The sequence below is a fragment of the Cyprinodon tularosa genome, unplaced genomic scaffold, assembly GCF_016077235.1.
Source record: "Cyprinodon tularosa strain WSP-4 unplaced genomic scaffold, ASM1607723v1 ctg865, whole genome shotgun sequence".
Classification (NCBI taxonomy): domain Eukaryota; kingdom Metazoa; phylum Chordata; class Actinopteri; order Cyprinodontiformes; family Cyprinodontidae; genus Cyprinodon; species Cyprinodon tularosa.
The window spans coordinates 45,687-117,775 of record NW_024039635.1 but is presented as its reverse complement, the minus strand read 5'-3'; the positions used below and the strand labels follow the sequence as shown (position 1 = coordinate 117,775).

At 40.9% G+C, this 72,089-nt stretch overlaps 1 protein-coding gene and 1 pseudogene across 1 annotated transcript; both read left to right on the top strand.

Moving 5' to 3' along the window:
* The window catches only part of LOC119775307, a 16,176-nt pseudogene extending 5,710 nt beyond the window's left edge, over nt 1-10,466 (top strand).
* A 28,658-nt stretch (nt 10,467-39,124) lies between these two features.
* Nucleotides 39,125-53,544, top strand: LOC119775306 (homeobox protein Dlx4a-like). Its single transcript, XM_038273241.1, has 3 exons — nt 39,125-39,907; nt 43,456-43,652; nt 52,472-53,544. The coding sequence occupies exons 1-3, from the start codon at nt 39,580-39,582 to the stop codon at nt 52,712-52,714; spliced, it is 768 nt and encodes a 255-aa protein (XP_038129169.1). The 5' UTR covers nt 39,125-39,579; the 3' UTR covers nt 52,715-53,544.
* The last annotated feature ends 18,545 nt before the right edge of the window (nt 53,545-72,089 follow it).

Genomic DNA, 72,089 nt, shown 5'->3' with positions numbered 1-72,089 from the left:
GCCTGCACTCTCAGTCTCCTAGCAAGATCTTTAACCCCACACTGCTCCCCAGGCGCCGCACAATGGCAGCCCACTGCTCCCCAAGAAGATGGGTTAAGTATAGAGGTATATTTCTCCAGTGTGAGATCAGTTAAATTACTATTAATATTATGAGAGAGCAAAATCCCTTTACAAGGATAGCGATGAGTTGGCTCCCACCATACAACACTGGATTACAAGCAAGTTAGAGTAAAATAGCCTACAACTGGATGATTTCAGCATACACTGCAGATAATGCTAGTGTAAACTACAGGAAAAACAATTCTGTTACCATAAGCTAACAGCAGAAACCAGTGGCATCATCAAGGCAAACTGTTTGGCCCACATAGTACACCACTGTAAGAAACATGCTGGAGACATACTAAACATTGACATTGACTCTGTACTGAACAAAAGATTCAGTCGTTTTTCAGTGTCTGCACAGCACAAACAAGAATTGAAAGCAGTATTTGTTTTGTGGAGAAAGATCATCATGTCGTACGGAGACATATACCCGCAAGATGGTTGAGCCTGTGGCCTGCTGTCCAGAGGCTGTGTAACCCCTGATTCAGCATGTAATTTAGGATAAATTAGAAGTTATATACCAGTTGATAGGTCTGGCAGGATCACATAAGAGACCAAAGAGAGTGCAGAATGACACAGCTGGAGGCAGGAAATTAGCAAAAATTATTATCTAGCAGATATTTACATTCTTATTTATTTAACCTTTACCTTTACCAAGGCTACACTTTATAAAATGAAAAAGACTAGAGAGTTGTACGACATTTTTTTTTATATACACCTGTGTATACAAAATAAAATCTAACACTAAAAAAAATAAAAAATTAAACGCTGCTTAGCAAAAATAACAATTACAATAACAAGCTGGCATTTGAAAAAAAAATCGTAAACCCCACAATTTTTTTTAGCTATATACTGGTACTTCAGTCTGTCTTTCTGTTTTCTGTCATCAGTTTTTTTTCTGTTCTTCAATTGTTCATGTTGTTACCACCAGAAAGTCCACATCAATGAGAAGAATGAAGTTCATTAATGAAGGTTTTTCTGCTAAGGGCACATCTCCTTCCAGAGAAAATCCAGGAATCCAATCAAGTAGTCTGATCCAGCTTTTAAAAGTTAGCAACCAAAAAGCTAGCCTGTAAACAGTAATGATGTTATTGTATTCAGCAAAGTAACCAATTTTCCTATTAATTCTTACAGCTTCAGTAATGTTTTACATGCATTTGTTTTCAACTCAAAATATTCTTTGTAGTTCATGACATTTTTAAGCTATGTAAAATAAATGAATGAAATCCTTTTTAATACTGTAATTTGTTATTTTACAAATGACATAATTGATTTTTAAAACATCTTTCAAACTTTTGCAAATCATGAGATGAAATAATTATTATCTTACCAAAGTGTCACAAGCTCAGAACGATAAAACCAGAATTCAAGCAGAAAGAGCAGTTTGAGAAACAAGTGTTTAGAAAATAAAGCATGCAGCTGCTCGTCTTCTGCAGCGGGCTCACTGGAAACTCTGGCTTACTCTTGAGTATATGCCCAGAAGAAGGAGTGTAGTACAGAGTAGCTAAACTTTGTAACTGAGCCGGAACCCGTGATCCAGGAGGGAGGAGGAGTATTGTCTTGCAGCAGCCAGTGCATACAGAGGAACCAAAGGATCCAGGAGGGTAATCCACGCTGTGGTCAGAAGACAGATCCAAGGTTGACAACAGGCAGGTTTGCCTGTTTGCCTGAAACACAGGTCAGGCAAACAGAGCATAATAACTCAGCAGTCCAGGGGCATAAACAGGTCAGAAACATGCAGAACTAAACAAATATAAGACAATATAATGTTCTCACACCAAGCTTGAATAATCTGGCACCAATTGCGGGGAAGCGGTGGCATAAATAGTAGCAGGAACTGGTGGATCTGATGAGACATAATGAGTGTGGAGCGGAGCAAAGAAGAGAAGTGAAAAAGGAGAAAAACCTAGCCTTTGGTCCCAAGATCATGACACTAAGAGCATGTAATCTTTCCAACTTCCATACACTCCTTTATCCTTGGTATCGGTAAAAAGCCTATTTGAGTCACTATCCTCTTTTGATTATAAACTATTCTAATTTTCATCCAAATAAACCAGGAAAAGTAGTCCTTGACATCAACAAACATCAGATTGAGCTAATAAAAAAAAAAAAAAAAAGTGCTTCCTGATCTTAAACATTTAGCAGTATAACAAGGGATACATTTTACCATGATGCTAACATGGCTTCTTCTTAAAGCACACATTTCTAACTCATCAAGATGAGGCTTCAACAGGAACAGGCAATGGACAGCCCCACGGCTGCTCGTGCTGCCATCAACTAACCAATATTTCAAGGTAGCTTCTGGAAAATGAAATTACTTGCTTATAATTCTTTTATACCTTAAAACTGACTACATAGCCACTGGGTCATGCTCTCACCAAAAAAAAGGACCCACAAAGTTTAGTTCGACATTTCTAAGCAGCAGAAGCAGTCTGTTTCCTGCATTGGAATGGAGACCAGTGCTGTTGTCCAAAAGTTTCATAAAATACATACGAGCCCGTAATAATATCAATGACCCCTCACACCGCCACCATGGACTGTTTTCCCTGTTGCCCCTATGGGAAGAAGCTTTGAAGCATCCAATGCAGGTCCAGCAGATTCTGAAACAACCTCTTCCCCATCGCCATCAGACAGCTGATCTGTTGCAAAAACTCTAAATCTTGTCACAGACTCTGAGGTCTTAAAATGCAGGGTACGCTCCTAAAGACCTTCTATGACTCTGTTGTGGCATCAGCCATCTTCTATGGAGCTGCCTGTTGGAGCAGTAGCTTATCTGTAGTTGAGAGAAAGCAGTTGGATAAGCTCATCAGGTAGGCCAGCTCTCTGATAGGATGCCTTCTGGATTCAGTGCAGGAGGTGGGAAACAAAAGAATCCTAACTAAATTAACATCTCTGTTGGATAATGTCTCCCACCCCATGCATGAAGCTGTTGCAGAAATGGAGAGCTCATTCAGTGACAGACTGAGAGAGCGTAATCACAGATCCTTCCTCCCAGTAGCTCTGAGACTCTATAACCACCACTGTTCCCAGTAACCTCGATAAGTTGTTACATTCATGCTGATTTTGCACATTTTCTACCTTAGTTAAATAAAATGCTGCAGTCATTTTGCACATCTCTGATATTGCTGTTTTCAAATATCCATTTCTGTATATTGGTCATATATTCTCCAGGTGCACAGTTTTATATTTTTGAAACCCTTTACATTACAGTATTTTATTGTTTATCTTTTACCTTTTTACTATTATGTTATTCTTATACATTTTTCTAAGGTCCACATTTGTGTGACCATTATTTCTATAATCTTTTTGTTGCTGTAAAAAACAAAATTTCCCCATCGTGGGACAAAAAGGGATTTTCTATTCTATTGTATTGTATTCTTTTCTATACTATTCCATTATATTGTTAGACTGCACTCAACTACCTGGAAAAATGGTATGACTTCATAGACAACAACTACCACAAGATTGTTGCACATTCTCTCAACTTAGCAATACCAAGGAGGCCTTACAGATACAGCTCAGCAGCTCCTGTTAAGAAGTGTTTAATTTTGCTTGAAAGCACAAAGACACCAAATCCGACTATTGAATTCAATTTCAATTCAGTTTATTTATATAGCGCCAAATTCACAACACATGTCATCTCAAGGCACTTTACAGTTCAACCAGATAATACAGTCAAATTGATACAAAGTTTTCTATCTAAGGAAAACCTGTTGATTGCATTGACTAATTTCCTCAAATACAATCCCTCACACTAAGCATACTCGTAGCGACAGTGGAGAGGAAAAACTCCCTTTTAACAGGAAGAAACCTCCAGCAGAACCAGGCACAGTGTGAGCGGCCATCTGCTGAGGCCGACTGGGGTTCAAGGAGACAGAAGCAGAGACACAAAAAGCAGCTGTAAAAGGCGGCCCCGTCCAGGAAACACACAGCCAGGCAAACAAGCTCCGAGCCAGCTCCCATGGCAGAGGACGAAGAGGGCACATCCACTCAGTCCCGGTCAGAGAAACAGGACCACACTGGAAAACAGGCCGATCTCCAGCATCTGTAAACAAGGTTGTTGATGGGAGCACCACAGCTGATGTTTCTTTCTAGGATGGCGTCATAGCCAAACAGGAGCAGACGAGGCAAAGCTACTCTGAGGAAAAGCAGAGAGAGCAGAACGTTAGAGATCGAACTAACAGATTCTGCAGAATAGGAGAATAGAGAGAGAATGAAGCAGAATGATGAAATGGGGGTCCCTATGTCCTCCAGAAGTCTAAGCCTATAGCAGCATAACTATAGAGATAGCTCAGGATAACCTGAGCCACCCTAACTATAAGCTTTATCAAAAAGGAAAGTTTTAAGCCTAGCCTTAAAAGTAGACAGGGTGTCTGCCTCACGGACTAAAACTGGTATATGTTTTGTTTGATTGTATATAGTCAGGTGTAATAATTTGAGAGGCATTGTGGAATAACATGAAAGCTTGATGCTTACTATGTCTTCTCATGTGAGAGAACTTAGGTAAGGTATATTTAAATAAGATATATTTGTTACATTTTAATTGCAAATCGGTTTATTTATATAGTGCCAAAACATTTCATCTCAAGAAACTTTACAGAGACAATTCAACCAGGGGATCTACACTCATATTGGTTGAAAGTTTTCTACCTAAGGAACTGAATGCCTTTGACTCATTAACTCATTAACTAACTAAGGCAATCTCTCACACCAAGCATGTTTGTAACAACAATGGATAGGAAAACTTCCTTTTAACAGAAAGAAACCTCAGCAGAACCAGGCTCAGTGTGAAGGGAATCCATGCTCTACTGAGGCTGGCTGAGGTTCAAGAAAACAGAAGCAGACATACAGAAAAAAGGCAGATACAAAAGGCAACTGTCAACCAGCTCCACAGGCGGCCCATCCAGGAAACACACAGCCAGGCAGACGAACACTGACCCAGCTCCCATGTCAGAAGATAAAATAGAGCACATACATTTAGTCACAGTAATAATAATAATAATAATAATAATACATTTTATTTGAAAGCGCCTTATCACAACACCCAAGGACACTGTACAGGCAGATAAAAACATTAAAAACAGGAAGCTAAAAAGTACAAGCATAAAGATGCCACAGAAAACAAAACAGCAGGAAGTAAAATAAAACCAAAGGAAGAAAAGGAAGAGAACAATATTGGAGTGATGCGTATGAACTAGATGGGATAAGACTGTCTGAACAGGAAAGTTTTGAGTCTGGATTTGAAAAGAGGGAAGGAGTCCAGAGTACGGAGATCCGGAGGGAGGGAGTTCTAGAGGTGGGGAGCAGAGCGACTAAATGCCCGGTTCCCCATTGTGAGCAGAGGGGCCGAGGGAACGGAGAGCTGGAAGGTGTGGGAGGATCTTAGGGAGCGGATGGGGGTTTTAACGTGAAGGAGATCTGAGATGTAAGATGGAGCCAAGCTGTGAAGGGCCTTGAATGTAGTTAGGAGGAGTTTGAAGATGATTATTTGTTTGATGGGGAGCCAGTGGAGTTGTTGCAGACTGGGAGTGATATGATGAGAAATAGGGGTCCGAGTGATCAGGCGTGCTGCAGAGTTTTGGAGGAGCTGTTGTTTCTGGAGGGACTTGTTTGGAAGGCCAAAAAGAAGTGAGTTACACTAATCGATGCGTGAAGTGATGAGACTGTGAACAAGAATGGCGGTAGTTTGGGGAGTGAGGGAGGGATGGAGACGAGAGATGTTACGCAGATGGAAGTAGGCAGACCCGGGTGATTTTGTTAATGTGGGACTGGAAGGAGAGGGTACTGTCGAGGACGACACCCAGACTCTTAACCTGAGGGGAGGGGAGGACAGTTGAATCATTGATGGTAATCGAGAAGTTATTAGCTTTGGAGAGAGTGTGAGGTGTGCCTACTAGGAGGACTTCGGTTTTAGAGCTATTCAATTTGAGGAAATTGGATGAGAACCAAGAATGGATTTCTTGGAGACAGAGGGTGAGGGAGATTGGTGGGAGTGAGGCAGATGGTTGAGTAGAAAGGTAGAGCTGGGTGTCGTCCGCGTAGCATTGGAATTTGATATGATGCTTACGGAGGATGTAGCCAAGAGGGAGGATGTAGATAATAAAAAGGAGGGGCCCCAGGACAGAACCTTGGGGCACACCAGCAGAAACGGGGAAGTAGATCGATTTATGAGATTTGAATTGTATGAACTGTGTCCTATCTGAGAGGTATGAGGTGAACCAGGTTAGAGGGGTGCGGCTGATACCGATGGATGATAGTCGACTGAGGAGAGTGGCATGGGAGATGGTGTCGAAGGCTGCTGTAAGGTCCGGGAGAATGAGGATGGAAAGTAGTCCAGAGTCAGAAGCCATAAGGAGGTCGTCAGAGATCTTGATGAGTGCGGTTTCAGTACTGTGCAGAGGACGGAAGCCAGATTGAAACTGTTCGTAAATATTATTGGACATCAGGTAGTTGTGGAGTTGGGAGGCAACAGATTTTTCCAGAATTTTGGATATGAAGGGTAGATTGGATATGGGACGTAAGTTATTGAAGTTGGTGGGGTCCATGCAGGCCAGGTTTTTTAAGAATTGGGGTGACTGTAGCGGTTTTGAGTGCAGAGGGGACTGAACCAGAGCTTAAGGAAGAGTGGATGATTTTGGTGATGAGAGGAGCAAGTGAAGAGCAGCAGGATTTAACCAGAGTGGACGGGAGAGGATCAAGCTGGCATGTGGAAGGTTTGGATTTATGAATGAAGTCGGAAATGGCTTGAACAGATGGAAGGTCAAAACTGGAGAGGGTGGTTGCAAAAGATGGGTAGGGGGTAGCCAGGTCGCCTCCAGAAGCTGCAGCTCCAGATGAGGTCAGGTGTTTATGGATATTTGTGATTTTGGAGACGAAAAAGGACATAAGTTTATTGCAGAAGTCATCGGATTGCATATGATGGGGAAGGGAGTTGGGAGGTTTGGTGATAGAAGTGAGAAGGGAAAAGAGAGTTTTGGAGTTGTGGCGGTTGGAGTGGATTAAGTTAGAGTAATATGCAGATTTGGCAGAGGAGAGGGAAGTCTTGTACAGTGCAATGTGATCCTTGTACATATTTTTGTGAATGGTGAGTCCAGTTTCATTGGCAAAGCGTTCCAGCTGACGGCCGCGAGATTTGAGGTGACGGAGAGCAGGAGTGAACCAGTGAGAGTGAGTGAAGGAGACTGATCTAGATTTCAGAGGAGCATGGATGTCCAGGAGAGTATGGAGATTTTGATTGTAGTGGGAAACCAGTTCATCAGGTGAGCAGCAGGCAGATACACTGGGGATATTACTGATGTCAGAGGTGAAGGCGTCAGTGTTGATGTCCTTTACATTCCGGAAGGAGATGATGCGAGGGAGGGTGATTTTAGACAGGGGGAGCTTAACGTTAAAAGTAATGAGCATGTGATCGGAAAAAGCGACGGTATGGGATTTACAGTCAGAGGGGGTGATGCCAGAGCAACAGACTAAATCTAGAATATGATTTTTACAGTGAGTTGGGAAGTTGATGTATTGATGTAGACCGAAGCTTTCCAGGCAGGATGAGAAGTCTCTGGAGAGAGAAGCACTGATATTATCCATGTGAATGTTGAAATCTCCCAAAATAATCAGATTATGGGAGAGGGTTGAGAGATGTGTGAGGAGCTGAGAAAAGTCAGTCAAAAAATCCTTATTATATTTAGGAGGACGGTAGACGGTGGTGATAACTGTGGGAGAGGGTCCGGGCAGCAGTGAGGCGGAATATTCGAAAGAACAAAAAACAGGAGCAGCAGGAATTGGGACAACCTTCCAACTCTCGCGATGAAACACTGCGAGACCTCCGCCGCGTCCAGAAGCACGAGGCAGACAAACGTAAACAAAGCCAGGTGGTGCAGACTCGTTAAGAAAGATAAAATCATTGGGAAGCTGCCAGGTCTCTGTCAAACATAAAAAATCAAGATTATGATCCGCAATGGCGTCTCTGATTAAAAGCCCCTTATTACTGAGTGAGCGGATGTTCAAGAGACCGAAGCTGACGGTGGCAGAGTTAAGTTTGGGGGCGGGGTTAGCAACCCTGGGTAAGCTAGCCAGGGTAGCCGGATTAGCACCCCGGCGAGCGTGACGCGGGCGGCAGCGTGTGGTGAGCAGAGTCTGTATGGAGGGATTGGGGTTCCTATGAAAGCGCTTACCACGCGATCCACGGTGGATGTATCTCCGGTTGGGCTGAAAGGCGATGTCGGAGGGGATGGAGCAACCATGTGGAGGCTGGAGTACTGGAACAGAGCGTCAGCTTGCAGTTGGGCAAGTGACACCAGAAGGCAGCCGAGCGTAAACCACCACAGCGACCGGAGGATCCACATCATCCAATACGGAAGAAGGGCTGAAGGGCCAGGGATCCTCAGGTATGTCGTTGACCAGTTGGCTGGAAACAGATGGGACGGTGGCCGGTCGGCTGACGGATCGGTTGTTGGCAGGAAGGCCGGTGGCCGGTCGGCTGATGACTGGTCAGCTGTAGACAGGTGGGCCGGTGGGCTTACGGGTCGGCTGTATACAGGTGGGCCGGTGGCGGGTCGGCTGTAGACAGGTGGGCCGGTGGCCGGTCAGCTGATGACGGGTCGGTTGTGGACAGGTGGGCCGGTGGCGGGTCGGCTGTAGACAGGTGGGCCGGTGGCGGGTCGGCTGTATACAGGTGGGCCGGTGGCGGGTCGGCTGTAGACAGGTGGGCCGGTGGCCGGTCAGCTGATGACGGGTCGGTTGTGGACAGGTGGGCCGGTGGGCTATAGACAGGTAGGCCGCGGACAGGTCGGCTGTTAACAGGAGACCGCCGTCGGGATTGCTGAGCAGCGGTGAGCAGCAGCGGTGAGCAGCAGCGGTGAGCAGCAGCGGGGAGCAGCAGCGGCGACATCCACGCCAGCGTTCACTCAGACCGGAAGCCAATTTCCGATGTACAGAGAAGCAGTACTACACTGAAAAGCAGGCCAATGTTATAACCCAAGGGACAGAGTAGATTTTTTTTACAGTTCTTTTAGACTACACTGTCCCACATTGTCCCAAACAAACATAGTGTTTGCTCCACAGCTAGTTAATTGGGTTATGTTTACCCTAGTGAAAGCATGACACTATGATTGGGATAACTTATATATGCAGGGATAAAGAATATATTCAATTAACAGATTTGAAGAGCTCATCATAGCACTGAAACAGCTCTGGTGAAAGTCACTAATGATATTCTCATGGCCTCAGATAATGGACTTGTATCTGTGCTCGTCCTGTTGGATCTTAGTGCTGCATTTGATACAGTTGACCATAATATTCTTTTAGAAAGATTTGAATATTTTGTTGGAATTAAAGGAACAGCACTAGACTGGTTTAAATCTTATCTATCTGATCGAATTCAGTTTGTTCATGTTAATGATAGATCTTCAACACGCTCAAAGGTTACCTGTGGAGTACCACAGGGATCAGTGCTAGGACCAATTCTCTTTACTTTATACATGCTCCCAATTGGTAGAGTTATTAGACAGCAGGGGATTAATTTTCACTGTTATGCTGATGATACCCAGCTATATCTGTCTATAAATCCAAATGAAGCTAACCCATTACATAGACTACAGGCATGTCTTGAAGACATACAAACCTGGATGACTCTTAACTTTCTGCTTCTGAATGCAGACAAAACAGAAGTTATAGTCTTTGGACCAGAGTCTCTGAAAAAGAAGCTGATTAGCCAGTCACTTCATTTGGATGGGATTAAACTGATTTCAGATAATAAAGTAAAAAATCTTGGTGTTATTTTTGATCAGGACCTGTCATTTAAATCCCATATCAAAGAGGTTTCTAGAATTTCCTTCTTTCATCTGAGGAACATTGCAAAAATTAGAAATCTCCTGTCCAGGGGTGATGCTGAGAAACTAGTCCATGCATTTGTTACTTCAAGGCTGGACTATTGTAATTCTTTACTATCAGGAAGTCCACAAACTGTTGTTAAAAGCCTTCAGCTGATCCAAAATGCTGCAGCCAGAGTTCTGATGAAAATTAAAAAGAGAGATCATATCTCTCCTATCCTGGCTTCTCTTCATTGGCTTCCTGTTAAATCAAGAATAGAATTTAAAATCCTCCTTCTCACATATAAAGCCTTAAATGGCCAAGCTTCATCTGATATCAGAGATCTGATTGTTCCTTATGTTCCTAACTGAGCACTTCGCTCTCAATCTGCAGGTTTACTAGTGGTTCCTAGAATTTCTAAAAGTAGAATGGGAGGCAGATCTTTTAGTTATCAGGCTCTCCTGTGGAACCAACTACCAGTTTTAGTCCGTGAGGCAGACACCCTGTCTACTTTTAAGGCTAGGCTTAAAACTTTCCTTTTTGATAAAGCTTATAGTTAGGGTGGCTCAGGTTATCCTGAGCTATCTCTATAGTTATGCTGCTATAGGCTTAGACTTCTGGAGGACATAGGGACCCCCATTTCATCATTCTGCTTCAATCTCTCTCTGTTCTCCTATTCTGCAGAATCTGTTAGTTCGATCTCTAACCTTCTGCTCTCTCTGCTTTTCCTCAGAGTAGCTTTGCCTCGTCTGTTCCTGTTTGGCTGTGATGTCATCCTGGAAAGAAACATCAGCTGTGCTGCTTCCATCAACACCCTTGTTAATAGATGTTGGAGATTCGGCCTGTTTTCCAGTGTGGTCCTTTTTCTCTGACCGTGACTGAGTGGATGTGCTTTCTTCGTCCTCTGGCATGGGAGCTGGCTCGGAGCTCGTCTGCCTGGCTGTGTGTTTCCTGGATGGGGCCGCCTTTTACAGCTGCTTTTTGTGTCTCTGCTTCTGTCTCCTTGAACCCCAGTCGGCCTCGGCAGATGGTCGCTCACACTGCGCCTGGTTCTGCTGGAGGTTTCTTCCTGTTAAAAGGGAGTTTTTCCTCTCCACTGTCGCTACAAGCATGCTTAGTGTGAGGGATTGTATTTGAGTCAATGAGTCGATGCAATCAACTGGTTTTCCTTAGATAGAAAACTTTGTATCAATTTGACTGTATGATCTGGTTGAACTGTAAAGTGCCTTGAGATGACATGTGTTGTGAATTTGGTGCTATATAAATAAACTGAATTGAATTAAATTGAATTAAAAAAATATTTTTTAAGAGGTTACAAAATATTTCCTTTAATGTCTGAAAGGACACAATGCTTACTGTGATAAATCTAAACATTTAATGTGTTGGAATGGCTGTGTCCAACATCAATGAAGAATCTCTGATAAGACTAAAACACCTACAAGTAAGAAAAAAAGAAAAGAAGAAGTAGTTGAGCAAGAGTGGTGGTTTAGGTGTGATGTAACAAATCTTTTTGTAAATACGTCCATTTCCCAGGTATATTGTGTAAGGTTGCTCCTAAAGAGCATAGGGTTAGAAGAGGATAATAAGATTGAGATGAGGAAGTACAACAGCAGCACAAAGAAAGGAAATTCTGCGTCATGCTTTCTGCAAAACTACCTAAGGCAGAGCTTAAAGCATGTGTGAGATATGGATTAGGGTGTACAAACAGCTCTTTTACCCAGACAAGTTTTTTTGTTTGTTTTTATTAGCACAAAGAAAATAAAACATCACCTTTTTGTTTTTGCACCATTCCAACTATTAGATGATGTTTGAGTGTGATGTAGGCTACAATGGGTTGGTTACCCCCCAGTGAAAAGTCTAAATAAAACTGAATGATTAAGCAGTTGGTTCAAGCTGCAGTTGTGCCATTGCCAGTGATTTGTAAGATAGAATCAAACCAGCCATAACCTTGCATGCAACACCATGTCTACAAATCTGGATAGAATATGTGTTGTTCATTTCAAATGTGTCTTTTTGATATGACCAGTATGCCGAGAAGTACTCACTCAACGTTTCTAATCAAAATTGTTCAAGGTTAAACAAAAATATTCAAGTCCCAAGTTCAATTTATAATAGCTATAATTTAAAGCAAATAAATATGGTATTTTCTGAATTGTAAGAGTCTCTGACATGAAACCAGGATTGATCTTATAAAGCGCGGTTTCCAAGAACTCTGGTTGAACCTAATCCAGCCAAAGCAGAACGAGTTCAATCTCAGTTGACAGCATGTGGACAGCATGATAAATGGCAACAATTAAAGTTTTACTCATTCAAGTTGTTTTTAATTGATTCTGTCGATGCAGGATGATATCCATCATCTCCCCAAGATGACAGAGATACATGTGCTTATTTGCATAAACTATGTGCGCTTTGTCTTTTTATGTTGATACAGAGAATTTCTTTTTTTTTACAGTGTACTGTCAGGCAATGTGGCAATAAGAATAATAGTCTTGATGCCAAAAAGAGCCCAACAGATTTTTTTATATGGACACTGCAATGTAAATAGAGCAGAAAAACAGAAGAAGAAAAAGAAAAAGAAAAAAGAGAAAAGATGAAAGAAAGAAGAGATAGAAAGGAGACAATGACAAAACATTTTCAGTCTGCTTCATCACCTGTAATGAGATGAAAAAAGAACAGCACAACCGAAAGACATGGTACGAGACATACAATAAAGCAACACCTTGAAACTATCGCTAAAGTAATATTATTAAGTCTGACATGTACTCTGTGTTACCAGAAGATATGGATGTGGGCTTTCTGTATTGAAGTGAATCTCTAAGTACCTGGAGCCAAGCACCTGTAATGGTTTGTGAGAGTGCACTTGTGTATGTAAAGTTTATCCATAGAAAAAATGCTCAATAGTGGTTGTGGAGAGCTGGAGAGGCACACCCCCCAGAGTCCAGCGCCGGGAAACCCAAAGCCCCAGGTGCCCAAAGGGACCCCAAGAGCAAAGGCACCAAGGATTGGCCAGCCCCGGAAATCGGACCCCCACCAAGGGAGGAGGAGAGACAGCCCCCACGAAGCCCCCCAGCCACCGCCATGCCGGCGCCCCGGCGAGCCGTGGAGACGAGTCCGCGGGCTCCGCCGGCAGCCGGCCACCCTGAAGTAGGGCCGGGCACCGAACACCGGCCCCTCCACGGCACCGACCGAAATGCCCCGGCCCAACAGAGCACAGAAACACGCCCCAACCCCGGCACCAAGCCCCGGCAACCGGCCGCAGAACCCAACGCGACCGCACCACCCACGAAAAACACACAGGCGGCCACGCCCACAGCCGGGGCCCATGTGCATCCGCCGCGAACCGGCCGCGAGCGCCGCGAAAGCCCCCACCCCACCAAGACAGATGCCAACAGAGCGCAACGCAACACACCGTGCACAGAACTAACCCAAGAGCAGAAAAGCCGCCCGGCGCCCGACCGTAAGAAGAGCAGACCGCAGCCGGCGCAACCACCCCCCTCCAGCAGCCCGCGGGCAGCACAAAGCCAGAGCGGAGCGAACCACGCCGCTCCCCCACCGGACAAAGCCAGAGCAGCACAGCCACGTCCGCCACCCCCCTGACCCCCCCCCACCCTGCCGCCCGCACAAGCCCCCGACACGCGGCCGAAGCACCTCCACCGCCCCTGCCCCCCGACGCGTGCCGGCTGGAGCCACTCCACGCAGCCACACCCACTGCGATCAGCGGGAACAAAGCAGCTCCACCATGCCTCCAAGTGGGAAAACCCACCCGAAAACCCAATCAGCGCAGCCAGCCCCCCCACACCACCCCCGCCGGAGCCGCCCAGACCCCCACACACCAGTGGCATGCCGCCAGCAGGACCCCCACCCAACGGGGCCGCCCCCTAAGAAAACAATAAAAATTCCCCTAAGCAAGAGGAGAAATGCAAGCGGAAAAACCAGAGCCCAAAACAAAACCCAAGACCTGCACCTCACCATGCCATGCAGCTCCCCTCCCCCCCGAACCGGTACCACAAGACCGGCATCGGAAAAAGCATCGCCCAGGAACCAGCATCGAAGCGAAGGCACCAGCACCGAAAATCCCAGAACAACACCCAGCCCCACCCCGAAGTGAATCCAGTCCCGGCCCCCAGGGATCTGAGGCCCCAGGGGCGCCCAACCCCCAGGCAGGAGCCCCAGCAAGGCCCCGGCCGGCCAGGGCCAGCAGAGAGGCCGCCAGGAATGAGCCGGTAGCCACCCGGGCATCCACCGCCAGACCCCGAGCTCCACCAGTGCACCGGTGAGCCCTGACGCCAGCCAGCGGAGAGAGTGCATGACGGGGGGAATGGGCTCCGCACTTAGCGGAGACTTGAGATCTACAGTATTTGGGAGAGGCTGCAGTTGAGACCTCAACCTGGGAGAGAAAAAAAAAAAACACTCACAATCTCAATTATGCCTTCCCTCCCTAGTGCCCCCACTCGCACCACAGAAAAAAATAAATAAATAAAAAATAAATAAAAAATAAAAATAAATAAATAATAAAAATAAATAAATAAATAAAATAAAAATGCTGACACACATTCACACATAACACTCATATCCAATAATACCAGGACCAAAGACCCAGCGGCACCGGTGGTTGGTCCCGGGACTACCGGATGACCCAATAAGTGAACCTAAAATCCAGATGGGGCGGAGGGGAGCGGCGACACCGCCACACCAACCCATCTCATTCCTGCTTCGAGCCCGGCCACCCACCCCGCACACAGACTGGACCACCCCCAGAGCCCCCCCCCCGGGACCGGGGCCCACCCATCCCGCGCAGGCCACCCAACCAGAACCGCCCCCCCCCCCAAAAAAAAAAGAAAAAACCTACTTCAACCAGGCACTTTATGCTCCTCCTTCCAACCTTCTTTGGGGAGAGCAGAGGTGACAGCCCCGCCACCGGCAGGCCACCTAGGCCCGCAGCCCCAGCCAAAACCACGGACCAGGTGGCTCACTCTTCCTCCAGGCCCCAGACTCTGGGCGGCAGCCGGAGAACAGGGGTGTGAGAAGACCCCGATCCTCCCTGCGCCTGCTCAAATGTGGTGTTGATGCGTGTTGTTCTCAGATGTACTTAAAACTGGGAGTACCAAGAGGGGGTGTCCGGCACAGTACGGAAAATTTCAAGCAAAAATGAGAACAAACTTCTTACTGACTGTTCCTTTTGGCTTCATCTAAGTTATGTACATTGCTTTAACATGCCTCGCAAATGACTGCTTTGAACTGTTCTAGTCTTAAAAATAGACAGGGTGTCTGCCTTGGGTCCCTATCTCCTCTTAAAAAAATAGAAGAAAAAGAAAGGTCTGTGAGAGACAGCTGAGATTTTTTACCAAGTAACAAGCTTATTGCTTACTGCACTTCAATTATCTAGCAGCTTAGAACTGGGAATTCAAACTGGCATAATCTTTGAATGTTTCAGTTTCTCATTTGATTGAAAATATGGAGGATCATTCATTGCTTAGGTGTAACAGAAGAAACATGGAACAGTCCTAAACTGTCCTGGGTCTTCCTTTGCTGCTTCATAACCTGGATAACTGACTGTAGTTTAAAATTACCATAAATTGATCTGCCTTTCTAATAATTAATGGAGAATATGAGCTGTATTTTGTAATATAAAGCTTAAAGCAAGTCTTTTGGTTGTAACGTGACAAAAGGTCAAACTGTTCCATTAATCTCTGTGAAAGGCACCATAATGCATATTTCTATAGTCACAATTAAGTGAAAAGTACATTCACAACTTTTTAACTATTTTTTGGAGAAATCTAACATATCAGGGAGAAATGTTAAATGTCTTCATGTTAAAAAGCCATTCATAAATTAGGACTATTTCAGCTGACCTCTTTAACTCTATCGATCTATAAATACTGATTGTTAAATTTAGCTTAGTCATGCATTGTAATTTCTAACAGTATGTTTCTGCAGAGCAGCACATGTCTAAGCATGAATACTCTCTCAACAGCTTTAAAGTTGCTCATAGCAACCAGCTTGTACACACATTCCTCAAAATCAACATAGCATGAAGCAATCGCTTGAATCTGAAAGAAATCACATTAGAGTTTCCTGCTCAACAACCTTGTTCACCGCATAGCTAGCATTTTGGCCTTTGGCCATGTTTGTGGTGATGTCTTTACTTTGATCACTAAACGTAACAAGTACCATGTTTGACGCAAGCATCAACATTTACACAAAAGATTTTCAGTTTGACAGCTTTCAACTTCCATTTATTTTAATGCTTTTATACCAAGTTCCTAATGACACTCTTAATTTGCATAATATTTTCCACAGCAATGAACAACTGTTGGCAACGAACACTTTTGAACATATTTTGGCATGTTAAAAATCAAAGTAGTCGAATTTTTTACGATTTTGCTCTTTAGTAGGTATTAGACTAATTTGTTGCTCTTGGAGGTGATAATATTAGATAAATACAATTTCAGTATAAACAACAGATTTGTAACATATTTCGTGAAAACTGAATCCCAAAAACAATGTGAGGAAACAAATTCCCCATGAATGGTTCCAACTGAAATTGACGCTGAAGCCAGGATATACTGATCAAATGTTCTTTAATAATTAATGAATTAGCTTAGCAAAAGCATTTCTAAATGAGGAATTCTTATAGTTTGTTGGTTTGATGTAATCACTCTATAAAGTTGGCATTTTGATTATGTCAAAACAAGATAATGTGGAGGACTGGCTGTGCAACTCTTAGGGAGAATAAAATATTAACGAGACAGCATTTCAGTTTAAAGTTCATATGTGTTGGTCTGGGCAGGAATGTTATAATTTAAATTAAGACTTTAATGAATTCTTGAACCATTAAGCTTCCACAAACAAAAAGGAGTTTTGACTTAGCGTGCATTTCTCTAAAACACGTACAGTTAATATCCATACAGACTAAGTTCTATGCGTACATGCTCACTATATTTGGTTAAACATCTTTGAGCAGGTTATAAGTTTGTAGCCAGTAGCAAATTATGACATAAATATTGGTGGATATTTAACCAGTCTTATTAAAATGGTGGAGTTCAATATGAGTTTTTTTTTTTATACTTATCCAGTTTTTATTGCAAAACCAGCTTTGATACATTAAAATTTTAACTAACTAGATAATAAACTCAATTAAGTTTACTCAATTGTTGTTTTTCAACCAAAGATAAGAATTACAGAATATGCCAAAAAAAAAGTAAAAATCATTCTAAGAAGAATAACCTTTATCTTTTCAGCGTACTTTCTTATTTTGGAGAGAGAGCAGTGTTTCTTCCCTTCTTTTTTCAAATAGGAGTGGAAAGTTTTCTGTTAAGTGCTTAAAGGAATAGTACACCCAAAACATGATTAGCCTTCATTTTCTACTCACCCCCCATGCTGAACAACACTCTGGAGTACTTTTTTGATATCTCAAATGCATCTGGAGATCTGGGAGGCTTCTTGCTGTCTGCTGACATTCAAATAATGGAGGTCTATGGTGCCCGAGGCAGAAAGGTCCATAAAAGTCCACAAAAAACGAGTCAATATTCCTCCATACTGCTCGTCCAATGTATTCCAAGTGTCCTGAGTGGATAGCATCCATAATTTACTCGAAACGAAGTCATTTAGAATGTTTTAGAGCATAAACAGTAGTGTATAGGATTTCCTAAAAGCGCGTTCACGAGTCTACGGAAACCGCAGCAGACCAAACCAGATGAAAGTGCGCATTCAGCGTCTGCTCTGCCGATAATGCAAGCGTAGAAGAAGAAAAGTGCTGTTTACCTGTGCAAAGAAAGAAACAACGAAAGAAAAATGTCTGAGGACTTCAGTGTTGAGGAAGAGCATGAGTCCTTTGCCGAGCTGAATGCGCACTATCATCTGGTTTGGTCTGTTACTGTGGGGATACTGGAGATCACCCTCTGTCTCCAGCAGGATGCGCTGTGGGTCTTCTGGAGCTGGAACCTTCCTGCACACCTGTTCCTAATCCTCTCATTAGAAGACCTCTCCTTTATAAGCTCCTGCCTGACCTTGATCCCACGCCGCAGTGTTGATCTTAGTTGGTTAGCTTCCTGAGCCTCTGTCACAGATGAATCTTTGTTATCTCTCGTGTGAGATCAGATTCTAATTCTTCCTTGTTTCTGCCTCACAGGAATCCTGTCTATTCGTGAAAGCTCTGGATGAGCTTGACCTCCTGTCTCTTCGTGGAAGCTCTGGATGAGCTTGGCCTCCTGTCTCCTCGTGAAGGCTCTGGATGAGGTTGGCCTCCTGTCTCCTCGTGGAAGCTCTGGATGAGCTTGACCTCCTGTCTCCTCGTGGAAGCTCTGGTTGAGCTTAACCACCTGTCTCCTCGTGAAAGCTCTGGATGAGCTTAACCTCCTGTCTCCTTGTGAAGCTCTGGAAGAACTGTCTCTCTGGCAACCTGTCTCTGGCCTGCAGCTCTAGGAGAGTTAACCAGCTAATCTGCCCTGGTGAGCCACCCCAAGAATCCTACGTGGATGATACCTGTCGACTTCCCTGTGGAGTTTCCCCAAGAGGTTCCCATGTGGATTTCCCCTGTTGTTTCCCTGCAGTGAGCTGGAAGCTCAGCTACCAGCCATCTCCCCTTCCCTGCTCAGACCCCAGTGAACCAGCCCCCTGCCTGAACTGTTATTCTCGTGCTTGTGCCTTAAATAAACTCTTTTGACTTTTTACCAGTGCCTCTGTGTGTGTTCTGCATCTTGGGCTTTACTCTAAGAGAACCCATCATGACAGCATGCTTACTCCACAAGTAGTAATCCCAGGGTTAAAGATGGATTTATTGATGAAGTGAAAAACAGGAGTCGAACTCCAACACATATCATCTTAGACCTGGGTACAGAGAACTGTTCAGTGGAACAGATGTAGATATTCTTAATAAGTAATCATTAAGACCAGTTTTGTGAGAGATTCTACATTATGGGCTCAAGTAAGCATAACCAAATATGTAGATACGATCTCATAATTATGAAATAAGATCTTGTTATTACGAGATCAGTATCTTACAATTACGAGATAATATCTCGTAATTATGAGAAAAGATCTGGTAATTATGAGATACTGATGTCTTAATTATGAGATAAGCTGTCAGATTTTTTTTTTCTTTGGTGAATGCAATACGCTTCTATAACTTTGTGTATAACAATGACAATAAAAGTTATTTAACTCTAAGTCTAAAGAAAAAAAAAGAATTAGTAATCTTTATGGTTCCATGTCTCTTGGGTGTTTGGAGGATTATGACTGGCTCTTCCTGACATTGCTTACAGAAATCAAGCTATTAACCTTGACTGTTTGTGACAGCTTTAATTATTCAGAAGCAATAGGCTGTTTCTCCATTTGTGCCTTAAAGTAAGAGGCAATATATTACAAATGCATTGTTTTTTTTATTTCCCCCAGACAGAAGGCCCCTCAACCAAATTACAGCTGTATTTGGAAAATGCGCATAAAGGCACCCCGTATTAACAAACTTTGGTGAAATGCATAAATTCCTTTTTTTTCTTAAGCTTTTTTGAGTTTTATCATTCCATAGGACAGAAATAACTGACAAATGACTAAACACAGCCCCAGGAATGGATGAACACTACTCCTGCATGCTACAATTCTGTGTGTGCCTACAATGTTCTTATTATAGCTGCAAAATCATTGTGTGTCAACAGCACCTCATTCAGGTTTTGTGACATTTTTTTCTGATTTTGGAACAGAGCCAGAAAATTCGTCCCAGAAGAGTGGGAAGACTTACAGCACACTGGTAGCAACGAGCAGCCAGTCAGGATGGATTTCAGTATTTTTCCTGCTATAAAGAAGTAGTTACGTTTGTTTTGGGTAGGTGTGTCAACTTTGGTCTGTAAAAGTATGACATGAAAGTATGATGATGATCTTTATAGTGTTGGAGGTATTTTTTAACTTTTTTTCACACATACCACATTGAGGTTTATAATGTTTAGACTGACAAGAGAATAAACATGTTTCACCCTGCAAACTACAGTCCTTGTTTTGATACCTGTAGACAATATATGGATTTATATTAAATGAATTATCGTCATGTTTTAAACAGAACTGAGTTGTTTAATTATACCTAATAGAAATTATCTAAAAATAAGTAAGTAACACAGGTAAAGAATTAAACAGGTAATTAATTACTGCAAGTAAAGAAGAAGATCTGCCTTCGGAATCAGTATCTTTGCTCTTAGATAAAGAAAAGTAGATGTGATTTTTTTTGTTATTTTATATATAAATTATCTCATCCCATTGGCAAATTGTGTTACTAACAAATTTAAATTAAGGGAAAATACAATTATTTCTAGAAAAGTTTAGTTTTTTATATTGGTGCCCTCATCACCTCCCAGCAAGTCCTGCAGAATTATCATTCTCATGCACCTTCTAAAGATTTCCATAAAATGAATCACCATCCTTTGCTGCTTCTGCATAGCATCAGTAAACCGTTGGCTGCACTGACCTGCTGGATCCTAAAACCCTTCTTTAGGTTTGGGTTTCTGCCTTTTTGTGTTTGTTTCTGGACAATTTGAGGAAACATCTTGATGTATTTTGGTGGAGTTTACCTTTATGATTCTTTTTAGACTTTTAGTTTGATTTTATTAGTTTTGTTTGTGCTTTATTATGTTTTGTTGATCCCTGTTTAAAACAATTATTGACCCTAGTTTTACTCTTGAGCATCTTTCCCACTGAAATTAGCTGGTTAACACATGTTTTTCAATCATGGGTTGACCTGCTAACAATCAGCACTTGGCTCCCTTCCCAATGGCAAGAAATGCTGGGTCTAACCCCTTACTGCAACGCTGCGTGTTCTCTGACCACCCTACGCTGGTGATAACATCACAGTCTGGTGATAACATCACACTGGGTTAGCACTGATGATGTCACCAGTTGGACAGAAATTAGAAAAGTAAAAAAATGGAGAGCAACATGTAACGGAGACAGTGTACTGTATTGTTTTGTTCTTTTGTCGCTCTGAATCCCTCTCACCAGTGCTGCTCCATGTTTATCGAATTTTTTGGCTTGTTAGATCAGACTTAGCTGGCACTGTGTGTTGATGTGCGTTGATGTGCGTTGATGAACCAGGCACAGCATGTTTATCAGAGCCAAGGCGATTTTAACATGGGTCCTCTTGCCGAGTCATTTGACCCTGGTAAACACGCGTCAGTGAGCTGTTCCCACTAGCACTAAAAGCCAATTGTTCCTTTTTTAAATAGGCTTTTTGCCCAGGGGGAAAGGGGTATAGAATATACTGACAATTCTTTCTCAGGCCTCAGCCACTCTTACTAATATCTTTTTCCTTTTCATCAACTTGCTTTAGGTGTCATGATTTTGGCACTAATGGCTGGCTTGACTGTTCATTTCCTTTCACTTGTCTAGCTCTGTCCTGTTCCTCATCCGATCCACCTGTTTCAGTTTCTTATTTATGCTCCCTGTTTCCCAGCTGTTGTGTTTTTGACTTCCTGATCTTGACCAGATTCTGCCTTTGGATTGAAGCATGGACCTGAGTTTTGGCCTGCCTCCGATCTAGTCTGTTTTTGCCTGTTTCCTGTGTTCGGGCTGCTGTTTGAACTTTGTCTGTTAGCGACCTTGGATCTGTCCTCTGACCCTGGCTTGGATTATTCCACTGGAACCTCTGCAACCTTCCACGTCTGGAAATCTTTGGCAGCGTCCGCTGCTTCTGTTCAGTCAACCGACTGCCTTTTTTTTTTTTTAACCATCCCCGTTCTTTGGGCAGAGGACTGAACTCTCAAACCAGGTTGGTGACTCGTGCGTGCATAACAATCCTCAGTCAGATTATTGCGGTCACTAACCTGTGTTTCTCTCTAATAGACATTCCTGTATTCAATGCCCTAGCTGCTGCAGGTCCACAGATCCGCCTGTGTTAAAGTAAACACCTAAGTATTCCACTGTCTGTCTTGCCTGAATTCTGGATCCTATGTTCTGAGCTTATTGAACCAGATTCACACAGATTCCAAATAGGTCAAATTGTAGCTCATAGGTCCTGTTCCTAATTCGTATCCCTTGGCTGTTTTGGTCTCTGGATCAACAATAAGAACTGGGACTACATCCTTTCAGAAAAAAACGCTCTGGAAAAACACAGAAAGCATTTATACTGCTTGATGTAGATTGCTATAGACTCACAACACAATGCAAACAAATATCTACTATCTACTCATCCAGGTGGAGGCTATGCTGTAAATTCAATGACTCCATGTTGTCAGTTGGGTTTCGTTCAACCAATCTGACTTAATTATCTTTTTTAATTTTCTTTGTAAATTGTCTTGAAAGGACATGTGCTGTAAATTGGAACCATATACAGTGCCAGTGTTCTGTCAGAACAGCATATGCTGTCAGATCGATTTACATTGTTCTAATACGCTTGTGAGCACATACACTATAGAGAATTATTCCCACATTGAATTTTAGCAGCAGTGTATCAACCAGTGTTTATTTCATTTAGTCTCAGTCTTAGTCACAATGACAAAAATCTATTTTTGTCTTAGTCATAATTTAGTCATTGCCTTCCCAATTTAGTCTTAGTTTAAATGATGAAAATCAATTTTAGTCTTCGTCAAATTTTTGGTCATTTTAGTCATTTTGTCATTTTTGTCATTTTAGTCAATACTGTAAATAAAATACCTTCTCCACTCCCTGCTCCTCTTGTTAACATATATGTCACACTGCACAGAAAAAAACTTCTCCACACACTGCTTTTCTTTTTTCTCTATTTTATTTATGTAACCCTGTGCAGAATAGAACTCTACACACTCATTTTCTTTTTAACATATATCACACTGTACACCTTAAACCTTTTGTCAGCTTGTTTCATCATATCCACAAAGTCTTCATCCTCAAACAGACTTCTCGTCCTTCCCCAACATCTGATTTGGCTGTGGTTTTACTGTGTCAGGTGTCAAGCTGGGAGGAAGAAATTTAAACAATTAATATCCAGTAACAGTAGAACATCTTTTTTCTATGACAGAGAGACAGACATATACAGGCACAAGAAGGCACACACACATATCCACAACCAGTGTTGTCCTTCGCGTTGCAAATGAAATGGCTCTATACATCCAGACCCTGTGCTACTACTGACTGAGCAGCACAAGACACTGTGGGACAGGGGCCGTGTATGGACAAAGAGGACAACAACATTGTCCTGTTTAATCAGTTCAAGAAACAATTATATTAACAATATCAAATTAATTATAAACAATTACATTTCTTAATGTCCATTCGTCAATGGGTCGTAAATTTGGGCTTGTCTTAGTGTGGTTAACGAAAATAATTTTTGATTTTCGTCATATTTTTATTTTCTGGAAACAATTTTTTTGCGCCATTGTCTTGTCATAGTCACCGGAAAAAAGAGTGTTGACAAAATATTTTCGTCAGTGTCCTGGTTGACAAAATTAACACTGGTACCGACCAGGAAAAACATGTCTATTTTAACTTTTATGAAAGAAAATCACCTTTGATTATACTGTTATTTCTTGGGTGCAGAAACAGCCAAATTCCCAGGATGTTTAGAAGAAGAAGCCTCTATAGCTAAACCCATATTAGTCAATATTCATTAAAAATAATTTAATTCAGTAATAAACAAGGAGGACCAGAATGGGGCAGGTTTTTGGTTTTTTTTTTGTTTTTTTATGGGGCCACAAACGAAAAAAAAAAAAAATCTCTCAAAAAATGAACCAAACAAAATCAACAGGACAATAGTTTACAGTCAATTAACTGAGCCAGAGTTGCCAGGTCACGTTCTACAGGTGTCAAGACCTTGGAACCTTGGACCCAATATTCAAAACAGACAGATCTGGTTGATTTTAAAACAAGCCTTTATTTGTCAAAAGTACTGCGTGCAGCTGGTCATCAGCGGGGGACTATAATCGTATCTTCTGCAGGTATAGAAAACTCAGGTCAGTGACTTAGAATAACAGGCTTATCACAACTATGAATCAATTTGACTGTATTTTGAATCAATTTGACTGAATGATCTGGTTGAACTGTAAAGTGCCTTGAGATGACTTGTGTTGTGAATTGGCGCTATATAAATAAACTGAATTGAACTGAATTGAATAGAAGCAAAAGTTGGTTCTGAGTTCAATCCGATCCCAGAGGAAAGAGATGGATCCGAGAGTGAGACTTTCCACTACTTGCGGCCGCTTCCAGAGTGATTAGGCGAGCTGGCGCTAACCGATGACAAGCAGCAACAGTGTCTGTAAGGGAATTTCCAGAGCCAGAGGAAAAGCAGAACCAGGGTAACAGACCAGAAGATCAGAGAGCTGAGGAGGTACTGGAGGAGAATCCAAGCCGAGGTCAGTAGCACAGTCCAAGTTAAATTAACCACCAGAATCCAGGTATCAGTCCAGAACAAATAAAACTGACTGAGCAGACAAGGGCAAAGCAAAACTTAGGGTATTCAATGGCAGAACATGTCAGAATCAGAATTTCAGAACAAATACTTGAATTGCTAGTGTTACTAAAGCTTCACCAAACAGCTCTAATAATCTTGCCCCGATTGTAGACAAACAGGAAGCATAAGAGGCAGCAGGAACCAGGTGGTAAAGATGACCGTAATGAGCCGCTGGTTCAATTAGACAGGTGACAGGAGTAAATGAAATAGCCAACCATCAGTGCCAAGACCATGACAACAGGGGCACTGGGCCAATAAATGATAAATGATTTGAAAATGTAGTTAAATTGAAGAGCCACTGATGGATGGACGGATGCATTTTAAGCCTTTCAAAGTCAACTATATGCATATATATGATTAAAGAATGCCTTTGGCACTTTTTTTATATGAAATATAGCTGTTTTATTTTAACCCCAATTTAAAAAAAAACTTGCTTTCAGAGCAGATCTCTGCACCCTACCTCACATGTTTGGAGAAGGCGGCCAATTTTTCCAAGTGCCAGAACAGAGCAGTTATGGTAGGTACTTCCTGGATACGACAGCTCTACATAGATATTTAACCTTTGCCTATTTCTACAAGACAGGAAGGGGTGTTGCTCAGACACAATAACTCCTGATGATTCTCAAATACTGTATGCATGATTCAAGAGACATACCACTGTGCTTAATTCTGATGAAATATAGCATTTTAGTTTTAGTTAAATACTAAAAAACATATATATTTTGCATAACATAGCCTTTCAGTCAAAGTCTCTGTCATAACAAACCACGCACACCTCAACTAAAAGGCAGTACTATTTTATCTGATATAGATGACTAAACACCTAATGAACACACACCCTCACTTATGACATGATCCATTGCCATTATTTTAATTGAAATGAGGACGAACCTTGAGGAGGAACCTTGCTATGTTATAGTTGTATCTGCAGCTGTATTGAGCTGTATTGAGGTTTTCTGAAACTTTGACTCACCCTTTAACTTTCCCTACGTAACTGTAAAGCACAAACATGCTAACCCATCCCTGCCTCTTTAGCTCACTTTTCTCTCCATTCACCCACGCCCTGTCCCTCCCTCCAGTCAGTCTCTCAAACACAAACATATCGAAGGAGACACACGTGGGCGGGCTGACGCCGTGTTGTCTGTAGTGCGTTGAGAAATATTGTCATTAACTGCAGTGTGAATAGACGCAGCAGCACATCCCTTTGCTCTCCAACTGCTGCAGGGCTTGCCTTTGTTCTGCACTCCATAATGGAAATGCCATAATTACAGTCTTAGTAGAGATGGTATACAGGCTGTGTCGAACTCAGCTTGCAGGCTAACTGAGGTGCAGGCGGTAACTTTTTGTGTAAATTTCAGCTTTTTGTGTGTGTCTTACGATTTAAGCCTTTTTATTGTTTCTTAGGTCTTTTCAGGTTATTGCTCTTTTCAAGTGTGATGCAAGTGGGCCAAAAATGTTAATTTAGGTTTCATTTGTTAAATGCACGTAAGTCAAAATATTTGTTGTTTCTTTAGTCTGGCTTGTGACAAAATAAAAATAGTACTTATTAGCCTTTTTTTTAAAGGTAACTATTTTGATGAAGGATAAGTGGGGTGTGTAACTAAAAGTTGTCTTGGAAACAGATTCAACCTTCTCCCTACCTTGTGAGTTAGCCCTTTGCCCCTGTGTGGTTAATATTCTCCTTGACTAGCTTTTAGATTTAAATGGATTGCCAGTGGTTGCTATGAATATTATTTTGTGGTTGGTATTGATGTAAAATGGGAAGATTTTAATTCTAAGAAAATTTTTAAATCAAACCTCTCATAGTCCACTTACTTTATGATTGTGCTGTACAAAACTAGTAGGTTTTCTACCATAGAAGAGATTATCTATGTTTTGGGAATAAATAAACTAATTATTTTTGATCATCTTTATAAAATGTTCTTTGAGTCAAAAAATGTTATAAGACTTTACTCAGTACTTTTAAAATCACTGTACTGTTTTGTATTAGTATATACACACATAAAGACGTTCATTTCTTTAGAATAGTGTTTTTCTGCTATCACAAATCTTGTCGCTGCTCAACAGTATCTTTTCTTCCGTTACAGAGAGCATATGACAAAACGACCTCCATTTTGGCTAACAAGTGAAGAGTGCCAGATAACAAAGCATAGATCACACTTGCTGGAGTATAATTCCTTTTGCTAAAAATTATTTACAATGGATCATTGCTAAATTGTTGCAATACCATATTGTTATGTAGCATTCTGAATGGCATATTTTGTGGAATTGTTGAAAGAATTGTCAAGGGTGGCATCAGGCCGCTGCAGCCAGGCGCCGCCATGATGAGACCTGAAGGTTACGTAGCATTGATCTGTAGGGATTTGGTTCAGTGGGCTTGGAAGACTGTAACCCAGAGGTCCAGGAGAATGTGAGTAAGATCTGTGGGCTTTGTTACTTCAAGTGACTTTCTGCTGGAGAGCGGACAGGCAGGTGATGAAAACCGAGAATTGCTGCACACCTGGACATTGTGGACAACTATACTTAGATATGTTCATAGGCGTAGGTTTTCACAGGGACATCTCCCTACTAAAATTCTGGACGGACCTACTTGTCCCTATCAATAATTAAATGTGGATAACATGTTTATGATTTACAATAGAGCATTGTTGCAGCAGTAGCTTCTTTTCCTCACGCTGCTCCACTACCTGGTAGCTGCTGCTGTCGCTCCGTCTGAGTGCCTGCCTGGTCTTTCCAGTCCCTTTAACTTAGCAGGGCATGTAACTGCACTGTGCTATTTAACTCCATTCTCATTGGTTGTTCTGTCTGAAGTTCAGCCTTCTCTCTGCCTCATGGACTAAAACTGGTAGTTGGTTCCACAGGAGAGGAGCCTGATAACTAAAAGATCTGCCTCCCATTCTACTTTTAGAAATTCTAGGAGCCACTAGTAAACCTGCAGTTTGAGAGTGAAGTGCTCTATTAGGAACATAAGGGACAATCATATCTCTGATATAAGATGGAGCTTGGCCATTTAAGGCTTTATATGTGAGAAGGAAGATTTTAAATTCTATTCGGGATTTAACAGGAAGCCAATGAAGAGAAGCCAGGATAGGAGAGATATGATCTCTCTTTTTCATTTTCATTAGAACTCTGGCTGCAGCATTTTGGATCAGCTGAAGGCTTTTAACTACAGTTTGTTGACTTCCTAATAGTAAAGAATTACAACAGTCCAGCCTTGAAGTAACAAATTCATGGACTAGTTTCTCAGCATCACCCCTGGACAGGATATTTCTAATTTTTGCAATATTCCACAGATGAAAGAAGGAAATTCCAAAAACCTCTTTGATATGGGATTTAAATGATAGGTCCTGTTAAAAAATAACACCAAGATTTTTTTACTTTATTATCTGAAATCAGTTTAATCCCATCCAAATGAAATGACTGACTAATCAGCTTCTTTTTCAAAGACTCTGGTCCAAAGGCTATAACTTCTGTTTTGTCTGCATTCAGAAGCAGAACGTTAAGTCATCCAGGTTTTTATGTCTTCAAGACATGCCTGTAATCTATGTAAAGGGTTAGCTTCATCTGGATTTATAGACAGATATAGCTGGGTATATATAGAAGGTGTTGTTTCCTTTTATAGAGTAGAACAACATGTAATGTTCAGATGAAATAGAATATACTGAATACAGTATTTACAGTTCAGCTTCAATGTGTGGAAATCAAGTTAGGTTAAAGTTAATTCTTCATATGTATTATATAAGAATTGATTTTAGAATGTTACAATAAAATACATGAAACTGGCTACAAAGAGTAAGTTGAACATCTTGTATATTGAAGTTATTATTTTAAATCTTTTGGTTCTTAATACAATAAATACAAAAAAAAATATCTCTGTTTATCTCTGCACAATTCTGTATCTTAAAAAGAAAATAAAGGATAAATCCACACATAACACCCATATTTAGACTATATTTGGTTAAATAAGCACATATTTAACTTCTGTCTTGGTCGCTGGTCATTTCAAATGCAATCCCTTTCATTAGAGAAAAAACCCTCCTAATTCCACATTCATCAGAGCTTCAAATGCTTTAAAAATGTATTAACATCTTGTGTGTGTAGTGCTTATAAAAATTTTATAAATATAGCAAGAAATGTTGCTTTTCTCTTTAAACGAAATGCATCCTGATGCTCACATGAAGCATAAAACAAAAATAGGAGCATGCATATTCTGTCGGACCAATGACATCAGACCAATGAAACTTAAGACCAATAGTTTCCCTACCAAAGTTTTCCACTCGAGTGGATGTGCTCTCTTCGTCCTCTGGCATGGGAGCTGGCTCGGAGCTCGTCTGCCTGGCTGTGTGTTTCCTGGACGGGGCCGCCTCTTACAGCTGCTTTTTGTATCTCTGCTTCTGTCTCCTTGAACCCCAGTCGGCCTCGGCAGATGGCCGCTCACACTGAGCCTGGTTCTGCTGGAGGTTTCTTCCTGTTAAAAGGGAGTTTTTCCTCTCCACTGTCGCTACAAGCATGCTTAGTGTGAGGGATTGCTGAAGAGTCAATGAGTCAATGCAATCAACTGGTTTTCCTTAGACAGAAAACTTTGTATCAATTTGACTGTATGATCTGGTTGAACTGTAAAGTGCCTTGAGATGACATGTGTTGTGAATTTGGCGCTATATAAATAAACTGAATTGAATTGAATTATTTCCAGTCAAACCTACACCATATTCAGCTTATCAGCCCATCCTTTGTTCTGTTCCCCTTACTGTATATACACCACCTCTGCAGTCACTCAGTGCTGGTTTGTTGTTGTTTAGTTGCTTCCTCATCTCTGGCTCTCCTTGTGAGTTTTTACTGACGTTTTCTGTTTTTTTGGTTCTTTGCAGTCCTTGGATGGACTGGCGACCTGTCCAATGTGTATTCTACCTCTCTCCCCTACATAGCTGGAGATAGGCACCAGCATATGCCTGTATGAATATCTGATCAACAACTTTAACATATACAGTTTAAAGAAATTCTGACATTCCTGACTGAAGTTTCGACAATTTACCAAGAATGCGAAAACATTCTGGCTACTAGATGTTCTATCTAGGAGAATACTGATTCAGGCAAGCTGTTCCAAATTATGGTTACACTTGTCATATTTATATCTCTGATAAACCTTACAGTACAAATGTGCAATGCTTCTCTTTCAAAATATTGCTGGGCACTTTTTTGACTGTCCATTAGAATTTAACTAAAAGATGATAAGTGTTTGTGTAAGTTACATGAAAATCTCAAATGGTGTGAGGTTTTCATGTACATATTGTCACGATAGAACAGAGCTCCATGGCTCCCTGTTCTGACTGAGACAGTTTAAAAAGACGGGCTGATGGCAGGGGAGCCCCTGGGAGGAGATCTATGGAACAATCATAGGGACGATGAAGGGGGAAGCTTAGAGCTAGGTCTTTGCTAATCACATGCCAGAGATAAAGATACTCGGATGGAACTAGGGACAGATCAGGAGGAACCTCTGGGGAGACAGGACCAACCAAGGAACGGGAAAGGGCTGACTGGTGACATGAAGCCAGACCACTGGAGCTCCACGTTTCTATTTGTGACTCCTTCCAATTAATGAGAGGGTTGTGGGCTGCCAACCATAAATAACTCAGAACAACGGGAGAGTGTTTTGCGGCAAAAACAAAAAAGAGAAGTTTTCATGATTAATCCCATGAAGGGAAGTTTCAGGTGGGTATTGGTGGCTAGGGGACTGCCTTCCAAAGCAACAACTGAGACTGGAGAAGGTAACAAATGAACAGGTACGTGGAGCTCTACCTAGTTGCATGGGTTCGTCCAATGGTTGCCTCTCAGAGAGAGCCGAACGGAAACTGGGAGGAGTGACCGAGATGGGCGGGGCGAGGAGAAGCTAGGAAGTCAGCATAACTAAGACTGAGAATGCTTGTTTCATCGATATATGACTCCGCCCAACTCAGGGCTCTATCTCTGAGGAGTCCATAACATAAGAAATCTTCACAGTGTCATCTGGAAAAAGACTGAAGGGAACAACAGAAAACTAAGGAGCACTGCAATAAGAAACCCTGGATTTACTCAGCTCACCAAAGAAGAGTTCGGGAGTAGGCGCGGACACCTCGACACCAGGGGTCAAAGTCGTCGTGATATCAGCGGGATGTTGGACAGCTGGGGAGAAGGAGAGGTAGGTTGATTCATGCTTAACTGCCCTCTTAGGTTCTAAATCTCGTGAGTCAGTGAACTCATGGCTTGAACAAGCTGTGCCTGCTGTTGGCTCATAGATTTTAATAGAGCCTGATGCTGTCCAAGCAAAAACCCCTGGTGGGAAACAGCGCTCCGCAGTTACGCCCGTGAAACAGGCTGGTCAGTTCTTTCTGTCATGATAGAAAAGAACAACTCAGGACCAGAGCAACCACCGAGACAGACAGTTTAGTTAAATTTGGTTTTATTGTTTAAGTGCTGGTTCACAGGTGTTGGGGATGTCTGGTTTGGTGTCCCCTGATTGGCTTGGAGGGGAGAGGGAAATGCTGAGAAATAGCCTGTAGCTGAAAAGAATGTGAAGAGCACTAAACTCACAGAGTAGGACTCTTGCCCAGAGCCAGGGGGGGTGATGTCCGTGGTCCGGGCAATCCAGTGGCTCCCTCACTCTCTCTTGTGCAGATGGTTGTAGAGGGTGGACAGGCAGGTGAGCTTCAAAAAGGAGGACTAGTTCAGGCAAGCGATCAGAGGAATCCAGCTTCCTTGGGGTTCCTGGCTTGAGGTTTCTCTGGCTTAGGGTAACTGGTTCTAGGGGAAAACAGAGACACAATATTAGGTCTGGCTCGGAGGATACTCTGAATAAAGGTAGATTAGCCATGTACCACGCTGGAAGCGAGAAAGAACTGACACCTTCCTCCTGGTCTCTGCTCCTTAAGAAGGGCTTTAATAGGCAGTGATGAGGAGCACCTGCCCATCACTCCCTGCAGAGAAGCTTTGAGCTCTGTTACACTGGTAGCCAAGTAATCAACATTTAATTCTCAAGATTCACCTTGTGTTTTTTTGTGCAATAGCAATAAAGGAAGTTTAAGTCTAAGTCAGTATTCAAGGTGAGACAGTCAGTAGGAAAGTTCAAAGCGTTTATTAAAAAAAAAAGTAACAAAACTAAAGTGGAGCTGCTAGGATCTGCGGCTCGCGGATACTCCAGGAGGGGGGCGAGTCACCACCCAATCTCTGACACTCTGTGGGAGAAACACAGGTAAGTGACCACTGATTGTGGTCTGACAGAAAAGATAATGATCTCAGTGAGTCACTTACCTCGTTCAACAGCTCAGTCCATCACCCTTGAAGGGGGTTTGATTCCGCAGATGGGCTGACAGCAGCATCGCCCAGAGTGTCCCCGGTGGAGCAGCTCCAGAGGACTTGCAGGAAGCCGATCGTGGATAGGGAATAAGAACAGGCAGGATCCAGGTTTCCAGGAATTCTAGAGCTCCCAGGCAGAGTCCAGAAGCATGACCAGGCGGACACGCACAGGAGTGGACTGGATCAGGTGCAGATGGGCATGCTCAGTGGAAGAGGGTAGCAGAGACAGGGCGTGGAACAGGACCTTTAAACTGGTCTCTACCTTGGAGCCAGGCTTACTGGAATAAAAACTGAACCTCCTCGCGTAAAGAGCCAAAAACCCTGAGGACTCAGCAGGGGAGGAAAAGTGGACGAGTAGGAGACGAGACAGACACAAAAACCTCTTTCCTCTGGCCAGGACATGAATCCTAGAATAAACCGAACTAAACAGACATCTAATGATCTGGCCTTGATAGCTGGAACTGAGCCTAATATAAGGGCAACCCGTAGGTGGATAATATGAGTGATGATTATGAGCTCGAAAGAGTAAAGCAGGTGAAAGGCATAAGTAATTAAAGTCAGCTATCACAGCAGATCATGACAAGCCCTGCACCCAGGCCTGGAGCATGAAACATATATACTATATGAAATCATCAAAAACAATATTTAATTTGAAAAACATGGCGGTCCATTTCAAAAAGTTTGAATACATGCATTAGGCTGAGTCAAAATAGAGACAATGTCTGAAGATCTGAAGTGTGAAAATTGAAACCTTGTTTACAATTCAGTGCCTTGAGAATTTCAGGGAATAAAAAGCAGGCTGTGTAGTCAAAAGACTCTCAATAAAGATATATACACAGAATACATGCTCAAAAATATGCATGATATATTTACCTCAAGCTTTTAAGGTAGCTGTAATGAACCCTTTACATAAGAGATGTGGTTACCCAGAAGACTTGGTAAATTTTGGACCTACACCTAATCTTTCTTTTATTATTTAAAATTCTTTAGAAAGTAGTTAACAAACAAGTGTGTGACCCCTTTCACCAGGGGTGTCAAAGTGGTTCCAGAAAGGGTGGAAAGGTCTGGTGTGCTCTTGCTCGGTGGGAGAGAAAACCTGCAGTCACACGGCACTTTCTGGAACCACTTTAAAACTCCTTCCTTACACCATAATGAAGAATTTTAAAGAGTTTCAATCTGGTTTTAGAGCTCAACATAGCATTTAAACAGCTCTTGTGAAAATCGCTTATGATATTCTAATGGCTTCAGATAATGGACTTGTATCTGTGCTAGTCCTGTAAGATCTCAGTGTTGCATTTATAGAGTGAATCATAATATTGCATAATAATCTATTACAAAGAATTTTGTAGGAATTAAAGGAACACAAATAGGCTGGTTTAAATTGTATTTATCTGACAGATTTCTGTTTGTTCACATTAATAATAAATCTTTCTGATACCCCAGGGTTAACTGTGGAGTACTATGGAGTGGTCTCAATTTTCACAAATACACATGTGTGATTCACAATTGCACAGGACAAACTCCCCACACACAGCACAATTCATGTATGCACTAAAAAAATCACACACATAGTACAGTGGTTATCAGTCCCATAGAATGGCTTCAGATTGAGCCAGTAAGCTCAGTAGGTTGTTATCCTAATCCTATCCCTAAAGTAATTTCTTTCCCCTGATGGGATTCATTAATCTATTTATGTGTAATCTGAAAATAATTTCAGTAGTTCTTTATGTGCTTTAAAAATAAAAAAATAAAAATAATTTGACTGTATGATCTGGTTGAACTGTAAAGTGCCTTGAGATGACATGTGTTGTGAATTTGGCGCTATATAAATAAACTGAATTGAATTGAATTGAACTGGTAAAATTATTAGACAGCATGGGATTAATTTCCACTGTTATGATGATGACACTCAATTATATTCGTCTATAATCCAGATTAAGTCAGCCATTACATAGACCAAAGGTATGTCTTGAAGACCTAAAAACCTGAATGAATCTTAACTTTCTTGTCTGTGGACCAGAGTCTTGAGACTTAATTTGGATGGAATTACATTGATCTTAGGTAATAATATCTATCTATCTATCTATCTATCTATCTATCTATCTATCTATCTATCTATCTATCTATCTATCTATCTATCTATCTATCTATCTATCTATCTAGATAGATAGATAGATAGATAGATAGATAGATAGATAGATAGATAGATAGATAGATAGATAGATAGATAGATAGATAGATAGATAGATAGATAGATAGATAGATAGATAGATAGATAGATCTTATTTCTCCTATTCTAGTTTCTCTCAGTGGCTTTAAATACACCTTCTCACATATAAAACCTTAAATTGCCAAGCCCAATCTTATATCGGAGATATGATTGTACCTTCGCTCTCAACCTGCAGGTTTACTTGTGATTTCTAGAATTTCTAACAGTAGAATGGGAGGCAGATCTTTTAGTTATCAGGCCCCTCTCCTGTGGAACCAACTACCAGTTTTAGTCCATCAGGGAGACACGTTTTCTACTTTTAAGGGTAGGCTTTAAACTTTCCTTTTTGATAAAGCTTATAGTTAGAGAGGCTCAGGTAATCTTGGGCTATCTCTACAGTTATGCTGCTGTAGGCTTAGACTTCTGTAGGACATAGGGACCCCTTGTCAGGTTGTGTGGAGGTTTTGAGGAGCCAAATGCAGAGAGGTGTTGCAATGGATGAGTTTGGTCGATTTAATAAAAGTCCAAGAGGAACAGAGGCAAAAATACTGAAAACCAAACAAAAACCAATAACGTCAGGGAAAATACTTGGGAGAAGCTAGAGACTAGAAGGCATCTAACCAAACCTCTACAACATACAAGAAACGAGTGAAGGCTCTGCTGCTCTTTTAAGCCCAGCACTCTAATTAGGAACATTATCTTCACCTGTGTAGGCTACCCAGGTTCTCCCCAAAGTCCTCCCTGGCGGGAGATGCATAACTTGCACTCACTAACACACAGGAACCCTGACAGGAACCTTGGGGACCGCCCACTGCGGCACTAGAACCTCTTTGGAGGCACGAGTGCTTGGAACCTAGGAAGAGGTGGCATAACCCAATTTGAGGCGTAGATCGTCCACCTGAAAGGCCTCTGAGAGCTCTCACAATTCACTCCTTTAACCCTTGATCCATCCTGGGGTTCTGGAGCCTCTGGGTATCACAGAGCGGGCTCAGGGGTCTCTGGAAGGCACAGAGCGGGCTCATGAGTCTCTGGACAGTACAGACCAGGCTCAGGGGTCTATGGACAGCACAGAGCAGGCTTAGGGGTCCCTAGAGAGGAAATACTAGAGGACTCTGAGAATGGAGATGGGACACTAGAGGGTTCTGGCTCGGGAATTCACCTGTGTAGGCTACCCAGGTTCTCCCCAAAGATTCTCTCTGGAGGGAGACTTATAACTTGCACTCTCTAACACACAGGAATTCTGACACCTCTTTTCTCCCATTCTGCAGTATTGGTTAGTTCAATCTCTAAAATTATGCTCTCTGTGCTTTTTCCTCATCATACTAGCTTCATCTGGTCCGTTCCTGATTGGCTATGACTACATCCTGAAGAGAAATATCAACTGTGCTGCTGCAACTTTTGTTTACAGATGTTTGAGCTTTGCCTGTATTTCAGTGTAGTCCTGTTTCTCCAACTATGACTAACTGAATGTGCTCTCTTTCATCCTCTTACATGGGAGTGTATGATTTACTGACTTACTGACAGCCCCTAAATGTGATCACCTCTGGCAATGACTTTCAGCTGGTCTAGTCTTCTGAATCAAACTGTAGTTAAAAGCCTTCAGCTGATCCAAAATGCTGCAGCCAGAGTTCTAATGAAAATGAAAAAGAGAGATCATATCTCTCCTATCCTGGCTTCTCTTCATTGGCTTCCTGTTAAATCAAGAATAGAATTTAAAATCCTCCTTCTCACATATAAAGCCTTAAATGGCCAAGCTCCATCTTATATCAGAGATCTGATTGTTCCTTATGTTCCTAACAGAGCACTTCGCTCTCAATCTGCAGGTTTACTAGTGGTTCCTAGAATTTCTAAAAGTAGAATGGGAGGCAGATCTTTTAGTTATCAGGCTCCTCTCCTGTGGAACCAACTACCAGTTTTAGTCCGTGAGGCAGACACCCTGTCTACTTTTAAGGCTAGGCTTAAAACTTTCATTTTTGATAAAGCTTATAGTTAGGGTGGCTCAGGTTATCCTGAGCTATCTCTATAGTTATGCTGCTATAGGCTTAGACTTTTGGAGGACATAGGGACCCCCATTTCATCATTCTGCTTCATTCTCTCTCTGTTCTCCTATTCTGCAGAATCTGTTAGTTCAATCTCTAACCTTCTGCTCTCTCTGCTTTTCCTCAGAGTAGCTTTGCCTCGTCTGTTCCTGTTTGGCTGTGACGTCATCCTGGAAAAAACATCAGCTGTGCTGCTTCTATCAACACCCTTGTTAATAGATGTTGGAGATCGGCCTGTTTTCCAGTGTGGTCCTGTTTCTCTGACCGTGACTGAGTGGATGTGCTCTCTTCGTCCTCTGGCATGGGAGCTGCCTTGGAGCTCGTCTGCCTGGCTGTGTGTTTCCTGGACGGGGCCGCCTTTTACAGCTGCTTTTTGTATCTCTGCTTCTGTCTCCTTGAACCCCAGTCGGCCTCGGCAGATGGCCGCTCACACTGAGCCTGGTTCTGCTGGAGGTTTCTTCCTGTTAAAAGGGAGTTTTTCCTCTCCACTGTCGCTACAAGCATGCTTAGTGTGGGGGATTGTATTTGAGTCAATGAGTCAATGCAATCAACTGGTTTTCCTTAGATAGAAAACTTTGTATCAATTTGACTGTATGATCTGGTTGAACTGTAAAGTGCCTTGAGATGACATGTGTTGTGAATTTGGCGCTATATAAATAAACTGAATTGAATTGAATCATCAAGAGATTTCAAGGGATATAGTAGGACAGCTTTTAATCCACGTTACTGTATGGTGCTTCATGATATTTAAATAATCTATTTTGCTCTAAAATAGTAAATGTCATAAACAATCATTGTAGTGTAACTACTAGGCATGCACATTCTGCATAATAGATAGAAAAGAAGTATCACATTTGTTATTAAAAAACAAAAGAAAGTCAATAATGACAACATAACCACAATCATAAATGATTCCGAACAAATGGGATAGAAATATTAAAAGCTATTAAACAAAAAAGAAGACCTTGATATTTTCCAATTTTTAAACAACAGAATAGCATATCATTTGTGGCAATAATTCATCCTAAAACTTAAGCATTTGAATCATACTCTCAGGAATCACTGATAAATGCACTGTGAATTGTTTAAAATTGCAACAGAATTAGTCTAAGTAGAGGGCTCTGTGGAATACTTTGATCACATACAATACTATAATCAGACAAGCTGAAATCTAACTGCTAAATGTGGCCTAAACTGAGTGATTTCTTTGATCTTGATTATATTTAAGACTTCAATGCTATGACATTTAAAACATCCAGAACCTGCTAAGGGGGGTATCTCTCAGACAGCTGCACCTTACTGTATTTGAACATTTCAAGGTATAATATATGCACTTTAAAATAATTGCCAACTATTAGTTTCTCTTTAATTACTGCCACAATGGTTGTGCTAAACCTTTAGAACAACCACTGTTAATGCATGTAGAATTTTTTGATATTTTGAGGACAAACCTTAAAGTAATAAAAAGACTTTAAAGTAGCAAAAAAGAATTTAGATTAAAAAAAAAAAACTCTGCTGGCAGAATTGTCCCAGGCTTCACAAAAACCCAAGAGCTGGCAGAGCTCCCTGGAACTCTTCACAATATGTCCCCACTGCTGGACATTCTTCTCAATATTTCTTGAAGACAATATTAGGAAAGGCAATCTGCTCAAAATATGCAAACCAAAAACAGCTTGATTTCCCAACATAGAGCTGTTAAAATGAAGGGTTTCATATTATTCTTGCAGCTCTGACAACACATTTTTTTGTTCTTAAAAAGATGGCTTTTATATTTGTGTACGCCCTGCATGTTGAGCCATGTTTCCACCAAAGTGTGAATAATTCAGAAAGAAGTGAATGATTTGGCTATTTTCAGCCTTGAAATTGTTGAGCCAGATAATTTAATGTGCTCTAACATGGTCAGGATTTGGTTGGTTCCCTGTGCACCTAAACTCATCACTCACAATTGAGGAAGTTAACATTTCTTGTTGCTTGTCGCTAAATAATCCTTTATGGGTTTTTGTGTTATTTATTTATTTTGCAATTCTAAAAAAAAAAAAATAATAATAATAAAAATAAAACATTTAAAATATTTAAATGAAGAAAAATGAATGCAATATTTCTTTGTGCAGCTTTGGATTCTAAAATGGATATATTTATGCAATGAGCTTAATTTTTGATATAAATTTAGCTAATTTATTATAGTGTATTTTATTGCCTTCATAAGGTGCCTTTTTATACTTTAACATTTCTATTAAAACCAACTGGGCAAAAATGCTTGCTTTTTTATGCTTAGAGTGGGTTTTATCAGAGCTTCATAGTGGGCTCTTAAAGACTGCTGCTTTAGTTTTTGGATTAGCCCTTACCTCGTATGATTAAAAGATAAATACATTCACGATATCAATGATTTCGGAAAAAGAAATGCATTAGTAACAAGCTTAAATCTGGACATTTTCCGAAATAAAGAATCGACGCAGATTCTGGAATGTTGCATGTACCTTTCGAATGATGCAAAGCGATTTTAAAATGCTTCAGCTGAAAAAAAGTGAAATGAAAGTTTTAATTTGGAAAATCCAGAGTTTTGATTTTCTCTACAGAGGAGCTTTGTTTGTTGCAATTATCTAATTTTCATGATCGCAGGCCGCGTGCTTAGCGCGTGCATGCGTGCGTGCATGGTTACGTAGCACCTAACAAAGCGGGCATATTTTCTTTCGTTTTTTTTTTCCAGATGATTACCAATTCAAAACAAAACATAGCAAATATATCCGCTAAATATATGCTTTATTTTGATCTAATGAAACCTTTAATCACTAATGGGGAAAGGTTTTCTTAAGTCTTATGTGAGGAATAATACATATTCTGTATAATAGTGGGTCTTTAGGCCTGTCCAATAAGAGTTGTGTTCTGTTTTTTAGATTCCTAAATTTAAAAAATGCGCAAATAATAAATATAAAAAATATAATATAAGAAGTGAGAAAAAACATTGAACTATAAAAGAAAAACTAACTGATTTGTAACTTGTCCCTAATTAGACTATCTGTTCGTTTGCTCAGCCAAAGATATTTCTATTGCACCCTAACCAGTATTTAATTCAGCCGACAATCATCCTTTCTTTGAGTCCGTTCAGTCTCAGGCTCAGTGAGCCACATCCCGTCGCGCCTGTGCTGCTTTTGATTTGTTCGCTCTAGTAAGGTGCTGCAACCAATCAGCACAGCGCATATTTCAGTGTGTAGGCTATGCTTGTGTTTGTGTGTGTGTGTTTGTGTGGTGAACAGTGGGCTGCGATGAACATGAGGATCACACGCGCAAATCCTCTGCGCCTCGTCAGTCCTGTTTACAACACCGGACGAAGCGAACGTCTGTGTAGTTAACTTTGACTCTTTTTTTTTCTTACAAACCAAAAGAAACTTAAACAGGATTGTGAGGAGATCGCTTTCTGGCTGCCTGCCGCTGATTGTTTTGCTTTAACTTTTAATTGCATGACATTAAAACTGTGGTGTGGACTAAATGGCTTTTCAACACAGAAGGTTATTAAAGCCTTCAGCTTTGATGTAGCGGAAGACAGACCGACTTAAATCCACTGTTCTCCACCCACCTCCCTTTCCTTCAAGATCGTTTCGTCTCATGAAGTTCTGCAAAATATTTGAGCGTTGGTTGGTCGTTGTATAATGATTACCGTTTGGAGGACCGTATAAGTGCCCCTCACATCAGCGATGACTATGAGCTCTATATCGGACGCATTAGTCTCAGCTGACCCTTCAAAGTCGGCGTTTTTAGAGTTCAGCGGCCACGGTTACCCCGGACACCAGCAACCCACCTCTGGCCTAGCGCACAACCATTACCCGGTCCACGGCCTGCACGCAGTTGGGGGCCATTCACAGCACGAGGGGCCCTTCCCGGCGGGAACATCTCAGTACGGCCGCTCTCTGGGCTACCCACATTATCACGCTCCTGTGAGTGCGCATCATCCTGGGACTTACCTGTCATACCAGCAAAGGGGACACAGCGGCGCGCTCGGACATACAAGGCTAGAAGACACCGGTAAGCTTTGTATATAGGCTACCTTAAATACGTATCTCTATAAACAAACAGAACAATATAAATATGTTAAATTATTAAAAAACGCGCACAGAGCACAATAACTGAAAAAGACAAAATATGTTTTGTCAACCAATTCTTTTTTTTATAACATTTTTTTTATAATATTCTAAACAAAATGTACATACACACACACACACACACACACATATATATAAATATATATATATATATATATATATATATATATATATATATATATATATATATATATATATATATATATATATATATATATATATATGTGTGTGTGTGTGTGTGTGTGTGTGTGTGTGTGTGTGTGTGTGTGTGTGTGTGTGTGTGTTAATTTTTGTGCTGTGTAATATCTTAAAAGTCTATAAACTACAGCTCCATACACACGTACTGGCCAAATGGCCAGTACAATATAATGATCTCATTATATTACAAAAATATAATGACAAGACGATTGTGTTGTGACAATAATAGGAGAAGATTTCCAATAAACGCTTGAGAGGCTGGAGTCAGAATACCATGAATACAAGCTGCAGTGGAGCCCAATAATTGGATCCATTCACAGGTCGGCCGCAGCCCCGTGTTTAGAGTGCTTCACGGCGGGCAGCAGCTCTCCACACTGGCCATGTGGTGTCCCGCAGCGGCCTTTATATTCTTCCATCAACATCATCATCATCCCAGCCTTCATCTTCCACTCGCTGTTCGGCTGTCAGCACATTTCTTTCGATTTTAATTTACCTGGCAAAGTCTTTAAAGGAAACACTTATTCTGAATATATTTATTTATTAAAGTTCTCCGACACATTTGCCGTTTTCTTATCAAAGAACGTAGCTCACAGAATAATTTTGTTAATAATAAGTATCGAAAGGCAAACGTCTTCCTTCTTCAAAACGTGACTTTCTGGTTGAACAATGAAAGGTTAATATAGGTCTGGATAAACATGAAGAACAGGTCTAAATGACATATATTAATCATGCAGGCATATGTTTAAAGGCATAGGTTTAAAGATTAGGATTGCTCATTTAGCATTTAATAATTCTGTCTTTAATAACACTCTAGCTGGTTAAATAACTCTTAAGCCCTGAGTTGAAATTTCAAATTAGATTAGATATATTTATAGAGTTCATATTGGTATTGTTAAAAAAATAGGGATCACCTTACAAGCCTGAATATGCTTTTTTGTTAAGGAAGTTTATATATATATATATATATATATATATATATATATATATATATATATATATATATATATATATATATATATATATATATATATATATATATATATATATATATATATATATATATATATATGGATATAAGGATGATGACAATACTTACATTTTAGGATTGAAAGTAAACACCTGCATATCTTTTTGGATAAATTTCAAAGACATTTGAAGGAACTGCAGATTCAGAGATATAACTGTTATGACGGTTTTAGGACTAATCACTTCAAATATTTGCTGTCGATATTTAAAGTGTCAGCACTGAACAAGAATTCTTAATCCAATTTATTAAAAAAATTACTAATGTCTGATAAAAACTTATTCTAGACCTTCCTTACAGTTTCTGTGCTTTATGGATCCCTACATAACTCTTTTTATATTAAACAAATAAAATTTTATTTTCTAAGAAGAAAATCAATAAAATGTACAAAATATGTGTATGTATGACCTTCTCTATGTGAATTTTGTGTGTAGCAACATGTTTATGATAAGTTCAGTCTTTTCTTTATTTGTAAAGGTTATATGATCAACGAAATGGTTATCTGTAACAATTACTATTTTACAATTAGAGGTGTAAGTCTATCTGTTTCGAGACAAATCATTTGGAAAAAATTTTTTTATAAATATATAAAATAAGAAATAAACAGATCATTAGGATACGCACATCCATTGGAAAACATTAATGAACAAAATGCCTTTGTTTAAAAAAAGTTTTAAATCTAAAAAAAGAAATATTTTAGGATAATTAATTATGTTCTAATAAAATATATGAAACAAAAACTTGTATATTTTTTCCTGAGCCCTCTTTTTCTTTCCCTGTCCTCTGGGGTGTAGGTCTACCCAATTACTGTCTGCCGTCTGTCCGGGTTCAAGGAGCTCAGATACCTAATAAAACTCTTTAGGGGCCTTTTCTCTCCTGCCCCCATAAATATGAACTTCGTGTCATTACAAACATTAACGTGGGAAAATATATTCAGAGAAATAGATGCTTTTTTAAAGAAGAAACAACATAGAAAAAAAAATCAGCTTAGCTAAATGAATACGTGAAGTCACACAGATTTAAAAAGGGATAAATGGGATTTGTTGTACATTATGTTCTCATAAAAATGTTTCTGTTTCTCTATATAATAATGTACATAATACTATAATATATTATAATATTGAAAGAGGAGCATGGTTTTGGAAACAAGACTGGGTCACACAAAAAGGAGTTATTCATGGCCAACATGACAAGATTCTCTCCTGTGAAGTGGTCCGATTAGAAAAATAAATACAGTTTTTAATGTTCAATTGTAACGTGATGACAGTCTTCATGTGTTCATTGCAAAAGGGATTATAACTCGTTGTCATTATGATCTTAACACTTGAAATCTGACATGCTTTAATCTCAGGCTCTTCCTGGTATTCTGATTTATTAAAGTCAGAATACCAGGAAGAGCCTGCAGTCACACTGCTTAGGGCTTTTCCTCTGCACATCATTAAATGAGGATTGCTTAATAACAGTGATTTAGCCAACCTAGAGTTCTTATATAATAAAGTATTTCTTTAAAGAACAATCATAATTAGCAGATTTTGCCTTTATCTAAGCAATGGCTAAATGTGGTAGCCTTCTTTCAGCCAGCAAGCTGGTGGTAGGGGAAGGGGGGGAAGAACGGCCCTTCATATATTCTAGCTAGAGATAGACAAAAATCCCTCCAGCAGTTTGTCTGGGTACTCTACCCGGCTCTCTATAGCAGATAACATATCCTGACTGACCTAAACTGTGGTGGCCCCTGGGTAAGGGCTCCAGGATTTGAAGGGTTACCTATGTTAACAAGTTTGACATGTTTCCAGTAGGAATGGCATTTAACACCTATAACCCAATGTTTAAAATCTAAAAGAAAATATTTAGATAATAGAATCTAAGAAGATTATTCATCTTCAAAATATCTTTGGTCACTGTTATTTGGGAGCTAAATGATATGGTTTCCAGAAATTTAAGACCATATTAGCAATTGATAACTTATTTTATAAGCTTTTATTTGGAAAATCTTATGAAGCAAAATTTAACAAAGCAGGGATCTTCTTTCGCATTTAGCCTTTAAATATCTAATTGTTAATTTTCCCCCATACATGTACAGATAAATAGAAGATAATAGCTTTGTTCCCAATTCCAAATGTTTAAATATGATTTAAAGCCATGTTTTTAACATTCCAAGCTGTGAGACAACCCCTAAACCTACTTCTGAAAGAAGTTCTCCATTGAGGTAATCCACATCTGGCAAATTGCTCTCTTCCCTCCTCTTTCAGAGCATGAGAAGCCTACAGCGGTGATAGAAAACGGGGAGGTGAGGCTGAACGGGAAGGGGAAGAAGATAAGAAAGCCTCGGACCATCTACTCTAGCCTGCAGCTCCAGGCACTCAACCAGCGCTTCCAGCAGACACAGTACCTCGCCTTGCCTGAGAGGGCTGACCTTGCAGCCAAGTTAGGCCTGACACAAACCCAGGTAAGGCTCCAACACACACAGAAGCATGCATCAAAATAAGTAACCTGATACTTCATCTTTTTCAAAGAAGTACAGAGAAAGAATACTGTCTTGGATTGACTGCTCACATGAAGACAGAATACTGTATTTTGTAAAAAGGCTGTTATGCATTAGAAGATTTTATATCATTTCTGGTGTGAAGCTCCATCTATTGAGTTGGTTTAGCAGAAAGGACCACGCAAATAAAATCAAAAAGCTATATTAAAATGAGAACCCTAATGTTTCACGTATATATACATGTATATATATATATATATATACATATATATGTATATGTATATATATATATATATATATATATATATATATATATATATATATATATATATATGTATATGTATATATATATATATATATATATATATATATATATATATATATATGTATATATAGAGAGCTTCTTTAGCTATAAGAAACAAGATTGCTACATGCTGTGATTTAAATCCATAAATCACTGGGCATCAAAGCATCAACTGTTTATGAGCTTAACCCAACTATTTCAAGTTTACATTTATTTGATGTCAGTTCCATTTGTAAAACCAAAAAAATACACGTAAAATATCAATGACTTGAAGTTTTGTATGAAAAAAGCCTGAGAGATCTTCCGATATGTGTAGGTTACTAATTTTGTCTACAACTATAACAGATTTCTTCACAACAAATCAGTTAAGTTGAAAAGTAGAGAACATGTGTAGCAGCAATGTAATATTAACCAGGATTGTTTGGGAATTTTTCTTTTTTTTAATATGGTATGTTGATGTGTGCGTGTACACATAGCATCCTGTGTCATCGGTAAAATGGTTGTAATCCCCAATGAATTAGCTGCTACAGATATGTTGACACTGCATTATCCATTCATTTGCCTCTGCCTGTTGTGGTAATATATTGCTAGAGAGCCATTGGTTTTACTGTAATGTGATACAGATCAGGAAGAAGTAAAAGCAGAGACAAGGCTATAGCTGACATTGGAAGGTTTTGGCTGGAGTTCAACTCAAATGTGGCTAAAAATGACTTTTTAGGATTATGAAGAATACAAGCCTTGTATCTCCAGAAAGGAAATAACAAAAAATATGATGTATTAATGTGAATCAAGATTGAGCAGATATTCTTAACTTTGAAAAGATTGCTTTTTTTCAGTCCATATATAAAAAAAGTATTTGCTGTTCTGCAATAAAGGTGGAGGATGCCAAGACACTGTAATAGTCTTACATCTCCATGTGGTTCCCATTTAAAGGGAATAAAACGCTTTCCATTAAAATCTTCAACATAGTTATAGCATGCCCCGTAACAAGAAATCATCAGAAAGACAGAAAATCTGTTGCCGTCTCTTTTGACAGCAAACTAAAATGAAGAGCTAATTTAGTTATGATCATCTGGAGGGAAAACTGATAGAGCTGAATGATTGTAAAGCCATTTCTGACCCCAAGCTTCTCTTTCTACATCTATGAAAGAATTTTCTTTTTGCAGATGTGCGTAAAATATTAGGCCTTTTATTCTTTCCATTTCAAATTTAAAAAAAAACAACAACATAAATATTTTTAACTGGAAGTTGGTAAGGAATCATAATAAATACAACATAAATTATATTATAAACCTTTTTTTTTTTTTTTATACAACTGGAGCTCCTCTGAATAATCCTCTTATAATCATATTTAAACATTGGGAATTGGGAACAAAACTTGTAGTGAGACTGACTTAACTAGTTTTGCTGTCTTTTCATCAAGACACCTGAGCTTCTTTGATGAGCTCAGATATCTCAGTGTAAAAAACTGCTGATTCCAGGCTGATTCCTCTGCTTGGTTTTGATGTGTGTCACAGCTGCAGGTGAACTCAATCATATAAGACAAATGTACTTTTTGATAAAAGCTTGTTTAATATTTTTCAATGTGGTCCTTATAATACAAAACAGATCCAGCCACATTTTATTTTACTACCTAATGAAGAAATTATTTTCCTGTACCCCTTGCAATGCACTCGTAGACCTCTAGGGGTACGATTACCCTGTGTTTGGAATCACTGCCCTAGCACACTGGGTTTTCTTACTGTAGAAATTACAGCGTTTTATAACAACTACAAAGATTTCTTCTTACACGTTTTGTTGTTCCTTTCATTTTTAAACTCTTCACTGAAGCTAAGGCTTCTTCTCTCAGTAACAAAGGGTGTTGTTTATGCATCTCGTAACACTTAAGAACTTTATTTCAAATCAGAAAAAGATTAGATTTGTTATCTAGCTGAAAACTGTTTATCACCAAGCGTTTTCACAGGTGACTATCACTGTAGATTTTTTTTCACATTTCAGGAGTAACACAGATTAGTCAAATTTAAGCAACTGTAGGATTTTATAGTAGCATTTGGTTTTAGGTCGATAGTGTCTCATGTTGTGTTTCCTTGAGCTATCTTCGAGCAGTTTTGTTAACTTATAAAAATAGTAAAAGTAGCGTTTTCTTCAATGAGATATGCAAAAAAAAAAACTGTTATATGTTATATGCATCTAAGTATGAGTTCTATTTTCAATAAGTGATTTATTTCCAAATGTCAAAATTCAGAATCGATTCTTTTTGATCAATCCCATTTGGTCCCATCTGAAATTGGATTGCTGGTATAAAAAATAAATTTGTTTCTTGACTTACATGACTGTGTAGTAATGCAACTTATAGATACTAGTATTATATTAACATTTATCAGCAAACTGATCAAGTAATGGCAGATAATGTGGGTTGTAAGGACAGTGGGAAATTGAATTTTTAAAATTGATCGTTATTTGTATGAATCCCTCTTTAGGAATTAATATAAGAATCCATTCATATTAAGAACATCGTTTTTTGTAAGACAGCTCGACTAAGTATATTTAATGAATTAGCTTAAAGGGGAGCACCGTTTTTTTACATTGGCCCCTTGGTTTTACATTATATTACTTCATGTTATACACTCCAAACAAAGAGGCGTATGTATGATGTCATCCGCGCGCCAGACTGGAGTTGTGACAGGCGGCCGGGGCCACAGGCGGCTACGCTCTACCCCTTCTATTCATTCTGCTATAAATCTGAATCGTTCAATTCCATTTCGAGAGCAAGATCATCTGTGGTAGTAGCACTAGACATGTTCCAGGCATGTGAGTAAAACAAGCAGCAGTTCAGCGGACAGGATGAAAGAATGGTAGCCGGTGCGCTCAGACGACGTCATACACACTCTGCTTTGTTTTAAAAAAAATAGAAATAAAAAATATAACCAAGGATGTCTGGGGGACAGTGATTCGCCTACATGTTATGAATGCTGGCGTACCCATAGGAAGACTAGGAAGAGGTAACTTGGATATTACAAAAAACCGAATATCTTTGGAACATCTCCAAATGAAAACAAAACTAATATGGGTTTATGTTTCAGAGCAACTGGATGAAATACACCAAGCTAAATGTTCAGGTCTTACTTAACATGAAAAAACCTCAAAAGCTGCAGATGTTATTAAAAATCAGTTTATTACATCCATCTTCTGTTGTGAACAGTAAAAATGAACACAGGGAGAGGGCTAAGGTATAGTTAGCTGGTGTGAGCATTTTTAATGTCCTCCAAAATCGTTACATCATGGTTGTTGTTTTTGACATGCATAGAAAATCATTATTTAGCACACTGAATTTTAATGATAAAAAGATGTGAAAAATAACTGCATCTTAAATATTAACCCCTACCTGTCTTATCGGCCCGAGTACGAACTCTTCTCTCAATTAGTGGTCAGGTGGTTAATACTTTAGACATAGAGGGGTTGTATTGAAACACACAGTCAACTATAATTAGCCCCGTCTGCGAATGTTAATGCTGCGTTATGACCGGCCAGCACACATTCTTCTCATACATCAGTACCCCTGAGCCCACACAGTAACACACCAATACACACACATGCATCTACTTAAATACATTTACCCCAAGTGGGTACATTCATACACGTATAAAGAAACTCACATGCACTTGAAGATAGTATCATACACACCATCGCTATCCCCGCCTCCTTGCCATTAGGCTGCCTGCCAAACACTGACCACTTTCCACTGAAATTGCAACTGTTCCCAGACGCTCCTGCGAAATGGCACGTAGCATGGTTCTGAGGGTAATTTTATGTTTTTAAGCAAATCTGCCCTAATCCCTCAAACACACACATAGCCTGGCAAACTAATTTTAAATCTTACAAGTGATTTATTTTATGTAAAATATGGAAGAATACCAGGTTTTTAGTGTGATTGTCATTGTCATCTTTGTCTAAACAGACCTAATGTGACCTAAAATTTCCCTGAGCTACATTAGTGTTGCTGTTAGTAATTAAACCTCTCCTGAAAGCTGTCAGTTCTATGTTGCTGCTGGAATATAAGAACCAGTAAGTATTATACTAGATATCCTCAAACAAAACCTGTACTCACTTAGCATGCTGTTGATTTACTAACGGTGCAATAAACTTTGGGGCTTTATGTTCACTCCAGGTGTTCTTCAAATAACTGTTAAACAGGTAAACAAATGACAGATTATATAAACAGCTTTACAATAGAACATACAATAGAATTAAAATAAGCTCAGATTAGAATTTTGAAGCAGATAGATTTGTTCTTTTTGTTTGTTTTTTTGGCTTTTTTCAGTCATGTGAGTCAATCAAATAAAATTTTAAATGTAGGTTTTTACCACCAACCATTTTGACTTCAAACAGACTGTGAGGTCAGCAGATACTCTTAGAGAATAGAGATCTATAACACATTTACTGTCTGTGATTTTGTGGCCATTTAGCTTAAATGCTGGGTGTGAATTCATTGTTCTTTTTTTTTATATCTGAATAAAAGGATAATTTGTTCCACATATTCAAGTCAATTAAAGAACCCAGATATTGGATTTTTTTTATATTTTATAGGATTGAGTATCTGCAACATGAAAGCACTTCAGACATCTTTGGAAATACATATAAACTCCCACTGTAAGAGTTTAGTGAAGAAAACAATTCAACTGCCAAGACCGTTGTGTAATTTTTTTCCTTGGGATTTTTGTCTTTTTCTCTTCTCTACTTTCCAATATATTTTCTGCATTTAACACCAACTAGGCTTTATTTACAACTCAGTTCAAATCAGCTGCAGATAAATGCTTGCATCTTTATAACTGTATAACCTTATTTTCATACAATAAGAGGGTATGGTAATGGTCTTTTGGCAGGAATCCTGGAAAAAGAACATGCTAACAAAAGCATGACTGAATTATCTTTAACCACAGAAAAATTAGTGAAGTGATAATAGCGTTAATTATAATTATCCAAAGCGTTACATTAGTGTTCTGTCAGCTTCAATCCATTGTCATGCCTTTCTTTTCTTTTCTTTTCTTATTCTAAGTAGAGTCAGCGTTACTTTAAAGTTGGATGGTATAAATTTTGCTCTCTCCGAGTTCTGTTATATATATATATATATATATATATATATATATATATATATATATATATATATATATATATATATATATAAATATATATATATATATATATATATATATATATATATATATATATATATATATATATATATATATATATATATAAAACAAAACTTGGAGAGAGCAAAATATATATATATATATATATACATAAACAACTCCTCCTCACCCGTGAGAGGTGGTCTCCTCCCTCCTTCTTCCCCTTTTTCGTCCAAGGCCTGGGAGCTTTAGAGTTCTGTGCAGTATCTTTGCTGTTCCTAGAACTGCACTCTTCTGGACCAGGTTGTTTGATGTATTTCCAGGGATCTGCTGTAACCACTCCTCCAGTTTCCTCTGCTTTTTGACCACAATTTCAAGCTTTTTTGCCATTACCATTCAGTCCATCTGTACCTGGAAGTCCCACATGATCTCGGCTTAATCATTTTCTACCACTTTGTTGTATCCCACTTTGACCTTGGGGTTTCCAGCCCATACTCTGCACAGATGTTCCTCTACACTATTCCAGCCACTTGGTTATGGCGCAGCATGTAAGCTTTCCCTGCCAGCATATTGCACCCTGCAGTTATGTGCTGGATTGCCTCAGGGGCCTCCTTGCACAGTCTGCACCTGTGGTCTTGTCTGGTGTGGTAGATCTAGGCCTCTATTGCTCTGGTGCTTAGGGTCTGCTCCTGTGCAGGAATGACGAGTGCATCTTTGCTGTCCTTCCGGCTTTGTCTGGCCATTGGTAGGATTTCCTGATATCTGTTGTTCCTTCTGGGAGTGAGACCCCCTCTGTGTGGACTACCTTCACTCTCTTACACACTTTCCTAGTCTGAATGACATCCCAGTGTCTGTGCTGAAGACCGGGTGGTATGGATCAGTGAGTCAATGTCTCGCTCATTCTTAGCGTACAGCTTGATGTCATCCATGTAGAGGAGGTGGCTGATTGTGGCCCTGAGTCGGTACCCGTAGCCAGTCTTGTTGGTTATTTGGCTTAGGGGGTTCAGACCCATGTAGAACAGCAGTAGGGACAGCGCTTCTCCTTGGTATATGCCACATTTGATGGAGACTTGTGTAAGTATCTTGCCATTGGACTTAAGGGTGGTTTTCCACAACCTCATTGAGTTTGCAATGAAGGTTCTTAGATTTCTGTTGATGTTGTATAGCTTCAAGTATTCATTGATCCAAGTATGTGGCATTGAGTCGTAGGCTTTCTTTTAATCACTCCAGGCAGTGCTTAGGTTAGTGTTTCGGGTTCTGCAGTCTTGAGCAACTGTTCTATCTACCAGGAGTTGGTGTTTGGCACCTCTTGTATTTTTGCCAATTCCCTTCTGAGCTGTGCTCATGCAATGTGATCAATGTGCCTCTTATCTTAGCTGCATGTGGAGTGGAAGGTTATGGGCCGATAGTTGGATGGGGCAGTACCCTTTGAGGAGTCCTTCAGGATCAGGATTGCGTGCCCCTTCGGTTAGCCATTCAGGGTGGTTCCCATCTCTCAGCAGCTGGTTCCTTTGTGCTGCCAAGCATTCATAGAGAACCATGAGTTTCTTAAGCCAGTAGGCGTGTATCGTATTGGGGCCTGGTGCTGTCCAGTTTTTCATACCTGAGACTCTTTCTGGGATGTCTGCCAATGCAGTGTTGTCTGGATTCTGTTCAGTGAGGTTGCTGTTGTCCACTCTCAGAGCTACCAGCCACTGTGCCTCCCTTCTGTGTGCTACCTTCTCCCATATGTCCTTCCAGTACTGTTCAGTTTCCAGCCTTGGTGGGGTTGTTCTACTATTGTTCTCCTGCCACTGTGCATACACTTTCGCTGGTTGAGTTGTGAACAGCAGGTTTACCCATCTGGCTTCATTGTCTCGTGTATATCTCATTAGGCGGCTAGCCAAGGCTTGGAGCCATTGTTTGACAGTTTCCAGGGCTTTAGGTATGGGCTTCTGGCTATACCTCTTGGGTACCTCTATTATATATTTTGAAATAGATTTTCTTGAAACTTTGCTTCTTACAGAACCGGCATAAGTAAATCTGTTGTGTAGGTCATACACGGCACTGAGCCCTGCCCCCCGATTTTATGTGGTACTGAGATCAAAGCCATCTAACGGTGACAAAAACATTAATTTGCCGGTACAGTCAGTCATATTATCTATGCAAAAGCACTTTAGTGTCTTTCAGTCCTGTACTAAGATGTCATTCTAATATTTCCATATCATATTTTCGTTTCTTGGTGACATCCATTTTGTGAAGTTCACCAGTCCCAGTCTCTCTCTTTCTGATTGTGTGTTTTCTAGTCTGTATGGGTGCTTGGAGTGTATACTCCAGTTAATGATTAATCAATTACTAAATTAGTTGACGATTATTTAAATAATTTGTTGATATGATTAATTGTTTCAGCCCTAGATAAAATACATGAATTGAGCTACACAGAGTAACTACAGCCCAGATGTACAACTTCTAATAATATTTTAAATGCTCAATGTCAGTTCCTCTTATAGTTCCAGTGCACATTGTAAATACAATACATTTATTTGCCGTATTATTTTGCATGATACAGAGAGAGCATATAAGATAAAAAGATAAGAGTGGGGTTTACCTCTGCTTAACTCTGCACAATTCTATATCTTCAGAAGAAAACAAAGGATAAATCCACATATAACAGAAATATTTAGACTTTATTTAGTTAAATAGACACTGTCTTAGTCGCTGGTAAGTTTAAATGCAAACCTTTTCAAAGTGGAAAAAAGTTCTAATTCCATATTCATCAGAGCTGTTGATGCTTTAAACATTGATAAACAGCATCTAGTGCATGTAGTACTTATAAGATTTGTATTAATGTAGGAAGAAATGCTGGCTGCTGTTCTCTTTAAACAAAATGTGCTCTGATGCTCACAATAAGCATAAAAAAGGAGCATGCATATTTTTGCAGAGGACCAAAGACATCAGGCCAATGAAACTGAAGACCAATAGTGTCACTACCAAAGTTGAAATCAAACCTACACCCTTACATTTCATAATGACCAAACAATGAGATTTAAATGTATTTTTTGTGGTGCTTGTAGAGTAATGGGTTTTTTTCCCATTTCACTGGAGAAATAAACAGTCTTTACACCTTCTGTTTGGATTTCTAACCAGTTCTTTTGATTTTGTTAGCATAACAAAGCTTTAGATGATAACTTTATTATGAAAAGAAAATGTTTTTTTCATAGAAAGTTACTAAAAGAATATTAACAGGAAGACAACTTCAAAACACCAAAGGTGGCATGATGCTAGATGTTTGATAGCATAGCAGGCAACAAAGACAGAAAAAAGGACAAGGGTTTTTTCTCACTTTATTTATTATCTATCTCCTTTAGGTAAAAATTTGGTTCCAAAACAAAAGATCCAAATACAAAAAGATAATGAAGAATGGACCTTGTGGACCTGAGGGGGATCATCTCGTTCCACCACCACCCTCTTCCTCTTCTCCATGCACTCTGTGGGACATCAGTATGGCTGCCAAAGGCCCACCGGTCCACTCAGGAGGATACATGAACAATTTTGGACACTGGTACTCTGGACATCAGCAGGACGCCATGTCGAGGACACAGATGATGTGACAGAAAGAAAAATACAGGACCTCCTGGATCAGTAATGGATAAATACCAGCAAGCTCAAAAGTACATCAAACAATTACATTCCTTACATTCTGAGCCACATTGGAGGTAAAAACAGTATTGAGTAGCACATAGTTGTGCCTAAAACACTGTGCTACCTTTATTGAGCACTGCAGCCCTACCCTCATGGGACAATCAGAAAATGAATAAAGGAACTGCTAAAGTGTGCCTTTATAGTTGCTGAAATAAAATTATTGACATTCAGGCTGTTGTTATTGTTTTTTTCCAGAAGGACAAATTCTAATATTTTTAATGAACTGCTATAGTTCAACGAATTTGCTTATATATGGTTGAGAAGTTTTTAAAAACTGAATTAAATTAAAAAAACTAACAGGAGATGGCTTTTTAGTTTATTTTGTTTGTATGATGTAAAAATTTAAAAGGAAATGTTCCACTAACATCTGGGTATCCTGATTACTGAAGAGCCAGAGAATTCCAACTCACCTTTAATTATTGTCTTCTGTCCTCTGATGCTGGATTGTATTGGGATTTCTGGTTTGATGGTAAGTATCAAGGCGGAAAATAGTCAGACTAATGAAAAGCTTATGTTTTGATCCTAAGGAAGCAGCTGTTCCTTTTTACGCTGCACATTTTTTTTATCTAACGTCCGACATTGTTTTTAGTGATCTGTTTTTTTTTTTTTTTTTTTTGTTTCTTATGAGACACCCCAATGTATCATAGCTCTTTGGCTGTTCCCAGTCATGTAAAAAAATCCATTATGTGTAAAGTGCTTTGCTGCCTTTTAATAAAAATCTGTACTTTGTTGTTGGAAACATTGATTTGCTCCTTCTCCTATGAAATAACTTGAAATCTTATCTTTATTTAAATATTTCAGCCTTATGCTGAGGAGGGGAACGTTCTGATTTCTAAAAAATATATCTTGGTTTAAACAAAATAAGGTACCTCTCTAATGATAATAAATAACTTAAAATAATATATTTTTATTTACCATAAATTGCCTGTTCTATCAAGCAGTTCATAATCTATGGCTACATTGGTCTAATATTAGATAAAACGAGAAATAACTCTGGTTACTTTACAATCCTTTCAGTTAAGCTTACATACATTTGTCAAGGTTGCAGAGATCAGGAGGGAGAGGTGAGTCTTGTAGATTTAAGGTGGAAACAGGCAAATATCCAAAAAATACAAAGAACAAAAAGAAAAATCACAAAACGTCAGGGAAAACTGGTGTAGGGAGCCAGAGATGAGGAAGCAACAAAGCAACAACAAAACAGAGTGCCTGGGGAATAGAACACAGCATGGGCTTATGAGCTGATTATGGAGCAGGTGTGAGTAGAAATAATCAAAAGGAAGCCAAGTGGAAAGGAAACAAGCACAAGGAGGCAACAGAGAGTAACTCAAGAATTTAATAAAAAAAAAACGGCGTTTCGAAATCTTCCCACTCTGAAGGCTGAATAAAAAAAAGATCGTTTACAGACCCCCGAAACGCTGGCTTCGTGTGGATGAGAGGCTGGTTTGGTGAAAAATTTGTGCGTTTAGGCCAGGGTTCGTCTTCGTGTGGACGGAGCCTAAAAATAAGCTCAAACAGAGGGCAGAACCCTGACAATATAAAATCATAAGTTAGTCATAAGTTTTAAATCATGAATATGGGAGAGAGACTGGCAGCGTCAAACTGACCCACTAGAGAGTGAGAAGTGGCGACAGACCAACCCTCTGGAGTGTGAGTGGCGGCATCAGACCGACCCACTGGAGGGTGAGTAGCGGCGACAGACCAACACGCTGGAGAGGCCGGTGTATTTTTCTTTATCAAAAACTCACTTGCCTTTTCTGCTGGATCCATTTTGGCTGGTGTGGACTTACAAGGTTGAGTGGAGGTTTTTGAGGACCCAAATGCAGAGATCAGGAGCCTAAGGTGAGTCTTGTAGATTTACTGAGGAAACAGAGGCAAAAATTCAAATACCCAAAAAACACAAAGAACCAAAAAAATCAGAAAAAGTCAGGGAAAACCCATGTGGGCCAGAGATGAGGAAGCAACAAAACAACAACAAACCAGCACTGAGTGACTGCAGAGGTGGCGTATATATGGGGAACAAAACAAAGGATGGGCTGGTGAGCTGAATATGGAGCAGGTGTGAATAGAACTAACTAGAAGGAAGTCAAGGGGAAAGGAAACCAGAACAAGGGTGCAAAAGAGCTTAAGGCCCCGTCCACACGAAGTCAAAACGAACACGAAACGCTAATATTTTCCAGAACGTTTTTCATAAAGACTGAGACGTATGAATGCATGAAAACACTGCAAAATGTATGCCAGGCCTGTAAGTGGCGCTGTGGTGCCAAAGCAAAAATAGGCGAAAACAGGCGACGAAATGTTGGGCATGCGCAGTAATATTTATACATGGTTGCCCTGCGGGTCCATTTTCGTGGTTCAGTCAAATTCAGGTGCTGAACTATGTCGTCGATATTGCTCTGTTCTTCCTGGAGATATTCCAGAAGAAGAAGATTCTGTTGTAAGCCCAACAGCAGGGTGAGTAGCATGAGCAGCAACCATTCAACACAGTATGGCGCCATTGTTGTTGTGATACTGTGTCGCGTATGCGTGTTTAGAGGCGACGCTATGACGCATGCGTGTAAGAAAAAAAATGCGGTTAGAGCTTAAAGATGGAAACGCGAAAACGGCGTTTCAAAATCTTCCCACTCTGAAGGCTTAATAAAAAAAAATCGTTTACAGACCCCCGAAACACCGGCTTTGTATGGATGGGAGGCTGGTTTGGTGAAAAATTTGTGCGTTTAGGCCAGGGTTTGACTTTGTGTGGACGGGGCCTAAGTCAAGAGCTGAACACAAAAGAAAACAACTATAAATACAAAGCAACTAAAAATAAGCTCAAACAAAGGGCAGAATCCTGACAACATCAATTCATAAGTTAGAATAAAAAAAAATTTAAATCATGAATATGGGCCTTTATCATCTTGCCACTGGCAACCTGTCCAAGATGTACCCTTCCTCTCGCCCATTGACAGCTGGAGATAGGCACCAGCACCCCTCGCGACCCCAATTGGGATTAAGCGTGTAAAGAAAATGGATGGATGGATCATCTTACCAAAATGAATTTTTAAATAGTAGAATTAGATTAGCTAAATTACAATGACACTTTTACTTTTACTGCCCTTTCCTAAAACAGACCTGCTTAACATTAGACTGAATCACTGAACAAACCCTCTATCCAAGCAAGAAACAAGAATTTCACGAGTCACCAGAACCTATCCAGTGCTTAAAAAATCTATGCTTATGATAAGTGTTTTCTTTGAACAGGTTGTATGATTGCTTTGCTAATTTCATAAAATGTTGGTGTGAATGTTCTACAAAGAATTGTCTTTTCCTTTAGCTCCCTAGGTTGCTGAACCTGCCATAGATAGCCTTGAATAACATGACAATGACACACTCTTTCTGTGAGCAGGCAAGCACAGCCTGGGTGTGTGGAGGGAAATCTTATTAGTTTAATAATAATAATTACAATAATTTAACATTGTCATTATTTCTTTGTAGTCTTTGTTGTTCCATTTAGATTGTTAATGTTAATGTTTTGGTAAAAAATGTTATGGTTCAAAATGTTCACACCTTATCATTTTATTAAGAGTAGGTTCGATCAGTTTAACCAATTACAACGTACGCTTTAAGCGGAGCTTAATGTAAAGTGAGACAGTGTTGTGCCGTTCAGACAGAAGCAACTGGAAGTCAAGGCAAGATCCCGGCCAAAGAGAACACCAGAGCCGTGATAAGATGGCTGATCATGCCTTACTCTGGAATTAATACCACAGTGGGAGATTGGAAGAGGACAGCGGTAGATTGGTGAAGCCTTGCCAGGCAGAGACAGCGCCACAGTAGGAAGAGGCAGCAGCTGGAAGAGGCAGCAGCTGGCCGTGGCTAGCCCTGAGAGCTAAAAGGTGGAGATCTCAGGAGGAGGTCCATTGGGAAGAGGTCCACCAATGAGGAGAGGCGGTGCCGATGGCTGGCCAGTGTTTGCACTAGATCAACATTTTTAAGGCTAAATTAACATTATGTTCTCCGGCTTTCATTTTAATTAAAAAGTGCATTCAATCTAAACTTACCAGCTTCCATTCAAACTGGAAGACTTTAAGGAAATATTCCAACTGGTTAAAGAACAATGCCTCCCAAGTTAAAAGCACACTGTGTAACTTTTGGCCTTTAGGGGCTCTAGACTTGTAACTGCCTGTATTTGCTGCTACTAAACAACTGTCACAGTCCCTTGTTTCCTGACCAATATGCAGAACACACTGAGGAGACAGGTAGAGTAGGTTTAAGATAGTCTAGAGAAAAAAAAAAAACAAGGACAAAATGCAGAGTTTCTTTAGGGCGTCTGTAAACAAAGGAAGCATGAGGCACACTGCAGCAGCCCAAATGCTACAAAAAGATTTTCAGTTTGTAGGTCTGTCCGGCAAGGTTGTCCCTGCTCTCCATTTCTTTTTCTTATAGTTGTTGAATTACTCTCAATACAAGTTTGACAGAGCACTATTCTTAGAGGTTTAGAGATATTTGAGAGAGATCAGGATGAATCAACTGGCTTGGAAAATAAATTACAAATAGATACAGCACTTATGTTAATTGACACCTTTTCTGTTGCATCAGGTTTAAAACTTAATTTAACAAAATGTGAAATACTACGTCTCTATAACACAAATGAGATACATATATGTAAAATACATGTAAAAATTCATATCTCTAAAGAAATTTGTGACCAAAGATACAGAAAACTAAAAGCGTTTTCAATATGTGGCTTCAAAGAGTCCTGTCCCTGTTTGAAAGAGTTCTTCTGAGTAAAGCAGATGGTATCTCTAGATTTGTATATCCTAAACTCTCTCTTTTTGTTCAACATTCCTTTTGTAAAGAAATAAACAACACCCTAATTAATTTTGTTTGGAAAAACAAAGGCCACTATTAAAAAAAAGACATCTTAACAGCCCCGAGAGGTAATGGTGGCATCGAATTGTTAGACTATATGAATATGAACCATACCTTTAAGATAAAATAAAAAAGAATGTTTGAAACAGCCAGAATATCTTTGGTACTTTATACCACAGAATATTTTTAGAAAAATCAGAGGCTTAACCTTTCTTCTAAATTGTGATTATGAGGTTTCAAAATCACCACTAAAAGTGTCTAAATTTCACTTACAAGCCTTATCAGCAGCAAAATTGTGCTTTGTCCATAATTTCTCCCTGCAAAGAACTAGTATCTGGAACAACCAATTCATAACCAAGAAAAATAAATTTTTATTTCTGAAACAATGGATTGACAAAGGAACAATCTATCTTAGGGATTTACAAAATAACAAAGGTGACATTTTTAGTTATGAAGAATTTCGTAAATCCAAAATATTTCCTATTACCTATACGGAATTTCAAATGGTGATAAATGCTATTCCCGGTGGTATTCTCCAATTACTAAAAGGCCATTTTGAAAGGCAAGAGGCAGAGTAAGTGGACCTCACCCTCTTTATTAATGGTTTAAACTTTATAAGTCATCAATCTAACAATAAACATATAAGGAACTATTTTATTAGGAAAACGGACATTACTCCGAGCGGGAAATATATATGGTCCTCCTCTTTCTCTGATATAAACTGAAAAATAACATGGCTCCTTCCACACAAAATAAAATAAATTCAATATAAAATTATACATAACATTTACCCAAACTGTCATGATGGGTTTCAGAAAAGCCCAGTATGCAGAACACCACGGAGACAGATGAAAAGTTTAACAAGTTTTATTAAGCACAAGCACATGGATTAAACACAGGAACTGGTTCAGGCCTTGGGGCAGGTTCACTGGAGTCTGTGAGGATGACAGTTCAGTTAGATTGGGAGCAGATGAGTTTGAGTTTGAGAGTTTCTGATTTATACCTTGAGGAGTCCAGGTTTGGCTTTGAGAGAGGAACTGTTGGGTCCAGAGATTGTTTAGTTCAGCAGAGTTCAGTAACCGCTTCAGCGTCTTGCTTCTAGCGTGAGGGCAGACCTTGACTTTGGGTTTCCAGCTCTTAGTCCAGAGCAGCATGAGAATCCAGAGAAGAGTCTTCAGGTTTGGCTCAGAGGGCAGGCACGGCAGGTTAAGCTCATCCAGAGCTTACAAGGGAAACTGGATTCCTGTAAGCAGAGATAAAGAGGGATTAGAATCCAACCAGGGAACAGAAGCAACGAAAGTACTCAGGGAATGCTAGGCTCAGGTGCTAACCAAACTGGATAAACACTGCGGTGTTGAGGCAAGGTCTGAAGGCCGGTTATATACTGGAGGATCCTCCTGATGATGAGATGCGCCTCAGGTGTGTCGAAGGCTCAGCTCAGGAGGATCCACGGCGAACTCTGCTGGAGAAAGGTGGAACTTCTCCAGATCCCAACACAAACACTTTTTCAGCAAATTTGTCAATATTGATGTCAACGGTGTATTCTGTAATTCTGAGGAAACAATTAAGCACCAATTTTTGGAATGTACATTTTCACATATATTCTTGAAAGAAGTTGAGGTTTACTTCATATCAAAACCCAACACACCAATTAAATTACAAGCCAAAGTTATCATCTTACACTATACTAATAATGATAGGAAAATGCAACTCTTGGTTAACTTGATTATTCTAATTGCAAAATTCCACATACACAAAACTAAATTTTCCAAAGGTCGACCTTTCTTCCCTATGTTTGAAAATGATTTTTAAAAATTACTTCAATTGTATCCAAAGAATCAACAATAAAAAATGTATACACAATGTTTACGTAATTCAGGAAATATTTGGCGAAATGTAATACATCTCACCTTTTTTTCCCTGTTTTTTTGTTTGTTTGTTTGTTGTTGTGTTTAAATCTCATCCATTATTTTTTTTAAGTTAAAGTTGTAAGGACTCCTGTCGTTGTGGTTTGTGTTTTGTGTCTGGAAACATGAGTCTGCAAACCATTTCTCCTCTTCAAGTTCGAGAATCAATTTTCCTACTGAACCTGAACTAACCGCAGTCTCTTCCCCTCACCTTTCAGTTCCGGTTGAGCAGTGTTCAGAGCAACACTGGAATCTCCACAAGCTTCTCAATAAACCTGTATTGGTTTCTCTGCATGTGAGTCCGAGCTCTTGATAAAATCATGACAAAAGTATGTTATATCTTCATTCTAATTGTATTTCATCCTTGAACACTTATTTTGGAGATACTGTTCTATATCTTGTGATATTGTTTGTCAATGTTTTGTTATTTGCAACTTTTCAATAAAGTTTTGGATAAAAAAATAAAAATAAAAAAAAAGTTTTGTAAAGCCATGGTAAATATTGCTTGAAATTAAAATATTAAAATTATATGTGATTTCCAAACATGCCATAACATCAAAGTTTGGAAATTAATTGTTATTTTAACACACATAGATGTATTTTGTAAGCATAAAATGCTAGAGACCCTTTCTTAGCTAATATGTGATGATAGGACAGTAATTTCCACCACATTGCATTGTTTGGTGGAAATTAAAATGGTGTGGTGGAAATTACATTTACGTGGGTAGGTGTAATTCATAGATACACATACATGGCCCTTGTTCTCTCACATTTTATTTATCTCATTTTATTATTACAACAATGTGGTAATATTATAAAATAAAACTTTTTTAGACAACTTTTGACATGTTTCTAACTATAATTTACATGCTAAGCATTTTGCGGTGGTGCCACCCCCTCTCTCCCACCCTTAGTACCACCTATGCACAACTGCAATTCATTTATTATTATTTATTAATGTATTTATTTATTATTATTATTTATTATTATGCTCCATATAATTTAAAAAAAGAAAGTTTTCTTGTCTGTATGGTCCATTCATTGTAATTTCCACAACAACCAGTAGTTTCCACCATTTGTTTTAAAATAAATTGTTGCAAAATTCTAATCACTCATTAAAACCTTCATAACTTTAGAGATAATGTTCCACTTTAATTAAAAACACAAGTATTTACACCTTGAAATGTATCTTGTGATTCCAACGCTATATCTCAGGGTATGGCGGACATAAGATTTGCTTCTTGTCCTCATCACAATTAATTTACCTAATCCATAAATGTATGTGTTTTACAATAAAGGCATAACCAGTTAAAACTATATATGAAAAAAAAATATGTGTATCATAGTATTTTTTTTATTAAATGTCAAATATATATATGTGATGGAAATTACATTTGTTCCAGCCGAGTTGGAAAATCTGTGTCAGGAATCCAGTTTTTGTGGGTTGTTTCTGTGTTTCCTTTTTCCTCCACCAGGTGGTGCCCTGTCCTCATTGGGCCTCCCTGCACACCTGCAGCTCGTTGCCTCATTACCTGTGGAGTGTTCTTAAGCTGCTGACTGCCACTACCTTGGGGCCAGAGTGTTTGCCAGTTTTGGGTACTCTAACCAAGTTTTGCTGAGTCAAACTGAGTTTTTGTCAACCTGAGTCTTAACGTTGTTTTGTCTTTGCCTCTCGGCATGAAGTCATCCTGCAAACTGGATTTTTCGGACCTTCTCTCTCTAGAAGGATCAACTGAGCTTCAAACTGAGCTTGGGATACAAATTGGAAGTTTGGATCCACTTTCCCCCAAGAGGTCGTTTGAGTTTCACACTGAGCAAGGGATTCATCTGCAACACAGCCCGTTCAAGTACCACAGAAAATCTGAGTGGCAGTCAGCTTCTCCGTTCATCAAGGAACAACCGCAGTCTGAGTAAACCCTGTCCGCCCACCATCATCCCACACAGACTGGATTCAATAAAGGACACCTTTTCTGAAAACATGAGTCTGCAACCTATTCCTCCTCTTCAAGCCAAAGAATCTAATTTCCCTCTGAGCCTTAACTAACCGCAGTTTCTTCCCCTCACCTTTCAGGTCCGGCTGAGCAGTGTTCAGAGCAGCACTGGACTAATCTCAATATACTAAATAAACCTGTTAAACTTTTCCCTGGTCTATCTGTTTGGTCTTCTGCATTTTGGTCTGATCTTTAGTTAAATCATGACAGAACACTCTGGCCAGACCGTAGACCCCGCAGAAGCCATTCAGAGAGCCATTAGCCAGCAGCAAGCTGCCTTGTCCAGATATGATAACACCCTGGTTGAGCTGGTCAATCAACAGACCAAATTGAATTGCCGAGTAGCCGACCTAACCGAGGCTGTTTGGGATTGGTTAGCTCAGCGGCGTCCCGAGACACCTGAGCCAAGTCCCCTCGGTGGGCCAGAACCCAAGCCTCCAAGTCCCCTCAGCGGGCCAGAACCCAAGCCTCCAAGTCCCCTCGGCGGCCCAGAACCTGAGCCTCCATGTCCCTTCGGCGGGCCAGAACCCGAGCCTCCAAGTCCCCTCGGCGGGCCCTCCAAGAGCCCTCGGAGCCTGTTCCTGTGAACGTAGTTGGCGGCCCCCTTTAAAGATGTTCCAGTGCCGCAGTGGGCGGTTCCCAAGGTCGCCGTTCCATCAGAGATGGCCTTCTCCTAGGTCGATGGACCACGGCCGACCCCCAGAGACTTTGCTTCGCCGCCAGCCCCAGGGCCGACCCCCAGAGACTTTGCTTCGCCGGCGGCCCCACGGCCGGCCCCAGAGACTTTGCTTCGCCGCCGGAACCACGGCCAGCCCCCAGAGACTTTGCTTCGCCACCGGCACCATTGCCGGCCTTCTGAGACTCTGCCTTGCCCCCAGCCCTCCGGCTTTGCTGGACCACGGCCATTGAGGGGGGGTACTGTCTGGAATCCAGTTATTGTGGGTTGTTTCTGTGTTCAGGTTGGGTACAGATAGGCCAGCAGGTGGGTCCGGATCTGGACCACGGTCGGCTAATCTGTGACCTCTGCATTAAACCAAAATTAAGAGTAATGAGTAATGTTTGTTTTAAAAATGTAAGGAATAGAACCTACAAATACTTGAGTGAAAATGTAATGAGGAGAAGTCAGAAGTAGGAAGAAAAATAAAAAATGGAGTAAAGTATAGATACATAAAAAGTGTACTTCAGTACAGTAATGAAGTATTTGTACTTCGTTACTTGACACCTCTGTGTATATGTATATATACCAATTTCTGTGAGGGAGACTGTTTAGCTGTTCTGAACGAACTGTGAGCTGTGTGTTCCAGCAGACACAAAGAGCAGCTGCTTTCACAGTTAGAGTGCATAGAAATCCAACAGATACACACTATGGCAATAGGGAGCTAAGAAACAAGGTCTGTGCCAGCATTAACCTCTCTGATATTGTGTACCAAGCCCCAATTATGGAGAACAACTGACCTGAAAAATAAGATTATTGCTCAATTCAGGAATTGCCAACCCTGACATCAACTATTAAAGTTAAGTAAGGTGTTCCAGAGAAACCAATCAGCTAATATAAAGTACAGCATTGGTGATCCTTGAGATGCTTACCAAAGGTAATGTTAAGAGCCTTCACATGGACAAAGTCCACCGCAGAGAAGGTTGGAAGCCAAAATTAAGGCAACATGGAAAGAAGTAAGTCAACTCTCAGAACTCTAGAGAGGATCATCAGGCAAATGAATACTGCAGAAATACAAAAAGATGGAACAGAAACCCAGGTCAGTGACTAATGATAGCAACTAAATAATCACTGACCTGGTTGAGAGTTCAGTCCGTTCCAGAGGAAGGAGATGAATCCAAGGTGGAGATTGGCCTCCGCTTGAAGCGGGCATCCGCCCCCGGACCTCTGGGTGAAGAGTGGAGCTGATGGCAGCCGGGGGCAACAGGTCCTGAAGGGAATATACAAAGCCGAAGTCGTAGCAGAACCATGTTCACAGACCAGAAGATCAGAGACTCAATAAGGTGCAGAAGGAGAATCCAAGCCGAGATCAGAAGAACAGTCCAAGTTTGGTAAGCCAGTAGAATCCAGGAATCAGTCCAGAACAGAGCAGATTAACAGAGGGACAGGGACAAAGCAAAACTCGTGATCCACAAGGCAGAAAAAGGTCACAATCAGATAATCAGCACAACAAACAGAAAGCTAGAGTTACTCTCACCAAACAGATTGAATAATCTGGTACTGGTAGCTGGAAAACACGCAGCATATATTGGAGCAGGAAACAGGTGGATCAGATAAGCAGTAATGAGAAACTGGGCAGAGTGTTGGGATCCAGAGGTTTGCCCTCCAGAGGGCGCCGTGGATCTTTTCCTGGGAGCTGGTGCTCAGCGCTCACGGCTGATCCCCATCAGCTCATGATTAAGCTCTCCCTTCTTAAGCTGGAGGAGAGCTCCACTCTGAGCCGGATTGTTGAACTGAACTGACTTAGCCACGGTTAGCAAGCCTGAGCCACCCAGCCTGCCTGAACCTGTAAACCTGTAAGCCTGAACCTGTAAACCTGAACCTAACCTGTCTTGTCCTCTCTGCCTCCAGGGCAGAACACTGTCTGCATCCAATAAACAATTGGACTTTTATCCTGCCTCTGTGTCTGTGAGTTCTGCATCTGGGCTAGTAAAACCTACCTGATCATGACAGAACAATCCGGCCAACAGACTAGCCCAGCAGACTCACTGGAGACATTCCTGAGGATGTATGAGGAGGAACCGACTGACTCCACGGAACCACCCTGGACGGTGTAGGTCCGTCGATGGTTGGAGATTCTGAGCCGTCTGGAGACCCCTGAGTCCGGTAGAGCCGTCTGGAGACCCCTAAGCCCGCTCTGAGCCGTCTGGAGACCCCTGAGCCCGCTCCGAGCCGTCTGGAGACCCCTGAGCCTGCTCTGTGTCTTCCAGAGACTCCTGATTCGGAGCCACAGTCGGTGGTTTCCAGTATTCCTGATTCGGAACTGCAATCGGCGGCTTCCTCTGTTCCTGTTTCGGAGCCGCAGTCGGCGGTTTCCAGTGTTCCTGATGTGGAGCCGCAATCGGCGGCCTCTTCAGTTCCTGATTCGGAGCCACAGTCGGTGGCTTCCTGTGTTCCTGATTCGGACCTGCAATCGGCGGTTTCCGGTGCTCCTGATTCGGAGCCGCAGTCAGCGGTTTCCTGTGTTCCTGATTCGGAGCCGCAGTGGGCGGCCCTGTCTGAGCCTGTTGCAGACCAGCAGAAGCGGAGACGTGTTCTACTCGGAGCTTCCTGCAGAAGCAGAGACGCGTTCTCCTCTGAGCTTCCTACAGAAGCAGAGACAGCGTTCTCCTTGGAGCTTCCTGCAGAAGTGGAGGCAGCGTTTCCCTCGGTGCTTCCTGCTGAAGCGGAGGTGGCGCCCTCCTGCAAGGTCCCTACGGCTTCTGAGACTCCGGCCCCCGAAGTGTCTGCCTCTGCTCCGGTCCCACGGCCGGCCTCCGGATCGTCTGCCTCAGCTCCGGTTCCACGGCCGGTCACCTGAGACTCTGCCCTGCTGCCGGTCCCACGGCTAGCCACCTGAGACTCTGTCTTGCCTCCGGCCCCGCAGCCGGTCACCTGAAACTCTGCCCTGCTGCCGGTCCCACGGCTGGCCACCTGATACTCTGCTTTACCTCCGGCCCCACAGCCGGCCACCCGAGACTTTCCCTGTCCTCGCCCACCCTGGGTGGGTTGTTTTTGTTTTTGGGTTTTTTTTTTGTTTTTGGGCGTCTGAACCTGAACCTGTAAACCTGTAAGCCTGAACCTGTAAACCTGAACCTAACCTGCCTTGTCCTCTCTGCCTCCAGGGCAGAACCCTGTCTGCATCCAATAAACAATTGGACTTTTATCCTGCCTCTGTGTCTGTTAGTTCTGCATCTGGGCTAGTAAAACCTACCTGATCATGACACAGAGTTAGACAGGTGGGTGAAATGAGCAATCAAGCCAGCGACCAGTGTGTCAACAATGATGAAAAGGGGTCCATATGTCCTCCAGCAGTCTAAGCCCAGAGTAGCTCAAATGTAGACACTAGCTCAGGAAACCCCCCGTCGGATCAGGCTGTAAAATGCTCTACCACTACCTACTGCTCTTCGAACCCAGCGACTAAGCAAACATCACTGTTTTTTAAATATAAGCTTTATGAAAAACCAAAATATTGACCCTTAAAATTAATCAGGGTGTCTGTCTCATAGGCTAAAACTTAGTCCAGTGCTATGCAGGGACATCAGGGACACAAGAGTTGACAACTAAAATACTCAGACTAAGAAATCCGGAAAGGTTTACTATATCCAGTTTTTAGATTAGGCTACCATTATGTAACCCATAATAACCACATTAATGACTGCATCTTAGGCTAGTACAGGGATTCCCAAACTTTACCATGCCAAGGCCCCCCTACACCAGTACATTTTCAGCTGAGCCCCCCCTCATATGAAACATGCGTAAAAACTCATGTGTGAGCTACAGCGACAGAATTAAAGAATGAGTGAACAAACCATCTAAATAAAAACACATTTATTTTGTAAAGATGAAGTCACAATTATATTATATCAAACTTTAATGTCATGATTTTATCTAAAGCTCGGACCCACATGCAGGGAAACCAATTCAGAGAGACACCAGGGGAAAGGTTTAACAGTGTCATGATTGGTTCTGAGAGGCCCAATATGCAGAACACCACGGGAAACAGAGAAAAGGTTTAAATGAGTTTATTGATAAAGCACATGGAAATGAGTCTGGTACTGGTTCACATCTGGAGGACAGGTTCACAGGAGACTGTAGGGATGACAGTTCAGTTAGCCACGTAGCTGATTAATGTGGAATTGTTATCTTCTGAGATCTACCTTGAGGAGTCCGGGTTTGGCTTTGAGAGAGGCACTGTTGGGTCCAGAGACTGATTGATTCAGCAGAGTTCAATGGCAGCTTCAGCGTCTTGCATCTAGTGTTTGGACAGACCTTGGTTTTCCAGCTCTTAGTCCAGAGCAGCATGGGAATCCAGAGGAAGGTCTTCAGGTTTGGCTCAGAGGGCAGGCTCGGCAGGTTAGCTCATCCAGAGCTTACAAGGTAAAAACAGGTTTCCTGTAAGCAAAGACAAAAAGGGAATTAGAATCCAACTAGGAGATTCAAAGCAACAAAGATTTCACAGAGGAAGTGAGGCTCAGGTGCTAACCAAACTGGATAAACACTGCGGCGTTGATGCGAGGTCTGAGGGCTGCTTATATAGTGGAGGATCCTCCTGATGATGAGATGGGCTTCAGGTGTGTCGAAGGCTCAGCTCAGGAGGATCCACAGCGAACTCTGCTGGAGACAGGTGGAACTTCTCCAGATCCCAACAAACAGGTTTATTGAAGAGACAAGGCACGGTGCAGAGTTGCTTTGAACTCAGCTCGACTGGAACTGGGAGGTGAAGGGAAGACAATTAGTTCAGGCTCAGTGGGAAATTTCATTTGTGGATTTGGAGAAGAGGATCTGGTTGTTGACTCACGTTTCCAGTGAAGTTGTAGAATCTTTCACTCCAATCTGTGTGCTGTTATCCAGTGATATTCTGATTCGGTGGAGGGCGGAACAGGGTTTACCCAGAACTCGGATGGTTGTTGGTGAACGGAGAAACTGACTGCCACTCAGATTTCCTGCTGTACTTGAACGGTCCGTAGTGGAGATGATTGCCTTGCTCAGAGAGTAAACTCAACGTCCTCTCAAGGAAACAGGATCCAAACCTCCTGTTTGAATCCCCAGCTCAGTTTGAGGCTCAGTTGAGGGAGAGAAGGTCCGAAAAGATCCAGTCTGCTGACTGATGACTTCCTGCCGAGAGGCAAAGACAAAAACGAAGTTAAAACTCAGGTAGACAAGAACTCAGTCTTACTCAGAAAAAACTCGGCTTGGCTAGAGTACCCAAAACTGGCAAACACTCTGGCGTCGAGGTAGTGGCAATCAGCAGCTTAAGAGCACTCTGTTAACAAGGTAACCTTCATCAGGTGTGTGAGGAGGCAAACCAGAACGAGGCGCCTCCTGCTGGTGGAAGGGAGAAGAACACAAAAGACAAACACACAGACTGGAGTCCTGACATTTAATTCATTAATTTAATGAATAAAATATAACAAAAACATAGGCCCACAACTTTAATTCAATAACCTTTTTTTAAACAATGAACCACTTTATATCTTTCAAAAACAGAAAGATTTGTGAACAAAATAAAAGTTTGTCCCAAATTAAACATGCAGGCATTTTATATAATGCAGGAGAGACATACCATGCTAATGGGAGCGATGGGCCTGATGGCTTCTACAGTTTTTCCAGTCTGGGCTTTATGTCTGTCAGAGCAACACGCATGTCATTCTCCACATTCAAACGTGATATGTGTTTAGTTTTCAGTACTTTTAAAGTTTAAAAGCCAGACTCACACAAGTAAGTGGTTGCAAATGGAAGGAGACATTTCAGAGCCCTTTCAACTAGGGTGGGAAACTCTTGTCTTACATACAACCAGAAAATATTATTTGTAAGCTTTAGGTGAATGTTTTTCATAATGCAGTTATACCCAGACAGGAATATTTTATGCAAAATAAAATATTCCTGGCCTACCTTTACAGGTACTTGCCTCTGCACCATCTGTCAGCCAGTGGCATCGCTCTCTCTCTCTCTCTCTCTCTCTCTCTCCTTCCCTCAAGGCACCACTAGATCTCTGTAACTGGAATAGGAGTTGGGTAGATTCAGCAGGTTGTCGAATGGGCACCCCCTTTCACTGGTGTTTCGTTGATTTAAGCCCATGACACCTCGGAGGGGCTCAACGGCAGATCCAGCGTCCCCCACTGAATGCCACCCAACTCTGTATTCAGATATGCTTCCTCCGCCCGCTTGGTAGCGTTGGCTACAAGTCACTTCCTGGCCAGCCCTTCAATTCCCAGCAGTCCAAGGGCTCTCCAAAGCGACTGTCCAGCAAAGCCTCTGCAGCCCCCTTCCACTGGGAGTTTCCAGTTCTTCCATCCATTTTGCTGGCTCTCTAAGATGAGGGCTTGGTATTTATTGGGTTACGCTCATAGGCCTCCGCTTCCGCACTTCCCAGGGGATAGTCAACTCGATGAGCACCACCTGTTTGGTACCTTTAGACCACAGAACAATGTCTGCTCTCAGGCTAGAGTGGGCTATCTCCTCACGGAAATTGAGCTGCTTCTTTAGGTCTGCCCGCATCTCCCAGTCATTTGCCGTGGCCAGGACCTGCCACTCCACTTTCTCCTGCCCTGGTAAAATGTATGAAACAAAGCCCTTTGGACAGCTGTCTTGCCCTTTTTCCTTGCCTGCTTAATGCTGTCGGCCAATTGAGCAAGGATCTGGTCATGACGCCACCGTAACTTGCCATCTGCTAAGCTTGAGTGACATGAAGAGAGGACGTGCTCAAGGTTAGCCATCCTTCCGCAGAGCTTGCAGCTTGAGCTCTCGACCATTCCCCAGGTGTGTAGGTTTGAGGGAGTAGGTAGGACATCATAAACAGAGCATAAAATGAACTTGATGCAGTGGCCTTCCATGCTCCAGAAGTCCTGCCAAGTAAGAGCCCTCTCTATCGCGCTCTCCCATCTAGTCCAGCTGCCTTTTTTGTTTATGGCTACACCCTTAACATGCTGGCTTTCCTCCTCAACCTTTCTGACTTCTTTCTGCACCAAGCCTCGCCTCTCCTTTGGGTCCGCTTTGTTCCAGCTTGTTCTGATGAAGCAACCTAAACCAAGCCTTCCCTGGGCTACCGACCAGACAATGTCTGCGTGATGCAGTCTGTCCTCAGCCTCCTTTATTTGCTCTGCTGGCTGACCATTTTCGGCCTGTCCAAATGACAATGTCTGCCTGACATACTCTCTCGTCTTTACTGTCTCACAGCATCATGACATGGCGTGTTTTTGACACCTTGTACTCTTCCACCACTGATGTTATTGGCAGCTGTAGCTTGCTGTCTGTGCTGTACAGGCCGATGGAGCAAAAGCTTTTTGGGATGCCCAACCATCTCCTCAGGTAGGTGTTCAGCTTCCTCTCCAGTCCCTCAACAGTGGAGACAGGTACCTCGTAGACCAGGAGAGGCCAGAGCAGTCTGGGGAGAACCCCATATTGGTAACCCCAGGCTTTGTACTGGCCCGGGAGGCCGCTCTTCTCGAGAGATGTCATCCATGTTTCTGCCTGGATAAGCATCTCCTTCACACTCTGGCTGTCATTGAGGTCCATCCTGCACCACTTCCCCAAGCACTTCACAGGCTTTTCTTGGACAGTTGGGATGGTGTCCTCTCCGATTTTGAAGTGGTACCAATTCTGATCCTTCTTCAGAACCAGGCTTCTAGATTTTGCCGGTTTGAACTCCATCCTTGCCCAATTGGTGATCTCAACCAAGTCCTTCAGAATCCATCTTCCTTCTGGTACATTAATTATTTTTATTCAATAAAAATAATTTCATGTATAACTTTTTATTTATTTTTTATTTTTTTCTCCATCTTCCCGCAGCCCCCCTGGTGCCCCCTGGCAGCCCCCCAAAGCACCACGGCCCCCACTTTGAAAACCAGGGGGCTAGTATACATTTGGTATACATTTCCTGATTTCTTTGAGTATTTCCGTTAACTCATGTCCCGGGATACCCCTGGACCAAAAATAAATAAATAAATAAATAAAAAATACTGGTTAGGAAAAAAGAGTTAATGTTGTTTAGGTTTAACAATCTCTGTTAGGGTTCAAAACTTGGCTTAATTGAAAGATAATTGTGTCCTCTTTTTAATGTGATACAAAAATTTATATTATAGACATATTACAAGTGTGAGCCAAAACCTGACATACATCAGTGTCAAAAAAAAAAGAATTTGCCCAAACTGATATTTGACTTCATGAGCTAATTGCCCTTTCAAAACTGTCAAATTGGAAGGTATATCATATTATCTAATCTTTACAGAAATTATGTCAAGGTGTCGCCACTCAGAAAAATAGACAACAACATGGTCTGGCCCATTGAGGAACAAAATTAGTTGAATGGCATCATGCCTGATGGTGAAATTGCTGTGAGACCTGTAGCAAAAGTCAGGACTTCCTCTAGAGATACAGCAATTGTTTTCTATGCAAGATGATAAAGAATGCAGTTTAGACATAATGCATTAGACAAATGATTTTCTTTTATTTCTGCTTTCCTCCCAGTAAAACAAACAAAAGAGAATAATTTTAGAATAAAACAGAATCCGTCATTACTAACCTTTGCAATCAAGCAAATGATCAGAACACAATTGTTCTGACCTCCTTTTGCCACCTATTTCTTCCTACTGGGCTGAGATCTGGTTTGAACACGCTTTCCAAGTCTGAAGCAGTCAGGGCCATGGCATATAAGCATAGGACTGGGGACAGGACACTTGAATGCTGATGCAGCGAAGCAAAGAAACCAAGACTTGGCAGTCCACCTTTGAATCTGTTAAGGTTAGAAACATAAGCAATGTACTTTATTCATAGCACAGATATGAAGTATTCAAAGTCCTGTGTAAATGTGAACCGCATTGTAGTTCAATATGTGTAAAACAAATACACAAAGTAGAGCTAATCCTTGAGTGCTCAGAAACATAATTAAAAGTAACATAATATTGTCGAAATTACCTTAAAATGTTAAGGCTGGAAGTAGATGTAAGCGTTTTTCAGGTATTTTTTAAAAACTGAAGGCAGCAGAATAATAAAAGTGAACAAATTTTGCCAGCAGGTTGCAACATTTTAAGTTAATTTAGGCAATTATAAACTGTATGTTCATAGTTCTCTGCATCAGTAGGGCTGCGTCTGTTTCCCTGGTAGCTCCCAGGTCAACTTCACTTCGGTAAAATTAATCACAGATTTGGCTTCTCCGGATGAATAATTTGTTGGCAGATAATTCTACAAAATCGACATTTCTCTGCAATCACAGCAAGGCAGACAGTGAGATGCAATGATAGTTTCCTCAAAACGAGGCTCCCACCGCGCTGGGAGAATTGCATTGGACTTTATGCAGAGTTTGCTGGTCCGCAAATGCTTAGGGACCATCTGCAAGTAGCAATACCAAGAAAATAATCATAGAGAAATATTCAACAGCGTCACCAAGGAGAGGTGGATTATTATCAAATTCATTTCATGTGTATCTGATCTAAAGTCTTTCATACTACAATTATTGGATTGGGAAAAAAATGCATTACATTATCTTTGTGGAATTCCTTAAAGCCTAAATGGCAAAAACGATCAATTACAATTTGGATAAAGGGTGTTCATTATATTCAGTTTTTATAATTTATATAAGTAATACCTACACTTTCACGTTTTTGTCATGGTCCTGGCTCTGGTGGCTGGCTTGTGTGATTATTCCACCCACCTGTTTAGCTCTGCCTGTTTTCTATAATTGCTTATCTGTTCCACCTGGTTCCAGCTCCTATATATACTGTGTGTTTTCAGGTTACCAGTGCCAGATTATTCGAGCTGTTTGGTGAGAGTAACTCTAGTGTTTTGGTTATAGTTCTGATTACCTGATTGTGACCTGTTTCTGTCTTGTGGATCTCGAGTTTTGCTT

What these genes read in the sequence shown, in the direction of transcription:
- LOC119775306 (XM_038273241.1), top strand. Translation starts at nt 39,580, where the DNA reads ATGACTATGAGCTCTATATCGGACGCATTAGTCTCAGCTGACCCTTCA. An exon ending in TACAAGGCTAGAAGACACCG is followed by an intron (nt 39,908 to 43,455) that starts GTAAGCTTTGTA and finishes CTCCTCTTTCAG; the next exon opens with AGCATGAGAAGCCTACAGCG. An exon ending in TAGGCCTGACACAAACCCAG is followed by an intron (nt 43,653 to 52,471) that starts GTAAGGCTCCAA and finishes TATCTCCTTTAG; the next exon opens with GTAAAAATTTGGTTCCAAAA.